This window comes from Pecten maximus, chromosome 4 (assembly GCF_902652985.1).
Source record: "Pecten maximus chromosome 4, xPecMax1.1, whole genome shotgun sequence".
Classification (NCBI taxonomy): Eukaryota; Metazoa; Mollusca; class Bivalvia; order Pectinida; family Pectinidae; genus Pecten; species Pecten maximus.
In genome coordinates, this window is record NC_047018.1 from 46,531,967 (window position 1) to 46,585,000 (window position 53,034).

At 33.5% G+C, this 53,034-nt stretch overlaps 1 protein-coding gene across 1 annotated transcript; it reads right to left on the reverse strand.

The window, feature by feature from the left end:
- Positions 1 to 19,770: 19,770 nt before the first annotated feature.
- On the reverse strand, positions 19,771 to 50,126 carry LOC117326262. The gene is made up of 8 exons (XM_033882941.1): positions 49,821 to 50,126; positions 47,949 to 48,182; positions 47,074 to 47,246; positions 45,098 to 45,429; positions 43,091 to 44,036; positions 42,743 to 42,779; positions 21,186 to 21,503; positions 19,771 to 20,619 (listed from the first exon to the last, which is right to left on the reverse strand). Exons 1-8 carry the CDS (start codon positions 49,876 to 49,878, stop codon positions 20,309 to 20,311), a joined length of 2,409 nt encoding a protein of 802 aa, XP_033738832.1. The 5' UTR covers positions 49,879 to 50,126; the 3' UTR covers positions 19,771 to 20,308.
- Between the last annotated feature and the right edge of the window lie 2,908 nt (positions 50,127 to 53,034).

Sequence of the window (53,034 nt, forward strand, 5' to 3'; positions counted from 1 at the left end):
AAAAATGCCTAACCCCATTTGTTTCACAGGCTGATGGAATTTTTACACTGGTGGGCAAAAGGATTGTACAAAATAGGAAATGAATAATAGAGATAAGACATGCGCTGAATAGTTACAGTGGTGGACATCTGACCGTCAACGATAACAGTGGCCTAAGAGGTAGTGAAGTTGCTAATGAACTCGTGGTATAATGATTTGACAGTCGAATGAGTGGCGCTTCATCTCGCGCTGCCAAGCGAAAATAGGCGGGAAATACCTATCAAGACACATGCACGCCGACGCTTTGGTTTAGACAATCCCCAGAGTGATAGGAGGGATTGGAATCTGGTTTGTATTTAACGACATAGTCGGGTTAGAGACTGCCATATTTATCTATGAAATGTTCACGACTTCTTGTTAAAACTCGTTTACTATTTTTTATGAAATTTCCTGTGACAAAGGTCTAACAAAATAGGAAATTATATTATCCCCTACCCCGGGGGCCTAAGATCGGTGCCAAAATGAGTCAAATTGTTTGATGTTTCAAAAATATTCTTTTCAAGACCGATAATACGTCTGCTGTTGTGCGAAACTGACAAACAACACACCTAAGCTGGCATTCTTTTATTCAATCACTGTATTATCAAACTGATTCCAGGACTCGTCAGTGATGCCAACCTGTAGAAAGCGGTATAAAACTATATACAATTGTTAAAATATAGACGGAATATGAAATGGCAATCCTCTCCCGGGGCTGGGGACTAGTCTCACAATAAGTAGCATTAATGTCTAGATATATCGAACACTTTGACCTGCTATAATACTGTCATCAGAGCCATATACCGAATTACATCTAAATTCAATATTATTACATTCATGCAGAATTATCTTGCTGTCACATTTCGCTCATTAGTACTGAAGCTCGTCTGTAAAGAACATTACAGCAGAGCTATTATTGGTTGTATTGCTTCAAAAAAAACTTTTTCGCGCTTGCTTTAGACAATATTGTAGAAAGAACTACCATGGTATACACTTTACAAACATATCTGATGAAAAGGGCAACTACTTCCAGTATTGATATTCAACATTTCCTTTTTATCTGATTTATACTTTCAAGAGGCTGACATATTGAAAGAATCAACAGAAGACAGACCTATATGTATCAGCCACTGTCAAAAAAACAGGAAATATATAAAGTAGTCCTAGACCGTCAACAAGCAGGAAATACAGTAAGTGCTCCTTATTCTTGTACATGCTGTCAAAATACAACGTAGTGCATGAATAAAAATCCTCTGACTGTTGCTAGCTGTCGTATCCAAGGACAGGCGTCACGTGGCGCAGAATATTGTTGACCTGAAACCTTTAATCACAATAATGGAAACCCTTCAATCATTATATAGAGGATTTTACATGAGTGGCTTTATCATGAGATTTATTAAACGAGTTCAATAATTTGCTTAAGGTTCGTTGCATATCATATTGTTTAACGAGTTTAATAGATTTCAGTTTTGGCGAGCCAGTCGTCCCACTCTAAATATGCCGAGCGCTAAGTAGGAGTAGCAACTACCATTTTTAAAGACTCCGGTATGTCTCGGCAAAGGGACAGAACCCAAAGCCTTCATCACAGCGGCGAACGCTCAACTAAAGGCCAAAAGTGAGGCATTGTCAAGGGAGACATTAGGAAAAAGAGAAAAGAAAATATCCCAAATTTAGTCGCCTCTTACAGTCATGCAATGGGGACAGCAGGTACAATTCTTACGCCCTGCCTGCAGGGCAGTATAATGAATGCATCCGAACAGTTAGTTGTTAGATGAGCATCTTCTTTAAAATTCTGAAGTTATATGAATCACAAAAGTAAAGAAAAACAATCACCCTTTTTATATTTTCTCTGATTCCGGAGACATTGTACTGGAGTCTATTCATTCATCTGATAACATTTAAATCACTTCCGGACTTTTTTGGGAGACATTTTATGTTTATAATGTTACGTTATAACGATATTATTAATACACTTTCTCTATTATAAGTAAAACAACATAAAACAAAATCAATAAACAACATACACAAAAAGAACTTAGCCAACATAGTTCATGCTGTGATTTTCTTATGGCAGTTAATTATGTAATATTTAAAAAAAAAAATATCGTGATTGTAGAAGAACCACACAACAAAAGTGAGCATTCCAATATCAAAATAAACAACATACTAAGTTATAAAAATGGCAATTGTATTTTAAACACAGAGCAATGCAGTTAAAAATAGACATTGCGTTTCTCTATAGTTCAATCTAATAGAGGAATCCTCATCCAAATCACTCAGAAATAGTGATACATTGATAGTACTACTTTCATCCCTGAACAAATATCCATTCATGGAATGTCCTATATGGATATACCTACGAAGTGATAAACATTATATTACCTACATGTACATGTAAGGAATTTATGGAGGGTATTATTTTCCAATCAATTATATTGCTAATAAAAAGACGCTTAAAGAATAAAGTAAATGGGTTGTCATTGTAATTCAATATCTCAGGTATATCGTACTAAATAATTTTACAAAAATAGTGTAATGTACGTTTATTTGTCAAAAGAAAAATATTTATGGACGAAATCCACGAAGTTGATTTATCAATTGCTTTTAATGTTAACAGTTATACGTAGAATAATACTTAACTCACATTGAAAGCAGATATTTGTAGATGAAGAAATATCATCATTGGTTCAAAATTGGTTTCCAATAGCGATGCTCTTACCACATAATATCAAACAGATTTTGTAATATTTGAAGAAAAAAACAAAACAGCATCAAAAGCTCGGTATTGATTTGCTGACGAATATCATATATTAATATAGTTCACAAGTTGACAGTTGTCTAGTGATATTTAATCGTAGAGCGCAAACAAAAAATGGTCTGTCGTTTATGTGTCCATATAATGATAACAATCTATAAAATGCTGTCCTTCTGTATCCGACGATATATATATATATATAGTCCCATACCCCAAACAATTATTCAATTATAAAATATGTAAATACTGTAACAAACGGCAGCTTGCTGGGATCATTTTCGTAAGAGAAATCCATCCAATCAACTACTATCATCATGTTCCTGAAAATAAATTATCACATTAAAACGTAAAACAATCTTTATATGCATTCAACATCATTATCATAATCATCATCAGCATTGATCGATCAGTCATACCATCATCAATTATTATCAGTTCAATTGATTTCATATTTTATAAAATGAAAGTACTAACAGATGGATGCAGATAATGTTCTACCAATCGGTTACATATTAATAATACATATACATGCCACATACATGATATCAGCAAACATAATTACACAATGTTGAATACCCTGTTTTGTGAAATGTCTCAAAATCCGACTGAAAATCAAAATCAAATGAAATAATATAAACGGACTTTGTCAGTTATTACATATACAAGCAAACACTTCCTCTTTTTATAATATTAATCCGAAAGAGTTAGTAAACAGTTTCTGGGGATAATGTGTTTTGACTTCACTAAACTAAACAAGAAATATCTTTTAAAATATATACGGCATAGTTTTAATGCTGGTGGTTATAATATAAAACTGTTGGTGAAATAAATCAACGAACTAACGTGTTTCAACACGGATAACAAAATAATAACAGCTTGAATCATTTTTGATGATAATAAGACCACATTTGAATCAGGATTATAATGTTATCAATGTGTCGTTTGAAAAGATACATCCACTTATTCAGCTTGCGTTCAATCTTAACTTTGTTTCGTTTTTAACTGCATAAATTCATTTTGCATTTACCACTACAATGACCAATCACATACTTAATCTTGACCAGTAACGCCACATGTCGCGTCATATCCGGGGCCAAAAGAATATTATACGGCTATGCCGAAAAAAACTGAAGGGTAAAGTGTGTCATTGATTTTGACTGGGTGGCGTATGGCACATTGTCGGTCCCAAATAGTTTTATCTACGTATCAATCTCTTGGCATCGTAGCAGCACTTGCTTGAAAAATCTTTGGTTTGACACGAATATTCATATTTTCTATTGGCTCGTGCCAATAATACACGGTCGTGAGTCACGGCTGTTACAATTTTAAGTATCTAATATTCACCCGTTTCTTAAAAGGTTACTATAGCCGAGTGCGCTAATGGATTAGTCTTTCAATATATTTTTATCACGACGTGAGTTCGAATCCTACGGAGGCCCCCCGCCCCCTCTTTTTTTTCTTCTTTTTTTTTTTATCCATTTTTTTTTTTAATTTTCAAAATCAATGCCATATGATAGATGCTCTTGATCGTAGTACTGTATTGCCTGTATATTTTCAACAACAAATAATGCAATACTCAAGAAATAAATTACAAGGTTTTCCCGGGGTTTCTTTGCTGTTTTTTCTATTAGAAAGAGGTCGATCTCAGAACTAAACAGTACATGGTAGAATAGAAATAATCAACTTTGACTCGTGTATTGTTGCAGGATATACAACTCGGACTCGGATATTTTGCAATTTTAATTAATAACGAAGGCCGCAGGCCTTCGTTATTAATTTAATTGCAAAATATCCTCGTTCTCGTTGTATATCCTGCAATAATACACGAATCATCGTTAATTATTTCTTAAATAAACCATAGAAGATAATATGAAACAAACAATGCAGGGAAGAGCGCAGCTATCTTATCTAGCAACATACGTTGGCTCGAGATTTAGCTATGCTATAGTGTGGTTGAAGGCATCTGCATATCTTAATTGTTTATGAAAAATAGCCTTGTTAATTAACTTACTACTAACAAGTCAATTAGTTTTTTGTCAACATAATTCAGATATCTGTATGAGATACTTCCTGTCAGCCTATTTTATTCCCAGACAAGTTCTCGTACTTAATGAGAAATAGTGAAAACAAGCTCAACTGTCAAAATCCAAGATTGCCACTTATCAGCCATTGTGTTTCCTCCATCACTCTCGACACCGAATGGTACAACTAAGGACCAAACGGAATCTACTTATCATGTTTCAGCTATATTCTCCATTGCTTCTGCAGATTAATTTGGTTTGGTTTTATTTGTTTAACTCCTATCAACAGCTAAGGTCATTTAAGGACGATCTCCAGTGCATGCGATATGCATGAGTGTGGTGAGTGCGTATGCGTGTTTTGGGAGGCTGTGGTGTGTTTTTGTTATGTCTCCTAGTGATAGGGCGGAACTTTTGCCGATTTATAGTGCTACCGCATTGAAGCATCTGCCGAAGACACCCAGCAGGACATTCCACCAGGTCACATTATACTGACAACGGGCGAACCAGTCGAGCCACTCCAAATATGCTGAGCGCTAAGCAGAGTAGCAACTAACATTTTTAAAGACTCTAGTATGTTTCGGCCAGGGAACAGAGCCCAAAGCCTTCCTCAAAGGGGCGAACGCTCAACGCGTATATCTAGACTTCATTTCAATTGATTATGTTAAGTTGATGAGATACAACAAGCTAGCAATTTAATTGTTCAATTACAGATGTTATTTATATTGTACACCCTTTTCACGAAATTCGCTATGGGTGGTTGGATGTATTACGATTTGCGCCTGTAATGTAAACAGGTGTACAGGTGTGTAGACAAACACGTTACCTGACACGATCACCACGTGCACCTGCTCGCGTAGTTCACGTACAGTCCAGTCACAATGACATGTCGTGATGAACTTTGATTAGAAAACTGATTACAGACGAGTATTTAGTCATTTAGAGTGCTTTGTATATAAACATGTGTATCTGATAGTTGTTTATAATGTAACAAACCTTATCACCAGCTGCATCATTTGTATTTATACTGGTGTAGATTTAGCTACAAAACTGTTAACATGTAAACAATTGATCACATAGTTACTTGAATATGTGTAAACCATGTATCAAAAATAAATGATACAATCCCTGTGTTGTCAAAATAAAATTGTAACAAAAACGAATGGTCCAAAACAGCGCCCTGCTGGACACAGTTGTATTCATAATCAACATGTTTTGAATACACCTGAGCACAAATAGAACCACCCACTTTGAATTATCCACGAACAGGTCAACACGACAGGTCATTCTAGTTTGACTTACGCATGGACTGATGTGAACTTCTACGGAATTGGTATACAGCACAAATCTCCCGGGTTTGAAGAAACCTATATTTGAACAGGTAAATATTTCAGAAAATCTTATAAAACGCATTCTATCTAAATACCGCATGCATGTCAAGATGATCTAAGTTATTAGTGTGTGTGTGTCAGTGTATAAAGTGCAGGGTAGGAGAGGGGTACCACGTCATACAGCTGTATGTCTGTGACATTTAATTTACACATATACCAATTTAATACGACATAATCCAGGAACAAGAAACGGACTAAGGCAAGTATGGTAAGAAAAATCCGGAACTCGCTGTGGTGAAATCTTTTGTATTTTGCATTAGTTATCGGAAATAAAGATAAAAAAATGAAATGTATCAATACGTGTATGATGAATGAATCTCCTCCTGCGCGCGGACACCAGATATCTTTACTTTTACATTCTTACTATTTGTTTAATAGAATTATTTTGAAACTGAAGAAAAAGAAAAAAAAACTTTATAGATATAGGGATATGTAAAAGCTATTAAAGATTTAACAATTAAATAATTTTGACTGACTGCTACTTTAAGCAGATTTCTAATATTGTAGGCCTAGTTAAGAAAATAAACTATACGTACAGGAATTTCTTTACTCTTTTCAAAGACTAATATGGAAATACCGAAACCAAGACAGGAAGAATAACGTGAGTCCCCCTGCATGTCCACACTGCCCGACGACGAGATGTGTACATATTTTCGTTACATGTTAAAAACTGAAAACAACATTGTGATATATTTATCAACTTTTGCTTCTTTTACGAATTAAAAAAAACACAAAAAAAAGGTAATGAATTGTTACAATTTAGCAAACACAAATCACCTCATCTTTTAGCATTGACGAGTTTGGAAATAACCATCCATACTTTAAACTGTATTAAGTAGAAGACAAATACAGGTGTAGCTATGGTAAAAAAAATCCTAGCTATGATTTCTCACGGGAATCAATACGTTTGTTTACGTGTAACGGACACATGTACACATCTCGTTATTGTTTGTCTTGTCTATTTCATATCTTTCCTATACTATTTTCTACAATAATTTGTTTATTGACGAAAAGAAGAGAGCCGAAAGGTATGTATGTGTAAGTATGGCCGATTTATACAAACACCTGTACGATTATCACCTGTCATTCATTGTACGGTCCACATCTATTAATAAATATTCATCACAATCCTTGTGTATTCTGCTTTTTATTGGTGTGCGGTAGTTTCTGAAGACATAGAGCACGAAGACTCGGAGAAGATCACAGTAAGTGCCCAGCATGCATCCAACTGCCAATTTCCTGTTGTAATAACACTTCCGGTTCGTGTCATCTTTCTATTGTTCGTTATATTGATTGTTGATACTAATGTCTAAAAAAAAATTCTGCCTTGTTTTATTTCTTCATTATCATAAACAGTATGACCTACGACACACAGCATGAAACTTTATGAAGATAAATGAAGATGGCACAGTATCATTTTAAGTTTCCTGCGTGAAGGACTATATACAAGTGTAGAGAGACTAGACTGGGTCGATCATCGGTGACCAGGTAGCGCATCCCGCTAGTGTTCGGAGATCCCGGGTTCGAACCCCGGTCTAGTCGCTACATTTTCTCCTCTCCTGTTACAAAATACACTGGTGTCTGACGCCAGACCTTTTACACATATCGTCTCATTATGTAAAAGTAACAGGTCGGCGTTGTTTGTACATATCGTTCAAAGCTCTCTGTCACTCGGCTGACACAGCATGCTTTTTTGGCTCAGAAGCCAATGATCATCACGCCGAGGACTCGGGTTCGATTGCTATCGGGGAACCTGTCAGGAATCTGTTTCTTGGGGTATGTTTTTTCAACATAAATGTAACCTCATGATGATTATAACAAAATTACCGTCGAGTTGGTAAACTGTCCGCCTCTCAACAAATATATAATATGTGACAGGCGGTTTATGACGTAAACTGCAAATGCCATAGAGATGATACTGACCCTGGTAATCATGGTTTGTTTGTTCAGTGGTGAGATAATCATAAATCTAATGAGACATGCTTGTCCTCAAGTTTGGAATTGAATTCGGCGACGAAAAAGTACTATATTACTGTACGTAGTTTAACCATCCGAGTCCGGTGGTTTTAGTTTGGACATCGGGAATTTTCTTTGCTGTGTGATTTTCTCCGTGTATACATATATTTAGGATCGAAGTGCAAAGTCATACTGGAGCGCAATTGTTAACATTCTCTGACCAACTGTCTAGGAAATCGTTTTACTTTATCATAAAAAAAACCCAAAAACATTCAAAGCGTATGCTAAAAACAAGTACAGTACATAGTGTACACGGGGAGATACGGATTATCGTGTCGTTCAGAATAGAAGAATTTACTGAAAACAACATCAAGATTGAAGCGAAATATATAGAAAGGATGTTCGTTTACAGTATCCAGTATTCACGAAGGTATATAAATTAGACACGAACATTTTGATTACTTTTTTTTTTCTAATCCACAGAATATTCTGACATGAAGTTGACCTATCTTGTCGGTAGGTAGGAAATTTTAAGTGTTAAAATTGTATTCACCCAGCACTGAATTAGTTGTTGTTGCTGTAGTTTTTTCAACAATGCTATCTCGATACCATACTTCACGTCGGATGCCATCAGCTAATCCGTTCGCCGATTGTCGCTTCAGTGTCGCTCTGAAACTGCGTACCTGTCGGAATATAACGAGCACGATCTTCTGCCGAAAAGAGGGATACTCAGTACACAGGATTTGTCCATTTTGATATTGGTGTTGGCTGTTCTTAAAATGAAGCATACGTTGGCCCGACAAATTCAGCAAATGTATTTATATAAAGACTCGAGATCAGTCATTCCTTTTCTTGATGCTGGGGACATTGTATGCGTACATCATCTGACAGGAGATCCGGAAATTCTTCGTTAACGGGTTCTCAGTATAGCACTTTATCTGTCATTCTAGTTTCGGCATCTAGTAGTTTCATTTATAAAATGGTATATACGTATGACCACTGTTCACTGTTCACCAATGGGCATATCATTATGTACTTTTATTTAGAATATCTAAAGTGAACTCTTTGATGATAGGTGGATGTTCATTACAACAAATTAGCAATACATTCAAACTTAATGTGACTCACAAGTTAAGGTACGAGGTGTTAAAGGGTTTTTATCAGATATATGTAAGAGATTACTCTGTAATAGCATTAACGTTACCGGGCATAAGGAAAACGATAATCATTGAAAACACTCGCACCTTCCACGGTTTGCCGGCTGCCTATGCACTAGTACTCCCTCTCCAATAAGACACTTCCAACCGCCGTCGATACTTTATGACTCGGTGTCTGTTCCAATAACGCCGTGTCATGCGTCGTAGCGTATGTTGGTGATCGGTAAGCGTTTTGTTCTGGAGATTAGACTGAATTAAAATTTGGTTCTCTAGCGCTGAGTGTTTTTATTATAGTTGATGACTTCATATGCATCACGTGGGACACAGGGTGATTATTCTAAAATGAATAAGATGTTGCTTACATATTACAGACAATACGTTAAGGATCTGAGCCTTAGCCCCTATATCCTCAATTAATAAAGCACATTGATACATTCCCTTGGTAATATATCTTCGATAGTTTAATATGATGTCGATGGCCGTCAGTGCTGAACATGTGTGAAAACATTCCTTGAAATAAATGCCAATTGCCTTCTATCTGTCTACTGGTTGATAGCTGGGTTTTATAACGAATTATCAATTAGCGCATGTCATGTTCTCATTACATGTGATTAACATGTTGATGTTGTAAAGGATTCAATTTAATGATTATAAAAATGTACTGCGTTTAATAAGCGATTGCCATTTAAACAAAGCGATATGTTGTTTAATATTAATGACAGGTTGACATCGTTTGGTATAATACAACCTTCATGTTGACATCGTGATATGTTGACATGTTTATATCTTATCGTGCTGTCCATCAGTCATTATGTTTATCATGGTGTAGGTTAAACAATTAATATCTGATAAACTGTATTTTACAAATATTTACGTAAATATCTAATAAGCATACGCCAACAATCATTTCAGGTGAATTAATGTAATTGTTATTCATCAAACATAATAAACATAGGATTTAACGCCAGTACAAATAACATTACCTTTAAAAGGAAATTCAAAACGAAAATGATAGGCATTAGCAATGATCAATGAGGATAAAATCAAGGTAAAGTATCAAGCACACATAACTATATATATATAGTAATGCATTATAATTAATATGACCTTAAAATTAAATCCATGTGACATTTTAGGGTTTGAGACAACCAATATCAATATTTATGATTTTTTCAATTGAACGAATGTATTATCTTCTTTAAACAAATAAGGCATGGTTGGTAAATACGTACCCAAACATCACGATAACGTTGTCTTTAAATCATTCCAGCATGTTCTGGTTTTTTTTTTTTTTTTTGCAAATGCGTAGACAGGGGAAAAAATCCATTTAGTTCAATTTCAAATCGGGTGTTATGATTTCGGTAACAATACATTTTTGTTTTTTGTTTTTTTGGTTTTTTTTTTGTTTTTTTTTTAAATTTATTTCTTAAATAACGAATCTCTTACCCATGGCTTTGCACAGTAATTGAAATAATCAGTTTGATTTACAGTTTTCCTGCATCATGATTTCTCTGTCGACGTCTCGTGTGTAATTTCTCTGTTAAACCCTAGAGTATAATGTATAGCACGTGTTGTACGTCACGATGACATTACAAAGACATCGCCTCGACAAAATAAGTTGAAAAAAAAACAAAAAAACAAAAACAAAAAACAAAACAAAACTATTCCATGAGGGCTTCACAGAGAAATATTAAACCATAAGGGCAATTTTCTCGATTGTCTTGTTGATAACCAAGAATATCGGTCTTCGTATGGGAATTTTTTCTGTAACACCCTCATAGTAGTGGAATATTTCATTAATCATAAACATTGTACACAAGCCTTTGACGGGGAACAGATTGTATAATGACATCTCTTTATCAGATACTCTGGATGTATAAATTGTCCATTGTATGAACACACTTTTGATAGTGAATAGTAGAAGTGGATGATAAATGTATTTACAGATCTTGTTTATGTAAAACATTCTAGATAGTTCGATCCACCTGCGATGATATTATCTGTAATTGTTGAACTTAAATAGGTTAAACAGTTGATTGTATTCGGATTTTATTTCCTGAGAAAACAGGTTCCGTGATGCATGCAGATAATGTTTTTCTATTGTTTTCCAATGTGTCATTTTCATGTTAAACTGAACAAATGGTTAGCTGCATTCAGAGTGCGTAAATTCATAATTGGGCTTCTAACAGTTTGGAAAACTTTTACTTCTTAAAATAACCTGCTTTTGTACTGAAGGCCGTATGAACTAATTCAGCTCTATTGAAGTAATTACACAAGCTACCTTTAACACAGAAACTTCATACAGGGTAGTCAAACTATATGTGGTATAACAGTGTATTAAAGCTTGCCTAAACAGAGGGCACAATAACACTGGAATGTCAGCTTTAAAGTACAGTCACAATCGTCATACACACATGTACGTGTGTTCACATTTCAGTTTATGTAAGAGTTATTTCCCCTAAACCACATTTAAAGACGTATTTTTTCCCCTTCCTTCTTATATTTTTTTTTTCAAGCCAAAGTATCTTGATACATGTTTCACGTACAGTTGTGGATACAACTGAATACTAGCACGTGCCAGCAAAACAAAAGTCTGTTATGAAGAAACTGACTGCTGACGGAAACATGAATTGAATAAAGCATGGCATGAAGAATGTTGTAGAGTGATGAAAATATTGATGTTTTATTTTGAATACATGGCAGCATAATTAATACCCTGACCATGTCACGGTACTTTAATCACTTCAAAGAGTTTTCGAATAACGTATATACCTACTCCATGTTTAACTTTATATTTGATTGTGAGTAAAGTAAAACTACGTCATAATATTGAAAAAAAAGGATATGGGATTTTCAATGCACAAAAAAGTAAAAAAAAAAAAAAAAAAAATAATAATAATAATAATGGTATCATAGATTTATGAATCTTAAAAACGTTGTGTGCTTTTACATGTTTTAGGTCTTTGTGTGTTTAAATTTTGATTTCTTTGGTTTTCGTTATGTGACGTAATGATATATTTAGACCCCGTGTATTTGTGAAATGTTAAGATATCGTGTGCTGTGTATTTACATAATAATGTTCTGGTTCTTTTGTCTTAAAGTTTTCGACCTTGTGTCATTAGGCGTTGAACTCTTTAGAAATCACCTGCTTACGTTTTGTTCCCCTTTAGACCTCATGTGTTAACGTTACGAAATCGTGTGTGTATACATAATGATGATTTCAGTTCACGTGTCTTAATGATTTCTTTAGACCTCGCGTGTTTACTTTTTGATTTCTTTAGACCTCGTGCGTTTACGGTTTGCTTTCTTTAGACCTAATGTGTTTACATTCTGATTTCTTTAGACCTGATGTGTTTGCGATCTGGTTTCTAAAGACCTCACGTGTTTACATTTTGATGTGTCTAGACATCGTGTGTTATGATCTGGTTTCGTTAGGCCTCATGTGTGTTATGTTTGATTTATTTAGGCCTCGTGTGTCTACGCTTTGGATTTGTTAGATTTCGTGTGTAAACGTCCTTGTTCCCGAACGTTTTGATTTCTTTAGATCTTATGTGTTTACGTTTTGATTTCTTTAGACCTTATGTGTTTACGTTTTGATTTCTTTAGACCTTATGTGTTTACGTTTTGATTTCTTTAGATCTTATGTGTTTACGTTTTGTTTTCTTTAGACCTTGTGTTTACTTTTAATTTCTTTAGATCTTATGTGTTTACGTTTTGTTTTCTTTAGACCTTATTTGTTTACGTTTTGATTTCTTTAGACCTTAAGTGTTTACGCTTCGGCTTCTTTAGACCTTATGTGTTTACGCTTCGGCTTCTTTAGACCTCATGTGTTTACGCTTTGGCTTCTTTAGATCTCGTGTTTTACTTAAGCATTGAACTGCTTTCATTTGGAAATTATGGAGTGATGAATGCCAACTGGACAAAGGCAAATTCAACATGAAGCGCTAGCTGTAGATTGCTCACTCCAGTAGATAGCCCACTGCAGAAGATGGCCCATTTCCGTAGATGATCACTCCCATAGGTGGCCCACCGCAACGCAACACCCGATAACTAGTGATATAGGCGGTGCGCGACAGGTGTAGAACTGAAACTGAGAACTACTTTTTATCTAACTTTATACTTTGTGCCTAGCATCATTCGTAGAAATTGTGCCCAGTACAAATACTACAGATTTCTGATACATGAATACATTTTTGTCCATAAAAGCGAGACACAAATGAGTTCAGAACTTTACCTATGGACGTAGATCTATTATTCTCATTATATTGACTATTCAATTCAATGGATTTTTTTTACATATATTTTTTCTTTATAGTCCAGTACGAAACTGTGAATGTGTTTGGTCTCGTAATTAAACTTGTATGTAAATTGCTGCTATATGTGTATCCTCATAGTGTTTCACTCTCTGCTGTCGCTTTTAAGATTTATCTTTTGTAAATTTGGGATTTAATTGGTAGTGAGATACAATGCGATGTGACAAGCTGCGGTCACCTCACTGACCTTTTTTTAACTAAACTAATGCATGCGTACAGGCACTTTTCTCCACTGGCAAAAACCTTAGCTCGCTGATATTATAATACTGCTACGTGAGAATCCATAACATTAGACTTGAACAGTTCCTGAGAAGTGTTGGAATAGACAAAAAAAAACTTTAGAGATTCTTCTAACGTGTTGACGTAAACTGATTAACATATTTAAAGGTTTCCAAATGCAATAAGTAGTACACGTTGGAGTTTTATTTCACCGATTTGCAATAGATATGCTATAACTTCGGTTGAAAAGCTAAATGTTTTTTTCTGTTTAAAGTTTCCACAACACTTTTAAAGCTTAGTTACACATGTGACGTGTATTGAGAACACGTGCACGACCACTTTTATGATTTTGTTAGTGTTCATGTTTCCCCCGGTTTTCTTTCACAGTGAAACCTCTCACCCAAAAGAATTAGCTGCTCAATTATTGTAAAATAATGTATATAGTTAATACCATTAATAATTTTGTTAACCTGAACAAACTGTAATTCGCATGATATAACTAGTCCATGAAATCCTTGATATTATATCGATAAGGAAATTGAGACTTTTGTTTTCTTTTAATCGACAAGAAGTTTGGACCTGAAGTATGCCGATCGTGTCGATAAGTAATTCATATATGTCAGTATACATATAGAGGATATAGAATGGTTTCCCGTTTAATATAACATATATTTCACGAGTTTGACAGAATACCGATATTTGCACGAGCGCAAAGCACGAGTGAAAAATATCGAAATATTCTGTCATACGAATGACATGTATGTTATTTCAAATGGGAAACTATTCAATTTTCTTTTTATTGCATTCCATATACTTCAAAACAATATTGAAAATATCGAAAAATTATTAGCGTCAAAAAGAGCAGGAATCAGTAATGACGTCATCTCTTTGTGACGTACTCCACGTCATCTTGACGGTGCCATTTTGAAAGGACTGATCAGTACAATTTAAGCGTTTTCTGCTGTTATCGGAGAATCTGTGCATGAATAGCTAAGATCAAATGAGTATTTTGTTAAAAACAAGTCAGAATATTTCAGAAAAACAGTAAAATAACAAATGTATCTATCTCCGATTCGACTGGGAAAATCAACAAGTTTCAACGAGGTGAATACAAAGGTAAGCTCTGATTGGTCTAAAACGAAAAACTTTTCACTTCAAAACTTATATTTTCACTGCAAAATCTTATATTTTCACTGCTTCATCGCTGCAGTGAAAATATAAGTTTTATTAGTTTGATAAATTTCTATATTTCACTGGCAAAATGCAATAAAGAAATTTATCAATCTAATAAAACTTATATTTTCACTGCAGCTATGATCAGTGAAAATATAAACTCGTATGACAGAATATTTCGATATATTTCACTCGCGCTTCGCACTCGTGAAAATATCGATATTCTGTCATACTCGTGAAATATATGTTATATTAAACGGGAAACCATTCAATATCCTCTATGTATTTTACTGGCAAAAATGCAATAGAAGACGTTATGGAATGTTTGACTATACGATATATTATTTGGCGATGAGATATTCCTATGTGACTACGAACTATGAGGTTTTCGGGTGAAAAGTTTAGAATAAGATATATATTTTTATGAATGATATGTATACCACAGCAGACACATTCGATATGAGACTATTCAAATTAATATGCATCAGCGTGGAAAACAAGAATAAGAATAAGCATAGAAAAAAAGCATAAACATTGTTCTGCAAATCAAAACAACATACCACGGGAGTATTATTTAAGTGTCCCAGAAATAATGACTGTGCAAATGGAAAGACATACATATTTTGAGTGAGTGTTTCTATTAATGTATATGGAATATTTGCTTTAAAATCAATAGGTACCTATTCAATCCCGTATATAATTTACTTGTTCAAATAACATCGAAAAAAAACCATCTATTATCTATTCATAATTTATCTTTGTGTGTATTTCTGCTATATGATCTACTTAGACATGCAGTAATAGTTCATGCTGCACTAATGCTGGATGTAGTTTTAATGGACCAACAGGATGCCAAAGATTGGCTTGTTTACACAAACCTCGTACAGGGGTACGGACCAAGAGATGGCCACTTCAGGACTCCTTCTCTTGAAGTTGGAGACATGACACGCGTACGTCATATGAGAGGAGATCTGGGATTTATGTCGGTAATGGTTTCCCTTACAACACTTTCTCATGCGTTACCGGTTGGGAAGATAAGTAAAATCATATTCATTTATAAGAGTGGTTTTTTTTCATTTTTGATGAGAGGATTCAGTACAATTGTCACAATCAAAAATAGCATACCATTCAGTACAGTTCTAAAGATGAACAGAAAATTGTGTTTCTATTTGATAAATATTTAGAGTTGAAGTGTATTTCAAACGTCGACATGTCACTATAGCCATAATTTGTCTTTTCTTGTTCAAATTTCCATTCTACTTCTAGTAGTTTACTATTTCACTTCAATGTTAAATGTAATTGCTGTAATTTTTGTTATACGATGGATATACAACGTAACCTCATTGCATGTATAATCTAATTTATTAAACTCAGTGATGAAATTTATCAGAAAATGTTTTCGAATTCAAATGATATCAGTGATTGTTGTTTAATTCTGTATTGCTTTAATATTAAAGAAAGGTTTCGGAATGCATATCTCAAGACGTATTCTGCGCTTAATATTAAATTCCTATAACGAATCAATGTTTATCAAACCTGAACATATCTATCACCAGATCTATTGTTTATATCAAAATTCACTTTTTATCTGGTAGCTTATTTTATAATGAATGAGTTACTTAAGTGGAAAAGAACATGTTTTATTGCAATCCGTTTATTATCAAATTGTAGGTAGTACATTTTTTTTCGTTGTTTATTGTTTATAATACATCTAATCAGCACGATAAGATATCATGCATATATTTTATATGTACAACATGCTAATATTAAAATGTATACATATGTATATAGATATATAAAATGGACTGCCTTAACGCATAATTAAGGAACTAGCATAGGGTACGAATACCACCTATGCGAACAACGTACGGATCACGTATGGGTGTGGATCCTTCATATAATAAACAAGCATACTTAACATGTACAATTAGGTATCGTACCTTAACTGTAAATGTAGGGATTGTACCTGAAATGTAAAGGTAGGGATCGTACCTGAAATGTAAAGGTAGGGATCGTACCTAAAATGTAAAGATAGGGATCATACTTAAAATGAAAAGGTAGGTACCGTACCTAAAATGTAAAGGTAGGGATCGTACCTAAAATGTAAAGGTAGGGATCGTACTTAAAATGTAAAGGTAGGTACCGTACCTAAAATGTAAAGATAGGTACCGTACCCAAAATGTAACGGTAGAGATCGTACCTAAAATGTAAAGGTAGGGCTCGTACCTAAAATGTAAAGGTAGGGATCGTACCTAAAATGTAAAGGTAGGTACCGTACCTAAAATGTAAAGGTCGGGACCGTACCTAAAATGTAAAGGTCGGGACCGTACCTAAAATGTAAAGGTAGGGATCGTACCTAAAATGTAAAGGTAGGGATCATACTTAAAATGTAAAGGTAGGGATCATACTTAAAATGTAAAGGTAGGGATCGTACCTAAAATGTAAAGGTAGGGATCGTACCTAAAATGTAAAGGTAGGGATCGTACCTAAAATGTAAAGGTAGGGATCATACTTAAAATGTAAAGGTAGGGATCGTACTTAAAATGAAAAGGTAGGGATCGTACTTAAAATGTAAAGGTAGGGATCATACTTAAAATGTAAAGGTAGGGATCGTACTTAAAATGAAAAGGTAGGGATCGTACCTAAAATGTAAAGGTAGGTACCGTACCTAAAAGGTCACATGATATCAGACCGTTTATAGAAGTCCAGGCCTCAAAGACTGTGTAGTCTGAATGTCACTGGTTTACCTCCTCATAATCAGGATTTACCATAAGCTTCTTCGTTTTTTTCCCGGCTATCAAAGACAAGATAAAAGTCAAACAAATTGTTGTTCTGGCATTATTCACTAAATTTTACGTCTTGTGAATAGTAAACTTCAAAGTGTGACGTCACACAAATTTAAAATCCTGCTTAATAACACATGCGAGATCCTACTTGATAGGTAAGAAGGGATCCGTTTAGCACGTTTGAATCGCGCTTAAAGCGACATTCCCTCATTCTGTAATGCTGAAATGTACAAAATGTATGTACATGTATTAATGTATGTATGTATGTATGTATGTATGTATGTATGTTTCTTTAAGTTAAAAAAAATAGCAAACACGTTATGCATGTGACCACTCTTGACATTTTGTATTACTCAGTGGGATATATCGACTGAGACCAATATTATACATCCGAATGGTTGAACACTGGGTCATTCCTGGTCCAGCTATTTTGCCATATATTTTTGCCGTATTTGCTAGTATAGAAATAAAGTTTTCTAGTGACGCGAGCTTTGTGACGAAGTTTTCAAGCCGTCGTTATGCGCGTGTGCAGCAAGTAATATAAGGCGTAATAAGATGTTTTGTTATATTATGGATTTTGGATTATCCCATTATATAGCGGGGTAGTTACATTTTTTTCAAAATATATATATTGATGTTTTACATATATTTCGATGTCTTATGCAGAAATATATAGAAACATTAATTGTAGTATGTCATACAGACCGCATATAAAACGAATACATCAATGATTGATGATGAACCGACATATCTATATAGCATCTTTCACATTTTTCAAATATAACTTTTCTGGAACAGGCTAGAACCATAGGATATGCTATCAAAATATGCAGTGTCTGACTGCAAGTCTAAGGCTGGTAGGTTAATTATTCTATTGGTACCGGAGATGAAATTCTTAAGAGGAAACGACATTAAAATTGAATTAATTTGAGTATAGATATCGTGCTACTCAGAAATATAAAAAAGAATAAGATATATAATAAAGATCAGGGGGAGATAATTCAATGTTATCTCCTCCACCCCCTAATTTCTGGGAAAAATGAAGGAAAAAAGGCCGGGCGAGAAAAAAATCAGGATTAGAGCCATAAGTTAGATAAAAGAGTCGAACAGGACACGGAACTGGGCTAGTGACAACAAAACAACCAGATATATCACCAAACACTGAACTGGGTTAGTGACAACAGAGCAACCAAACATATCAACGAAAACCGAATCGGGGTAGTGACAACAGAGCAACCAGACACACACCCATACATTGAACCGGGGTAGTGCCAGCAGTACAACCAGACATACCACCGGACCCCGAGTCACGCTATATACCCCTACCATTGAAATACAAAATGTATGTCCGTATCTTCCCTGGTCTATGGTCCACCATGTAACTCTACATGGGTCATATTTTCATTACAAATCACCCCTGAATCTAAATTCCTCTCTAAATCCTGCTACAATTCCTCCAAGATGAGAATCCCATCCGAAAATGTGCTAGTCGGTCCCATCATCTGGTTTCCAGGGACGCTGGATGGCACAAAATGTCATATGCGGTAGCTCGCTATAGAGATCAACCAACCAATTGTTTTCCCATAGACTTTAGTGTTAACGTTGTGGAGTATTTCATTCAAATTCTAAAATTCAATATGACAATTATGGTTTATAACAAAAGTTTAGGGTCTGATATAACACCTAATCAAAAAATAAAAAAAGTTGGGTCCTTCAGCTCAAATTTTCTCCAGGGTAGCCATTTTGAAAATGGGTGAATTTCGCAGTAAAAATTCTCAAAAATCTTAAATGTTTACCTGTTAATTATTATTACCTGAACTTTTGGGAAAAAATCAATCGGACTTACGAAATTAATATCAACATTTCTTATTGATTGTTACCTATCAGGCTACATATCTATTTTCTCGCTTCATAACATACTGACCAATCAGTGGCTGCCAGACATTGTATCCTTGGCTCAACTTTCTATACACAGGTGCTGTTTCAGAAATCTATTTTTTCAATTGGTTGGTTGTTTCCTATAAACCATATAAAACGCAGCCACCGCATAATAATAACACATAGAACAGGTTCATGAGTCAGCGATAATGATAAATGTAGCAATACATGTTTCACATTTACATTTCTGTGTCATTATACTATACAATAATAAAATCAAACTAAAAGCAAGATTGTTAAGATTGTTTCCGATGAGACGATAAAGAAAAAACATAATTCTAGATACGATTTGTACTCGCTTTTTCGTGATTTCTTTTTTATATCGCGAATAAATTTTGTTTGCTTTTGTTTGTTTATTTTTTTTTTGCTTTTAATTTTTTTCCAGCACATCGCACAATATTTTAATATTCCATTTGTGAATAAATATCAATGGGTCTTGATTAACTGATTTAAGCTTCCGTTAGTGAGATGGGTATTATTTATAACTGATTTGTGCTAAAACTTTTTTTTCAGTATTTCAGAGAATACTTTCATTCTGAAAGTATATATCATGTGTAATAGTTATATACTGATTCAATCACAAGTCAGTTGATCCTCCAAACATTCTTTGACAAGTGTTGTGCCGTTGTGTACCAGTCAGTGTCACAAATTTTCATTGCTGTCAACAGCCTGCCTATTGTTGCCTGCTGCTGGAATGTGTTTATCCAGCACCGAAGAAGGGCACCCATCATTCCCTCGAAGTTGTTCGGTCGGTCGTGTACGTGTTGATCTATTACTGGCGGTGACAGCCCGAGCTCAAGACACAGGTTGAAGTACGTGTTACCAATGTGTTTCACTATTTCTGTTATTTCATAATCAGAAGGGGCTCTGATCCAGACCTCATTAGGAACAATATCTGTGATAACGAGAAACATATATTTATATTTTTTTCTGTTCTAATGCATTGATGTCAGATATGACTAGTTGTTCGCTAACGATGTGGGTATTTACTTTACGAAGAAATCTAAATCAACGAAGAAATGAATTTACGCATTAAATAGCACTAGACCACCATGACTATATATTCATCCTCATACTGCTTAATGCAATAATATATTTTTGTTTGTACAATTGTGCTCACATTATCCAGAAAACATCATTGTTTTATTATAATCAGAGGGTGAGTTAATTTGGTAGATGACTGAGAAAAGAATAAATAATGCGTTGATTGCTCGAATATTATTGCTGCATTTATAACGTGTGCATCATAGTATCAATATACGATATGGATTGACAAATGGTTAATATCAATTTTATCATTACCAGTTTTTATGTAGAAGGCGGTTTTTTTCAAACACACACACACACACACACACACACACACACACTCTCTCTCTCTCTCTCTCTCTCTCTCTCTCTCTCTCTCTCTCTCTCTCTCTCTCTCTCGCGGTGCACAAACACACACACACAAACGAGTCTGACCTTGACACGATGACCCCTTGTTTGCTTCAATCACTTCCAAGATGCGATCAGATGCCAATTCAGCTTTATCCATAGCCAGTTTGATGTCATGGAAGGTCATTTTAGGATAAATTTTGGTCCATGTTAGGAACATCTTCGTGATTATCGTTCTTCCCGCTAACATTTGTGACTCTGCCTTGATAGTTTCGAGTTCTGCTTCAGAAAGGCCAAGGTATATAAACATTCTATAGGAAGACAAGCTAACCAGACGTGACAGGCGACCAAGTTCCCGGGGAGTTGGCCTTCGATTTGAAATGTACTTGTCCACCAAGGGTGTTCCTGTTTTATGGAAAATTAATTTGATTTTGTACTCTGCCTAAGACGACTGAATATACCTAACATTTTCTATTCTGCTTTTCATATGATTAAATAATACAGAATTTATTCTGTAAAACTGGGGCTATCATCTAAGAACATATGTGAAAAAATCGACACATTTACATTTAGATAAGTACCACTAGTACAAGTAACAATTACCATCAAAATCAAAAGATCACTTTCATTAAAAATCCTAAAAGAGTATGCATATATTAATATTGTAACGGATGCCGATATAGCTCTGATTCACATATTTTATCAATGCAGATACATAGCATTGCGTTTTATTACAATTCCCATACAATCAGCTTGATAGCATCAATCAGAGAACACAAGTAAGATGGTATCAACCAGAGAACACCTGCAAGATATTATCAATAAGAGAACAACAGTAAGATATTACCAATCAGAGAACACCAGTAAGATATTATCAATCAGATAACAACAGTTAGATATTATCAATCAGAGGCCACCGGTAAGATATTATCAACCAGAGAACACCTGTAAGATATTATCAATCAGAGAACACCAGTTAGATATTATCAATTAGAGAACACCTGTAAGATATTAACAATCAGATAACACCTGTAAGATATTATCAAAAAGAGAACAACAGTAGTTTATTATCAATCAGAGAAAACCTGTAAGATATTAACAATCAGAGAACACCAGTTAGATATTGTCAATTAGAGAACACTAGTAAGACATTATCAATCAGAGAATACCTGTAAGATATTATCAGTCAGAGAACACCAGTAAGATAGCATCAATCAGAAAACACCAGTAAGACATTATCAACCAGAGAACACCAGTAAGATATCAATAAGAGAACAACAGTAGGATATTACCAATTTGAGAACATCAGTAAGATATTTTCAATCAGAGAACAACAGTAAGATATTATCAATAAGTGAACACCAGTAAGATAGCATCAATCAGGGAACAAAGTAAGACATTATCAACCAGAGAACACCAGTAAGATATCAATAAGAGAACAACAGTAGGATATTACCAATTTGAGAACATCAGTAAGATATTTTCAATCAGAGAACACAAGTAAGATATTATCAATCAGAGAATACCAGTAAGACATTATCAATCAGAGTACACCAGTGATATATTATCAATCAGGGAACACCAGTAAAATATTATCAATCAGAGAACACCAGTAAGATATCAATAAGAGAACAACAGTAGGATATTACCAATTTGAGAACATCAGTAAGATATTTTCAATCAGAGAACACCAGTTAGATATTATCAATCGGAGAACACCAGTGAGATATTATCAATCTGAGAACACCAGTAAGATATTATCAATCAGAGAACACAAGTAAGATATTATCAATCAGAGAATACCAGTAAGACATTATCAATCAGAGTACACCAGTGAGATATTATCAATCAGGGAACACCAGTAAAATATTATCAATCAGAGAACACCAGTTAGATATTATCAATCAGAAAACACCAGTTAGATATTATCAATCAGAGAACACCAGTGAGATATTATCAATCAGAAAACACCGGTAAGATATTATCAATTAGAGAACAACAGTTAGATATTATCAATCAGAGAACAACAGTTAGATTTTATCAATCAGAGGCCACCGGTAGGATATTATCAACCAGAAAACAACAGTAAGATATTATCAATCAGAGAACACCAGTAAGATATTATCAATTAGAGAACACCAGTAGCTTATTATCAATCAGAGAACACCTGTAAGATATTAACAATCAGAGAACACCAGTAAGATATTATCAATCAGAGAACACCAGTAAGATATTATCAATTAGATAACACCTGTAAGATATTATCAATCAGAGAACAACAGTTAGATTTTATCAATCAGAGGCCACCGGTAGGATATTATCAACCAGAAAACACCAGTAAGATATTATCAATCAGAGAACACCAGTAAGATATTATCAATTAGAGAACACCAGTAGCTTATTATCAATCAGAGAACACCTGTAAGATATTAACAATCAGAAAACACCAGTAAGATATTATCAATTAGATAACACCTGTATGGTATTATCAATCAGAGAACACCTGTAAGATATTAACAATCAGAAAACACCAGTAAGATATTATCAATCAGAGAACACCTGTAAGATATTATCGATCAGAGAACACCTGTAAGATATTATCAATTAGATAACACCTGTAAGGTATTATCAATCAGAGAACACCTGTAAGATATTATCGATCAGAGAACACCGGTAATAAATTATCAATCAGATCACACCTGTAAGGTATTATCAATCAGAGATTACCTGTAAGATATTAACAAACAGAAAACACCAGTAAGATATTATCAATTAGATAACACCTGTAAGATATTAACAATCAGAGAACACCTGTAAGATATTATCAATCAGAGAACACCAGTAGCTTATCATCAATCAGAGAACACCTGTAAGATATTAACAATCAGACAACACCTGCAAGATATTATCAATTAGAGAACACTAGAAAGACATTATCAATCAGAGAACACCGGTAATAAATTATCAATCAGAAAACACCTGTAAGGTATTATCAATCAGAGAACACAGTAAGATATTATCAATCAGAGAACACAGGTAAGATGTTATCAGAGAACACCAGTAAGATATTATCAATCAGAGAACACAGTAAGATATTATCAATTAGAGAACACAGTAAGATAGCATCAATCACAAAACACCAGTAAGACATTATGAACCAGAGAACACCAGTAAGATATTATCAATAAGAGAACAACAGTAAGATATTACCAATTTGAGAACATCAGGAAGATATTATCAATCAGGGAACACAGTAAGATATTTTCAATCAGAAAACACCAGTAAGATTTTACCAATCAGAGAACACCAGTAAGATATTATTAATAAGAGAACACCAGTAATATAACATCAATCAGAGAACAACAGTAAGACATTATAAACCAGAGAACAACATGTAAGATATTATCAATCAGGGAACACAGTAAGATATTATCAATTAGAGAAGCCCCAGTAAGATATTATCAATCAGCTAAATCCGGTAAAAAATGATCAACCAGAGAACACCTGTAAGATATTATCAATAAGAGAACAACAGTAAGATATTATCAAACAGAGAACACCAGTAAGATAATATCAATCAAAGAACACAAGTAGATATTATCAACCAGAGAACACCAGTAAGATAGCAACAATCAGAGAACAACAGTAAGATATTATCGATCAGAGAACACCGGTAATAAATTATCAATCAGATCACACCTGTAAGGTATTATCAATCAGAGATTACCTGTAAGATATTAACAATCAGAAAACACCAGTAAGATATTATCAATTAGAGAACACCTGTAAGATATTAACAATCAGAGAACACCTGTAAGATATTATCAATCAGAGAACACCAGTAGCTTATCATCAATCAGAGAACACCTGAAAGATATTATCAATTAGAGAACACTAGAAAGACATTATCAATCAGAGAACACCGGTAATAAATTATCAATCAGAAAACACCTGTAAGGTATTATCAATCAGAGAACACAGTAAGATATTATCAATCAGATAACACAAGTAAGATGTTATCAGAGAACACCAGTAAGATATTATCAATTAGAGAACACCTGTAAGATATTAACAATCAGAGAACACCTGTAAGATATTATCAATCAGAGAACACCAGTAGCTTATCATCAATCAGAGAACACCTGTAAGATATTAACAATCAGACAACACCTGTAAGATATTATCAATCAGAGAACACCAGTAGCTTATTATCAATCAGAGCACACCTGTAAGATATTAACAATCAGACAACACCTGAAAGATATTATCAATTAGATAACACCTGTAAGATATTAACAATCAGAGAACACCTGTAAGATATTATCAATCAGAGAACACCAGTAGCTTATCATCAATCAGAGAACACCTGTAAGATATTAACAATCAGAAAACACCTGCAAGATATAATCAATTAGAGAACACTAGAAAGACATTATCAATCAGAGAACACCGGTAATAAATTATCAATCAGAAAACACCTGTAAGGTATTATCAATCAGAGAACACAGTAAGATATTATCAATCAGAGAACACAAGTAAGATGTTATCAGAGAACACCAGTAAGATATTATCAATCAGAGAACACAGTAAGATATTATCAATTAGAGAACACAGTAAGATATTATCAATCAGAGACCACCAGCAAGATACTATCAATAAGAGAACACCAGTAAGATATTATCAATCAGAGAACACAGTAAGATATTATCAATCAGAGAACACCAGTAAGATATTATGAATCAGAGAACACCAGCAAGACATTATCAATAAGAGAACACCAGTAAGATAGCATCAATCAGAGAACACCAGTAAGACATTATCAACCAGAGAACACCAGTAAGATATTATCAGCCAGAGAACACTAGTAAGATAGCATCAATCAGACAACACCTCCAAAGATATTATCAATTAGAGAACACTAGAAAGTCATTATCAATCAGAGAACACCGTTAATAAATTATCAATCAGAAAACACCTGTAAGATATCAGTCAGAGAACACCAGTAAGATAGCATCAATCACAAAACACCAGTAAGACATTATCAACCAGAGAACACCAGTAAGATATTATCAAAAATAGAACAACAGTAAGATATTACCAATTTGAGAACATCAGGAAGATATTATCAATCAGGGAACACAGTAAGATATTTTCAATCAGAAAACACCAGTAAGATTTTACCAATCAGAGAACACCAGTAAGATATTATTAATAAGAGAACACCAGTAATATAACATCAATCAGAGAACAACAGTAAGACATTATAAACCAGAGAACACCAGTAAGATATTATCAATCAGGGAACACAGTAAGATATTATCAATTAGAGAAGCCCCGTAAGATATTATCAATCAGCTAAATCCGGTAAAAAATTATCAACCAGAGAACACCTGTAAGATATTATCAATAAGAGAACAACAGTAAGATATCATCAAACAGAGAACACCAGTAAGATAATATCAATCAAAGAACACAAGTAAGATATTATCAACCAGAGAACACCAGTAAGATAGCAACAATCAGAGAACAACAGTAAGATATTATCGATCAGAGAACACCGGTAATAAATTATCAATCAGATCACACCTGTAAGGTATTAGCAATCAGAGATTACCTGTAAGATATTAACAATCAGAAAACACCAGTAAGATATTATCAATTAGAGAACACCTGTAAGATATTAACAATCAGAGAACACTTGTAAGATATTATCAATCAGAGAACACCAGTAGCTTATCATCAATCAGAGACCACCTGTAAGATATTAACAATCAGAGAACAACAGTAAGATATTATCGATCAGAGAACACCGGTAATAAATTATCAATCAGATCACACCTGTAAGGTATTATCAATCAGAGAACACAGTAAGATATTATCAATCAGAGAACACAAGTAAGATATTATCAATTAGAGAACACCTGTAAGATATTAACAATCAGAGAACACCTGTACGATATTATCAATCAGAGAACACCAGTAGCTTATTATCAATCAGAGAACACCTGTAAGATATTAACAATCAGACAACACCTGAAAGATATTATCAATTAGAGAACACTAGAAAGACATTATCAATCAGAGAACACCGGTAATAAATTATCAATCAGAAAACACCTGTAAGGTATTATCAATCAGAGAACACAGTAAGATATTATCAATCAGAGAACACAAGTAAGATGTTATCAGAGAACACCAGTAAGATATTATCAATCAGAGAACACAGTAAGATATTATCAATTAGAGAACACAGTAAGATATTATCAATCAGAGAACACCAGCAAGATATTATCAATAAGAGAACACCAGTAAGATATTATCAACCAGAGAACACCAGTAAGATATTATCAATCAGGGAACACAGTAAGATATTTTCTATCAGAAAACACCAGTAAGATTTTACCAATCAGAGAACACCAGTAAGGTATTAGTAATAAGAGAACACCAGTAAGATAGCATCAATCAGAGAACAACAGTAAGACATTATCAACCAGAGAACACCAGTAAGATATTATCAATCAGGGAACACAGTAAGATATTATCAATTAGAGAAGCCCAGTAAGATATTATCAATCAGCTAAATCCGGTAAAAAATGATCAACCAGAGAACACCTGTAAGATATTATCAATAAGAGAACAACAGTAAGATATTATCAAACAGAGAACACCTGTACGATATTATCAATCAGAGAACACCAGTAGCTTATTATCAATCAGAGAACACCTGTAAGATATTAACAATCAGACAACACCTGAAAGATATTATCAATTAGAGAACACTAGAAAGACATTATCAATCAGAGAACACCGGTAATAAATTATCAATCAGAAAACACCTGTAAGGTATTATCAATCAGAGAACACAGTAAGATATTATCAATCAGAGAAGAGAAGTAAGATGTTATCAGAGAACACCAGTAAGATATTATCAATCAGATAACACAGTAAGATATTATCAACCAGAGAACACCAGTAAGATAGCAACAATCAGAAAACAACAGTAAGATATTATCGATCAGAGAACACCGGTAATAAATTATCAATCAGATCACATCTGTAAGGTATTATCAATCAGAGATTACCTGTAAGATATTAACAATCAGAAAACACCAGTAAGATATTATCAATTAGAGAACACCTGTAAGATATTAACAATCAGAGAACACCTGTAAGATATTATCAATCAGAGAACACCAGTAGCTTATCATCAATCAGAGAACACCTGTAAGATATTAACAATCAGAGAACAACAGTAAGATATTATCGATCAGAGAACACCGGTAATAAATTATCAATCAGATCACACCTGTAAGGTATTATCAATCAGAGAACACAGTAAGATATTATCAATCAGAGAACACAAGTAAGATGTTATCAGAGAACACCAGTAAGATATTATCAATTAGAGAACACCTGTAAGATATTAACAATCAGAGAACACCTGTAAGATATTATCAATCAGAGAACACCAGTAGCTTATTATCAATCAGAGAACACCTGTAAGATATTAACAATCAGACAACACCAGTAAGATATTATCAATTAGATAACACCTGTAAGATATTATCAATCAGAGAACAACAGTTAGATTTTATCAATCAGAGGCCACCGGTAGGATATTATCAACCAGAAAACACCAGTAAGATATTATCAATCAGAGAACACCAGTAAGATATTATCAATTAGAGAACACCAGTAGCTTATTATCAATCAGAGAACACCTGTAAGATATTAACAATCAGAAAACACCAGTAAGATATTATCAATTAGATAACACCTGTAAGGTATTATCAATCAGAGAACACCTGTAAGATATTAACAATCAGAAAACACCAGTAAGATATTATCAATCAGAGAACACCTGTAAGATATTATCGATCAGAGAACACCTGTAAGATATTATCAATTAGATAACACCTGTAAGGTATTATCAATCAGAGAACACCTGTAAGATATTATCGATCAGAGAACACCGGTAATAAATTATCAATCAGATCACACCTGTAAGGTATTATCAATCAGAGATTACCTGTAAGATATTAACAATCAGAAAACACCAGTAAGATATTATCAATTAGATAACACCTGTAAGATATTAACAATCAGAGAACACCTGTAAGATATTATCAATCAGAGACACCAGTAGCTTATCATCAATCAGAGAACACCTGTAAGATATTAACAATCAGACAACACCTGCAAGATATTATCAATTAGAGAACACTAGAAAGACATTATCAATCAGAGAACACCGGTAATAAATTATCAATCAGAAAACACCTGTAAGGTATTATCAATCAGAGAACACAGTAAGATATTATCAATCAGAGAACACAGGTAAGATGTTATCAGAGAACACCAGTAAGATATTATCAATCAGAGAACACAGTAAGATATTATCAATTAGAGAACACAGTAAGATAGCATCAATCACAAAACACCAGTAAGACATTATCAACCAGAGAACACCAGTAAGATATTATCAATAAGAGAACAACAGTAAGATATTACCAATTTGAGAACATCAGGAAGATATTATCAATCAGGGAACACAGTAAGATATTTTCAATCAGAAAACACCAGTAAGATTTTACCAATCAGAGAACACCAGTAAGATATTATTAATAAGAGAACACCAGTAATATAACATCAATCAGAGAACAACAGTAAGACATTATAAACCAGAGAACAACATGTAAGATATTATCAATCAGGGAACACAGTAAGATATTATCAATTAGAGAAGCCCAGTAAGATATTATCAATCAGCTAAATCCGGTAAAAAATGATCAACCAGAGAACACCTGTAAGATATTATCAATAAGAGAACAACAGTAAGATATTATCAAACAGAGAACACCAGTAAGATAATATCAATCAAAGAACACAAGTAAGATATTATCAACCAGAGAACACCAGTAAGATAGCAACAATCAGAGAACAACAGTAAGATATTATCGATCAGAGAACACCGGTAATAAATTATCAATCAGATCACACCTGTAATGTATTATCAATCAGAGATTACCTGTAAGATATTAACAATCAGAAAACACCAGTAAGATATTATCAATTAGAGAACACCTGTAAGATATTAACAATCAGAGAACACCTGTAAGATATTATCAATCAGAGAACACCAGTAGCTTATCATCAATCAGAGAACACCTGTAAGATATTAACAATCAGAGAACACCAGTAGCTTATTATCAATCAGAGAACACCTGTAAGATATTAACAATCAGACAACACCTGAAAGATATTATCAATTAGATAACACCTGTAAGATATTAACAATCAGAGAACACCTGTAAGATATTATCAATCAGAGAACACCAGTAGCTTATCATCAATCAGAGAACACCTGTAAGATATTAACAATCAGAAAACACCTGCAAGATATTATCAATTAGAGAACACTAGAAAGACATTATCAATCAGAGAACACCGGTAATAAATTATCAATCAGAAAACACCTGTAAGGTATTATCAATCAGAGAACACAGTAAGATATTATCAATCAGAGAACACAAGTAAGATGTTATCAGAGAACACCAGTAAGATATTATCAATCAGAGAACACAGTAAGATATTATCAATTAGAGAACACAGTAAGATATTATCAATCAGAGACCACCAGCAAGATACTATCAATAAGAGAACACCAGTAAGATATTATCAATCAGAGAACACAGTAAGATATTATCAATCAGAGAACACCAGTAAGATATTATGAATCAGAGAACACCAGCAAGACATTATCAATAAGAGAACACCAGTAAGATAGCATCAATCAGAGAACACCAGTAAGACATTATCAACCAGAGAACACCAGTAAGATATTATCAGCCAGAGAACACTAGTAAGATAGCATCAATCAGACAACACCTCCAAGATATTATCAATTAGAGAACACTAGAAAGTCATTATCAATCAGAGAACACCGTTAATAAATTATCAATCAGAAAACACCTGTAAGATATCAGTCAGAGAACACCAGTAAGATAGCATCAATCACAAAACACCAGTAAGACATTATCAACCAGAGAACACCAGTAAGATATTATCAAAAATAGAACAACAGTAAGATATTACCAATTTGAGAACATCAGGAAGATATTATCAATCAGGGAACACAGTAAGATATTTTCAATCAGAAAACACCAGTAAGATTTTACCAATCAGAGAACACCAGTAAGATATTATTAATAAGAGAACACCAGTAATATAACATCAATCAGAGAACAACAGTAAGACATTATAAACCAGAGAACACCAGTAAGATATTATCAATCAGGGAACACAGTAAGATATTATCAATTAGAGAAGCCCAGTAAGATATTATCAATCAGCTAAATCCGGTAAAAAATTATCAACCAGAGAACACCTGTAAGATATTATCAATAAGAGAACAACAGTAAGATATCATCAAACAGAGAACACCAGTAAGATAATATCAATCAAAGAACACAAGTAAGATATTATCAACCAGAGAACACCAGTAAGATAGCAACAATCAGAGAACAACAGTAAGATATTATCGATCAGAGAACACCGGTAATAAATTATCAATCAGATCACACCTGTAAGGTATTAGCAATCAGAGATTACCTGTAAGATATTAACAATCAGAAAACACCAGTAAGATATTATCAATTAGAGAACACCTGTAAGATATTAACAATCAGAGAACACTTGTAAGATATTATCAATCAGAGAACACCAGTAGCTTATCATCAATCAGAGACCACCTGTAAGATATTAACAATCAGAGAACAACAGTAAGATATTATCGATCAGAGAACACCGGTAATAAATTATCAATCAGATCACACCTGTAAGGTATTATCAATCAGAGAACACAGTAAGATATTATCAATCAGAGAACACAAGTAAGATATTATCAATTAGAGAACACCTGTAAGATATTAACAATCAGAGAACACCTGTACGATATTATCAATCAGAGAACACCAGTAGCTTATTATCAATCAGAGAACACCTGTAAGATATTAACAATCAGACAACACCTGAAAGATATTATCAATTAGAGAACACTAGAAAGACATTATCAATCAGAGAACACCGGTAATAAATTATCAATCAGAAAACACCTGTAAGGTATTATCAATCAGAGAACACAGTAAGATATTATCAATCAGAGAACACAAGTAAGATGTTATCAGAGAACACCAGTAAGATATTATCAATCAGAGAACACAGTAAGATATTATCAATTAGAGAACACAGTAAGATATTATCAATCAGAGAACACCAGCAAGATATTATCAATAAGAGAACACCAGTAAGATATTATCAACCAGAGAACACCAGTAAGATATTATCAATCAGGGAACACAGTAAGATATTTTCTATCAGAAAACACCAGTAAGATTTTACCAATCAGAGAACACCAGTAAGGTATTAGTAATAAGAGAACACCAGTAAGATAGCATCAATCAGAGAACAACAGTAAGACATTATCAACCAGAGAACTCCAGTAAGATATTATCAATCAGGGAACACAGTAAGATATTATCAATTAGAGAAGCCCAGTAAGATATTATCAATCAGCTAAATCCGGTAAAAAATGATCAACCAGAGAACACCTGTAAGATATTATCAATAAGAGAACAACAGTAAGATATTATCAAACAGAGAACACCTGTACGATATTATCAATCAGAGAACACCAGTAGCTTATTATCAATCAGAGAACACCTGTAAGATATTAACAATCAGACAACACCTGAAAGATATTATCAATTAGAGAACACTAGAAAGACATTATCAATCAGAGAACACCGGTAATAAATTATCAATCAGAAAACACCTGTAAGGTATTATCAATCAGAGAACACAGTAAGATATTATCAATCAGAGAAGAGAAGTAAGATGTTATCAGAGAACACCAGTAAGATATTATCAATCAGAGAACACAGTAAGATATTATCAACCAGAGAACACCAGTAAGATAGCAACAATCAGAAAACAACAGTAAGATATTATCGATCAGAGAACACCGGTAATAAATTATCAATCAGATCACACCTGTAAGGTATTATCAATCAGAGATTACCTGTAAGATATTAACAATCAGAAAACACCAGTAAGATATTATCAATTAGAGAACACCTGTAAGATATTAACAATCAGAGAACACCTGTAAGATATTATCAATCAGGGAACACCAGTAGCTTATCATCAATCAGAGAACACCTGTAAGATATTAACAATCAGAGAACAACAGTAAGATATTATCGATCAGAGAACACCGGTAATAAATTATCAATCAGATCACACCTGTAAGGTATTATCAATCAGAGAACACAGTAAGATATTATCAATCAGAGAACACAAGTAAGATGTTATCAGAGAACACCAGTAAGATATTATCAATTAGAGAACACCTGTAAGATATTAACAATCACAGAACACCTGTCAGATATTATCAATCAGAGAACACCAGTAGCTTATTATCAATCAGAGAACACCTGTAAGATATTAACAATCAGACAACACCAGTAAGATATTATCAATTAGATAACACCTGTAAGATATTATCAATCAGAGAACAACAGTTAGATTTTATCAATCAGAGGCCACCGGTAGGATATTATCAACCAGAAAACACCAGTAAGATATTATCAATCAGAGAACACCAGTAAGATATTATCAATTAGAGAACACCAGTATCTTATTATCAATCAGAGAACACCTGTAAGATATTAACAATCAGAAAACACCAGTAAGATATTATCAATTAGATAACACCTGTAAGGTATTATCGATCAGAGAACACCTGTAAGATATTAACAATCAGAAAACACCAGTAAGATATTATCAATTAGATAACACCTGTAAGGTATTATCAATCAGAGAACACCTGTAAGATATTATCGATCAGAGAACACCTGTAAGATATTATCAATTAGATAACACCTGTAAGGTATTATCAATCAGAAAACACCAGTAAGATATTATCAATTAGATAACACCTGTAAGATATTAACAATCAGAGAACACCTGTAAGATATTATCAATCAGAGAACACCAGTAGCTTATCATCAATCAGAGAACACCTGTAAGATATTAACAATCAGACAACACCTGCAAGATATTATCAATTAGAGAACACTAGAAAGACATTATCAATCAGAGAACACCGGTAATAAATTATCAATCAGAAAACACCTGTAAGGTATTATCAATCAGAGAACACAGTAAGATATTATCAATCAGAGAACACAGGTAAGATGTTATCAGAGAACACCAGTAAGATATTATCAATCAGAGAACACAGTAAGATATTATCAATTAGAGAACACAGTAAGATAGCATCAATCACAAAACACCAGTAAGACATTATCAACCAGAGAACACCAGTAAGATATTATCAATAAGAGAACAACAGTAAGATATTACCAATTTGAGAACATCAGGAAGATATTATCAATCAGGGAAGACAGTAAGATATTTTCAATCAGAAAACACCAGTAAGATTTTACCAATCAGAGAACACCAGTAAGATATTATTAATAAGAGAACACCAGTAATATAACATCAATCAGAGAACAACAGTAAGACATTATCAACCAGAGAACAACATGTAAGATATTATCAATCAGGGAACACAGTAAGATATTATCAATTAGAGAAGCCCAGTAAGATATTATCAATCAGCTAAATCCGGTAAAAAATGATCAACCAGAGAACACCTGTAAGATATTATCAATAAGAGAACAACAGTAAGATATTATCAAACAGAGAACACCAGTAAGATAATATCAATCAAAGAACACAAGTAAGATATTATCAACCAGAGAACACCAGTAAGATAGCAACAATCAGAGAACAACAGTAAGATATTATCGATCAGAGAACACCGGTAATAAATTATCAATCAGATCACACCTGTAAGGTATTATCAATCAGAGATTACCTGTAAGATATTAACAATCAGAAAACACCAGTAAGATATTATCAATTAGAGAACACCTGTAAGATATTAACAATCAGAGAACACCTGTAAGATATTATCAATCAGAGAACACCAGTAGCTTATCATCAATCAGAGAACACCTGTAAGATATTAACAATCAGAGAACAACAGTAAGATATTATCGATCAGAGAACACCGGTAATAAATTATCAATCAGATCACACCTGTAAGGTATTATCAATCAGAGAACACAGTAAGATATTATCAATCAGAGAACACAAGTAAGATGTTATCAGAGAACACCAGTAAGATATTATCAATTAGAGAACACCTGTAAGATATTAACATTCAGAGAACACCTGTAAGATATTATCAATCAGAGAACACCAGTAGCTTATCATCAATCAGAGAACACCTGTAAGATATTAACAATCAGACAACACCTGCAAGATATTATCAATTAGAAAACACCTGTAAGGTATTATCAATCAGAGAACACAGTAAGATATTATCAATCAGATAACACAAGTAAGATGTTATCAGAGAACACCAGTAAGATATTATCAATTAGAGAACACCTGTAAGATATTAACAATCAGAGAACACCTGTAAGATATTATCAATCAGAGAACACCAGTAGCTTATCATCAATCAGAGAACACCTGTAAGATATTAACAATCAGACAACACCTGTAAGATATTATCAATCAGAGAACACCAGTAGCTTATTATCAATCAGAGAACACCTGTAAGATATTAACAATCAGACAACACCTGAAAGATATTATCAATTAGATAACACCTGTAATATATTAACAATCAGAGAACACCTGTAAGATATTATCAATCAGAGAACACCAGTAGCTTATCATCAATCAGAGAACACCTGTAAGATATTAACAATCAGAAAACACCTGCAAGATATTATCAATTAGAGAACACTAGAAAGACATTATCAATCAGAGAACACCGGTAATAAATTATCAATCAGAAAACACCTGTAAGGTATTATCAATCAGAGAACACAGTAAGATATTATCAATCAGAGAACACAAGTAAGATGTTATCAGAGAACACCAGTAAGATATTATCAATCAGAGAACACAGTAAGATATTATCAATTAGAGAACACAGTAAGATATTATCAATCAGAGACCACCAGCAAGATACTATCAATAAGAGAACACCAGTAAGAAATTATCAATCAGAGAACACAGTAAGATATTATCAATCAGAGAACACCAGTAAGATATTATGAATCAGAGAACACCAGGAAGACATTATCAATAAGAGAACACCAGTAAGATAGCATCAATCAGAGAACACCAGTAAGACATTATCAACCAGAGAACACCAGTAAGATATTATCAGCCAGAGAACACTAGTAAGATAGCATCAATCAGACAACACCTCCAAGATATTATTAATTAGAGAACACTAGAAAGTCATTATCAATCAGAGAACACCGTTAATAAATTATCAATCAGAAAACACCTGTAAGATATCAGTCAGAGAACACCAGTAAGATAGCATCAATCACAAAACACCAGTAAGACATTATCAACCAGAGAACACCAGTAAGATATTATCAAAAATAGAACAACAGTAAGATATTACCAATTTGAGAACATCAGGAAGATATTATCAATCAGGGAACACAGTAAGATATTTTCAATCAGAAAACACCAGTAAGATTTTACCAATCTGAGAACACCAGTAAGATATTATTAATAAGAGAACACCAGTAATATAACATCAATCAGAGAACAACAGTAAGACATTATAAACCAGAGAACACCAGTAAGATATTATCAATCAGGGAACACAGTAAGATATCATCAAACAGAGAACACCAGTAAGATAATATCAATCAAAGAACACAAGTAAGATATTATCAACCAGAGAACACCAGTAAGATAGCAACAATCAGAGAACAACAGTAAGATATTATCGATCAGAGAACACCGGTAATAAATTATCAATCAGATCACACCTGTAAGGTATTAGCAATCAGAGATTACCTGTAAGATATTAACAATCAGAAAACACCAGTAAGATATTATCAATTAGAGAACACCTGTAAGATATTAACAATCAGAGAACACTTGTAAGATATTATCAATCAGAGAACACCAGTAGCTTATCATCAATCAGAGACCACCTGTAAGATAGCAACAATCAGAGAACAACAGTAAGATATTATCGATCAGAGAACACCGGTAATAAATTATCAATCAGATCACACCTGTAAGGTATTAGCAATCAGAGATTACCTGTAAGATATTAACAATCAGAAAACACCAGTAAGATATTATCAATTAGATAACACCTGTAAGATATTAACAATCAGAGAACACCTGTACGATATTATCAATCAGAGAAAACCAGTAGCTTATTATCAATCAGAGAACACCTGTAAGATATTAACAATCAGACAACACCTGAAAGATATTATCAATTAGAGAACACTAGAAAGACATTATCAATCAGAGAACACCGGTAATAAATTATCAATCAGAAAACACCTGTAAGGTATTATCAATCAGAGATTACCTGTAAGATATTAACAATCAGAAAACACCAGTAAGATATTATCAATTAGAGAACACCTGTAAGATATTAACAATCAGAGAACACCTGTAAGATATTATCAATCAGAGAACACCAGTAGCTTATCATCAATCAGAGAACACCTGTAAGATATTAACAATCAGAGAACAACAGTAAGATATTATCGATCAGAGAACACCGGTAATAAATTATCAATCAGATCACACCTGTAAGGTATTATCAATCAGAGAACACAGTAAGATATTATCAATCAGAGAACACAAGTAAGATGTTATCAGAGAACACCAGTAAGATATTATCAATTAGAGAACACCTGTAAGATATTAACAATCAGAGAACACCTGTAAGATATTATCAATCAGAGAACACCAGTAGCTTATTATCAATCAGAGAACACCTGTAAGATATTAACAATCAGACAACACCTGAAAGATATTATCAATTAGAGAACACTAGAAAGACATTATCAATCAGAGAACACCGGTAATAAATTATCAATCAGAAAACACCTGTAAGGTATTATCAATCAGAGAACACAGTAAGATATTATCAATCAGATAACACAAGTAAGATGTTATCAGAGAACACCAGTAAGATATTATCAATCAGAGAACACAGTAAGATATTATCAATTAGAGAACACAGTAAGATTTTACCAATCAGAGAACACCAGTAAGATATTAGTAATAAGAGAACACCAGTAAGATATTATCAATCAGAGAACACCAGTAGCTTATTATCAATCAGAGAACACCTGTAAGATATTAACAATCAGACAACACCTGAAAGATATTATCAATTAGAGAACACTAGAAAGACATTATCAATCAGAGAACACCGGTAATAAATTATCAATCAGAAAACACCTGTAAGGTATTATCAATCAGAGAACACAGTAAGATATTATCAATCAGATAACACAAGTAAGATGTTATCAGAGAACACCAGTAAGATATTATCAATCAGAGAACACAGTAAGATATTATCAATTAGAGAACACAGTAAGATTTTACCAATCAGAGAACACCAGTAAGATATTAGTAATAAGAGAACACCAGTAAGATAGCATCAATCAGAGAACAACAGTAAGACATTATCAACCAGAGAACACCAGTAAGATATTATCAATCAGGGAACACAGTAAGATATTATCAATTAGAGAAGCCCAGTAAGATATTATCAATCAGCTAAATCCGGTAAAAAATGATCAATCAGATCACACCTGTAAGGTATTATCAATCAGAGAACACAGTAAGATATTATCAATCAGAGAACACAAGTAAGATGTTATCAGAGAACACCAGTAAGATATTATCAATTAGAGAACACCTGTAAGATATTAACAATCAGAGAACACCTGTAAGATATTATCAATCAGAGAACACCAGTAGCTTATTATCAATCAGAGAACACCTGTAAGATATTAACAATCAGACAACACCTGAAAGATATTATCAATTAGAGAACACTAGAAAGACATTATCAATCAGAGAACACCGGTAATAAATTATCAATCAGAAAACACCTGTAAGGTATTATCAATCAGAGAACACAGTAAGATATTATCAATCAGATAACACAAGTAAGATGTTATCAGAGAACACCAGTAAGATATTATCAATCAGAGAACACAGTAAGATATTATCAATTAGAGAACACAGTAAGATTTTACCAATCAGAGAACACCAGTAAGATATTAGTAATAAGAGAACACCAGTAAGATATTATCAATCAGAGAACACCAGTAGCTTATTATCAATCAGAGAACACCTGTAAGATATTAACAATCAGACAACACCTGAAAGATATTATCAATTAGAGAACACTAGAAAGACATTATCAATCAGAGAACACCGGTAATAAATTATCAATCAGAAAACACCTGTAAGGTATTATCAATCAGAGAACACAGTAAGATATTATCAATCAGATAACACAAGTAAGATGTTATCAGAGAACACCAGTAAGATATTATCAATCAGAGAACACAGTAAGATATTATCAATTAGAGAACACAGTAAGATTTTACCAATCAGAGAACACCAGTAAGATATTAGTAATAAGAGAACACCAGTAAGATAGCATCAATCAGAGAACAACAGTAAGACATTATCAACCAGAGAACACCAGTAAGATATTATCAATCAGGGAACACAGTAAGATATTATCAATTAGAGAAGCCCAGTAAGATATTATCAATCAGCTAAATCCGGTAAAAAATGATCAACCAGAGAACACCTGTAAGATATTATCAATAAGAGAACAACAGTAAGATATTATCAAACAGAGAACACCAGTAAGATAATATCAATCAAAGAACACAAGTAAGATATTATCAATAAGTGAACACCAGTAAGATAGCATCAATCAGGGAACAAAGTAAGACATTATCAATCGGAGAACACCAGTGAGATATTATCAATCTGAGAACACTAGTAAGATATTATCAATCAGCTAAAACCGTTAAGAAATTATCAACCAGAGAACACCTGTAAAATATTATCAATAAGAGAACAACAGTAAGATATTACCATATTGAGAACATCAGTAAGATATTATCAATCAGGGAACACAGTAAGATATTTTCTATCAGAAAACACCAGTAAGATTTTACCAATCAGAGAACACCAGTAAGATATTATCAATAAGAGATCACCAGTAAGATAGCATCAATCAGAGAACAACAGTAAGACATTATCAACCAGAGAACATCAGTAAGATATTATCAATCAGGGAACGCAGTAAGATATTATCAATTAGAGAACACCAGTAGGATAGCAACAATCAGGGAACAACAGTAAGACATTATCAACCAGAGAACACCAGTAATATATTATCAGCCAGAAAACACTAGTTAGATAGCATCAATCAGAGAACACTTATAAGATATTATCAAACAGATAACACCTGTAAGATGGTATCAAGTAGAGAACAACAGTAAGATATTACCATTTTGAGAACATCAGTAAGATATTATCAATCAGGGAACACAGTAAGATATTATCAATTAGAGAACACAGTAAGATTTTACCAATCAGAGAACACCAGTAAGATATTAGTAATAAGAGAACACCAGTAAGATATTATCAATCAGAGAACACCAGTAGCTTATTATCAATCAGAGAACACCTGTAAGATATTAACAATCAGACAACACCTGAAAGATATTATCAATTAGAGAACACTAGAAAGACATTATCAATCAAAGAACACCGGTAATAAATTATCAATCAGAAAACACCTGTAAGGTATTATCAATCAGAGAACACAGTAAGATATTATCAATCAGATAACACAAGTAAGATGTTATCAGAGAACACCAGTAAGATATTATCAATCAGAGAACACAGTAAGATATTATCAATTAGAGAACACAGTAAGATTTTACCAATCAGAGAACACCAGTAAGATATTAGTAATAAGAGAACACCAGTAAGATAGCATCAATCAGAGAACAACAGTAAGACATTATCAACCAGAGAACACCAGTAAGATATTATCAATCAGGGAACACAGTAAGATATTATCAATTAGAGAAGCCCAGTAAGATATTATCAATCAGCTAAATCCGGTAAAAAATGATCAACCAGAGAACACCTGTAAGATATTATCAATAAGAGAACAACAGTAAGATATTATCAAACAGAGAACACCAGTAAGATAATATCAATCAAAGAACACAAGTAAGATATTATCAATAAGTGAACACCAGTAAGATAGCATCAATCAGGGAACAAAGTAAGACATTATCAATCGGAGAACACCAGTGAGATATTATCAATCTGAGAACACTAGTAAGATATTATCAATCAGCTAAAACCGTTAAGAAATTATCAACCAGAGAACACCTGTAAAATATTATCAATAAGAGAACAACAGTAAGATATTACCATATTGAGAACATCAGTAAGATATTATCAATCAGGGAACACAGTAAGATATTTTCTATCAGAAAACACCAGTAAGATTTTACCAATCAGAGAACACCAGTAAGATATTATCAATAAGAGATCACCAGTAAGATAGCATCAATCAGAGAACAACAGTAAGACATTATCAACCAGAGAACATCAGTAAGATATTATCAATCAGGGAACGCAGTAAGATATTATCAATTAGAGAACACCAGTAGGATAGCAACAATCAGGGAACAACAGTAAGACATTATCAACCAGAGAACACCAGTAATATATTATCAGCCAGAAAACACTAGTTAGATAGCATCAATCAGAGAACACTTATAAGATATTATCAAACAGAGAACACCTGTAAGATGGTATCAAGTAGAGAACAACAGTAAGATATTACCATTTTGAGAACATCAGTAAGATATTATCAATCAGGGAACACAGTAAGATATTTTCAATCAGAGAACACCAGTAAGATATTATCAATAAGAGATCACCAGTAAGATAGCATCAATCAGAGAACAGTAAGACATTATCAACCAGAGAACACCAGTAAGATATTATCAGCCAGAGAACACTAGTAAGATAGCATCAATCAGAGAACACTAATAAGATATTATCAAACAGAGAACACCTGTAAGATGGTATCAAGTAGAGAATCAGATAACAACAGTTCGATATTATCAGTCAGATACAATTATCTTGATAACATGTCGGATAATATCAGCTGGATCACATCAGCTAGAACGTATTATACAACTAATCTTATCTAACTTCTTTTGTGTAACTTATGTCATCCGACATGTTTTATCTACAATGACATCACGTAACATCACCCGGCGTGAAAATTATGTTATATATCAAATATGCATTTGCCTTTCAAGTTTGTATACTAATATGTCAAGGTGTTAATTGAGTGAAATGCTGGTTAAGCATGACAGGTAAAGACGGCTTTATAAACAGATGACAATTGAATTGAAAAAAAAAGATACTGTACTATTACTATGATATCCACATTAACTCTTCAAAAAGAAGCATATGTAGAAATGAGCTTGAATAGCTGATAATATCATATCTGAGACAGAATCAACACGCAATATTTTGTACACATATTATGAGGAATTTCCATATTACCAAATCAAAGGTGACGGGAAAAGTTTTAAAAATATTTTCTCACAAGGTGTCAGGATCGAGGGACTCAGATATTTTGAAGATATTCTCACCTGTAATGCTTTCTCTGTCTTGTGTCTTTGTGGAATCCTTTTAATAAAATTAAAGTGAAAAAGCTCATTTATTTTAAACGAAGCACGTATGCTGTTTCTCTTGTCCGAAAGATACATATTTCAAAATCTCTGATCAAGCATAGTTTTCAAGCATCAGTAACACAAAGGGTGATTAATTAGTATCAATGATATTGATGGTATTTATCGATTTACAATGATAGTCATCTCCTTTAAATACTAAATAAATATCAAATACTTGTTTCAAAGAAGAAAAAAAATCAAGATATTCTCGGTACGTTTATTCTAAAGAATCAAGAAACAAAAATACCTATTTACATAAGTAATTACCTCTTTGACATCCCAATACTCAGCGTCTGCTTTTGTCAGAAGATGTTGTCCTTGACATTCTCCACCTTTACAGGACACGCCCTTTTTTGAATGGATGATGCCGTACAGTTGTACTGGGGTGTCGTATGGACTCAAGTGGAAGTTACAGTGCAGTTGCTGTGAGTAAAGGTAATGCTGTTGGTTACTCATTAGTAATGTTTCGCGAAGAATACGTTCAATTGAGAGCCGAACAAGCTTTCCAGAATCTACCGGAAGGTGAGATTCTGTAGGACTGAACACTGTCACGGCAATTGTGGATCTCTCGGCATGCATGGACAAGATCATTCTGCAAATGTCGTTGACCTCGAAACACCCGAAACCCATATACAGACAATCTGTATTCTCTGTCGTCCTTTCGCTTCCTTCTGCTGATACCGCCAAGCTTCGTGTTGACAAATCTGCTGTTGGATATGTCTTGAGGACATGAGCAAATACTCTATAAAACAGTTCGTTTGGTACATAGACCTCCTCAAATACAAAACACAACGTACTGGAGACAGCGAGCGAATTGAGTAAATTGACTGTATCGGAGATATCGATGTTTTGGAGCTCCCTTAGCTTGCTTGGAATAGTATAGGTCTTACTGAATTGTGTATTTTCTGTAGCGGCTTTTTGCAACAATACTTTCACTATCAGGCCAAATTTTTCCATCAGAGCCAAGAGAACGGTTTTAAAGGGCGTGAAGTCTTTGTTCTTTTCTACATTGAGCAGACCAGCGATCAATTTCTCAGTCAATTCGCCCTTTGCTTTGTATAACTCTAAGTCTCGTCTCAACACGAGGTCACTGTGGGGAAGAAACTGGTCATCGGTAATTAGGATGCTGAAAAAATCTGCAAGCCACTGGGGGTCAATGATGACGTAATCGAATTCTCGGAAATATATCACAGACCTTGTGCTGTGCAGGTACCTGAGTAATAGAAAATATATCACTAGAAATTAACTATATTTAGATGGGGAAAAAACATGATGGTGAGGCAAGTTAGTTATTGCATTTCTAAAAATTATGTTCTTTTTTCTCCTAGAGTCTCGAGAAGGTATTCACATAAACGTTTGACATAATTCAATCGCTTTAAGCCCACTTAAAGAATGTCCTGAGCTTTCAATTAAAATGAAAAACTTGCCGTTACCGTGAATAGACATTTACTTTTTAAAGTTGGTTTTCCCAGAGATGAAGTATGAGGCATACTTATTTCCCTCTACAACCGTTATCATATCTTTTCACATACCATATTTTCACAATCTTGTAGGGAACAACCAAATAATTGAAAAATATATACTTTTGAAACATTCCCTGTGTATAGAAAGTTGAGCCAGGGATAAAATATCTGGCATCCACTGATTGGCCAATATGTTATAAAGTAACAAAATAGATATGTAGCCTGATAGGTAACTATCCATAAGAATTGTTGATATAAATTGTGTACGTCCGATTGAATTTTCCCCAAAAGTGCAGGTAACAATAATTAACAGGTAAACATTTCAGATTTTTGTGATTTTTTTTCTGCGAAATGTACCCATTTTTAAAATAGCTACCACGGAAATTGGGCTAAGGGCCCAACTTTGTTTTGTTATGTGTTATATGAGACCCTAAAATTTTGTTATACACCATAATTGCCATATTGAATTCAAGAATTTTAATGAGATACTCCAAAACGTTAACACTAAAGTCTATGGAAAAACAATTGGTTGGTTGGTCCCTCTAACCTGAACGATGATTTCTTCTTCCTTTTTGATCGAGATCTTAAGCATTTTTACCTAAACTATTAGATATCTCTTATTAGAGGTTAAAGTGTACATATTTTAAACCTAAGCGAAGTCAATGATACACAGAATGATTGAAAAATAAACACATAAATTCTACATCTTTCAAGACAAATACTATCCTGTCTGTCTACATATACTATACTAATGATAATATCGTTATCATTAGTATAGTGTTTACATATACATTAGTGCAGACATACTTACTCCAGCGCAAGTCTGATCTCATCCGCATCCTTCAATGGAGCCACTGATTCTTTGTTCATTTGTATGACGTCTGCCAGTGCCAATATTCTTTCCCCGCTTTTCCTCTTGTTGAATAAATCCAATTCCAATTTTAACCATGTCGTAGGAATATCTCTTTCCCACTGATCCTGATGCGCCGCTGCTTCTGTGATGAATCCTCGCAATGTTTCTAGCTCTTTATCATCATTGCCGAGGCTGTTATCGACTGTACAGAACTTTACAAAATCAAAGGTTGACAATTCTGGGAATTTGGAGATGTTATTCTGTATGTTATCTATCTGTTTCTTGTAGTCCTGTAGATAACAATGGAAACATGTTGCATATCGCATTATTTAATACAGATCATTTTTAGCAACACGTGGTTATGACAGAAGAATGTACAGAATAAGTCAATACATTTAAAATTGATTAAGAGACATTCTATGAAAAAGTATTAATGGCAAATATACTACTATAAACAGAAAGCAGCATAGTTTACCTGTGATTTCTATGTTTTTGATAACGATTTATAGATGGAAAGCTGTTACAACTGTTTATGTTGCTACCTCGCGTCCTTTTCGCGGTATTGACGAAAGTAAGCCTGTTTTATTACTATGACGATAGCTATACAGCTAGCTAGCTAACAAAACTTCAATTTGGTAGTATTTTAATCGACTGTATTTCCGATGAAACTACATCATGCCAAACGCTATCTTCGAATCTGGTATTAACCATGTTGAGTGTGTTATCAGAGTTTGGTTGAGTTTAACAACATTTAAGCAATGATTTTGGTTACTTGGAATTCTTTTTAGAAATTATTCTAGCATATATATACATATATTCATACTTCATCGGCGCAGCGGTTTAAGCTGCTGGTATTTCTGGCTAGGCGAGTGGGTGCCGTAGATCGTGAGTTCGAGGCCCGGTCAGGGCACGAGTCAAAAAGTAGTCTTCCTTCGACATTTTTGTTGCTAAGTTATATATCTATTTATTAGCACATTGTATCATATACACTAAAGTGTTGGTGATCCAAAGATATAGATTTGAATTCCTGTCAAATGGATGACCTTGACCTTCATTCAAGGTCACAGGTGTCAAATATGCTAAAATCTTTGAACGACTTCTTCTTGATAACCAAAAGGCTCAGAGGCCTAATATTCAGCCTGTAGCATGCTGGGATAAAGGGCTACCAGGTTTGTGCAAATGGATGACCTTGACCTTCAAGGTCAAAAGGATCAAATACGTTAAAGTCTTTGAACGACTCCTTGATAACCAAAAGGCCCAGAGACCCGATATTACATCTGTAGCATGCTGGGATGAAGGGCTATCAAGTTTGTTCAAACAGATGAACTTGACCTTCATTCAAGGTCACAGGGTGTCAAATATATTAAAATCTTTGAACGACTTCTTCTTCATAACCAAAAGGTGCAGAGACCCATTATTAGGTCTGAAGCATGCTGGGATGAAGGGCTATCAAATTTGTTCAAACAGATGATCTTGGCATTCATTCTATACGTCACAGGGGTTAAATATGCTAAAATCATTGCATGACTTCTTCTTGATAATCAAAAGGCCTAGAGACCTAATAGTTGGGCCTGTAGCATCCTGAGACTAAGGACTACCAATTATGTTCAAGTGGATGACCTTGACCTTCATTCAAGGTCACGGGGGGCCAAATGTGCTTAAATGTATCAAAACTCAGGTGACCGTTAAGGCCCATGGGCCTCTTGTTATACATCTATTGCCAATTTGAATTCTATATTGCAACATTTTGTGGCAAAATCAGCTGCGCTGGCTTTTACTTATTAGTTATTGCCTAGCGATAATTTGCATAACAAATGTCTTATACAAAATAAGTAATATCACTTGTAACAATATTTACATCTATGTCAGTCAACATTACTATACAACTGAATGGAGAGCCTATATCAGAGTCTGGAAACATTTATATTACTTACCTTTGATGTTTTCTTTAACTCATCAAGGAATGTGCCTACGAAAATAAGCGGAGGCGTATGCATCTTTTCTGTACTGGGGTTTGACGGAGGCATGCTTTCTGTACTGGGCTTTGGGGCGTTGACTTCATGCTTTGAAAACGTGCCAATCAGACGGATCCATTTCTTTAGTCGATCTGTTTTAGAAAGATGATGCAAAGTTATATTTCCCTGCATGTTCTTTATTAACGACAAATGCATATTCAATTTCACACCATGAGCACATCGTACGAAGTTTAAAAAACATAAGAATGAAATATATCTTTCATAGATCTAGTCGTATCGGATACAAAACCAGAACACACGGTTCTTTAGAGGATCTGTCAAAATTGTTTATGATTCTCTAAAGAGATAACGTAGGGAACTGTTACTCCGCCAACAATTATGTATACAATGCACGTGATAGATAGTAATCCCTTATTCAAAGGATGGACATTGTCATTTACATACATCACGACCTCGTATTGTGAATTGTCGTTTAGTGTGACAGTCGCTTCGATAAACAACTTTACAGTTTCTCGAAGTTAGTATAAACAATGACAATACAAAAAGGGTACATGGTAGTATTATAAATCGCTTATACATACCACAGAAAGAGGAAAATGAGAAACTTAATAGCATACATGAGACATTGAATAGCAACCATAGTTTACGTTCACATAAGTATGAGCTGGAGATAAAGAATTGCTCCCAATATTTTACATGTCTTTAGTCAGTCTTCCTTATGGTGTTTAATGTTGGGCTGGAACTTGAAAGCATATCATTCAATCAATAGCAACTCACCGAAACAATAAACGTAATAATTTTCTCTTGTTAATAAAACATACCATATTACTTACCAGTTTCAAGCTTGTCTTTGAGAAAATCTGTGAGTCTGAAGACTATTATGTATACTCCGTGGGAGGATATGAAGACGTTGTGGGACGACTGAAATGACATGTGTCCTCCCATATCCCACAGAGACAGAAACGCGTCATCGGGATTTCGACGTGGAGCGTCTATAACATCACTTGCCTCCATAGGTAATGTTTCATCATATCTAACTGAGGAGCTGGCGGACTTTACTTCCCTGTCTTCAGACCATAACAATATATAAAAACTGTTTAATAAGGTTTTGTTTTATCTTTTCTATAAGATGCTGATCACTGCAAAGACATATTATCACAAAGCCTGTTAATGATTCCCCAAAAATTGAATCTTTATCCCAATGACGATAAAAAAATTAACCATAAGCTTGAATTGAATTTTGGCGCCGAGACCTGTTCGACGCCACCGTGACATCGAAGGAATGATATCATCTGCCGATATGACAATGTCAATATTGTGTGTATTAAACGTAATGGTATTTCCTTGGTTCCATGTGGATAATATTTCAGTTTTATGCATTTGTTAAAGGATATTTGAATCTACGTTTATATATTATCGTAATTAAAACAGTCTTCCGAGATTATATTAAGACCATGGATGGAATGGCTTAAGATACCTTCATGAATGTTGACTCGTGTCAGGATAAAATAGGCTACATGTACATGTACTTAGAAGACTGGTTATAGATATATTAATAATGATGTATTATGTTTCACTAAGGTTCTCATCGATTTCCATCTGTCATGTACATGCTCATTACGGTGATAAAGTAATTTTGTGTATCGGTCGGAACGAAGTAAAATGGTAAGAGTATTCCTACTAGGTCAAATTAGTACAAAAGTCACGGTTTTTTATAATCATATTTCTTGAATTTTAAACTACGTATGACTAAAGGTACTCTTATGAAACAAACACTATTAATTCCAACAGATTTAGCTACATACTTATTCAAAGAAAGACTGTGGATTGGGTGATTTTTTTTGTTTTCATATGTATATACATAACACAAAAAAAACCTTTGAATCAGATTCTGAAGCTTATTGCAATTTTATATTAATTACAAATATTAGGGTCAAATCTCACATAGCTATCTTGAAATATCTAGAGCATGAATTTTCATGAACTCGCTGCACTCTATTGAACTAGAACATGGGCATGCATCAGTGGAAATGGAAATCATCAAACAATTGACTAGTTTATCCCTTGGATTCACTCTCATCAATTATCAACGGACACTCAGTTACACTTCAGCTGTACCAAATCTAAATCAATACATGTAGCATATGGAAATTTATATGAACTAAGGCCGTAGTTTATCTTTAGCTTTCTTTCTTAAGTTGCATTTGTCGTTTGATAGGGTAGCATAATTGATTGAAAGGGTACAGCTATTTTCAGTGTACTCTTGAATTTCAAGTATTTCTCATAGGACCGATTAATTAAATAATCAATTGGTTAAAATGGGATTAAACTGAAAAAAGGCCCCCGTTCACGTGCATATGTTGTACTGTATATGTAATATATTCATCTTGAACACAAATTATGTCTGCAAATCTGCGACGAGTAATTCAGCGACCTGTATATTTACCACACGTCAATTTTTGAATCAGTATCAAACTTTCAGCCGTCAAGATCTATATGTAAAAAAATGGTTAGAAATGTGTATTATTATCATGGACGTTACCTCTGATTGTGGAGTTCCGGGCGATCGGATTATTTGGAACGTTCTTAATACAAAGTTTTTATGACGTATGTACATAATATATATTATAATTATATTGTTATGCAACGTAGTGAGTTCAAAATTAATACTTTCCATCATAACTATTACATTAAGAACTACTTACCTGTCGGTACACCAGATTTTCGTCCTGACGTTTCTGTTTCCATCATTTTTGTTCCCATACGTGATATTATCACCCTCTCAGGCGAATCATCAATCGGTTTCCATTCTTTACATCCCTGCTCTATCGAGAAGCAGACGGGGTATAAAGCAGCCCCTTCAGTTGGTTTGCGTGTCGTAAGATCGACTATTTGATTCCTAAGACGGCGACAAATTGTAGTCTTACCGGCTCCGTCTTTGCCGGTAAAAACCACACGTATGTGTCGATATTTTTCTGTTTGTCCTTTAAAAAGTGCCAAATACCTGTCGATGTTATCTGTTAAATATAGAAAAATGAAAAAATATTGATTAAAATATTAAAACAAAACAATATTGATTAACAAAGTATTCCAAAAAAGATAAGATTAAGAATTTATTATCATTTCTTATCATTAGGTGGATCTGAATAATAGTTTTCAATTTGATTTCATAGTCACAAAAGAAAATTATTGACACTTAACCGTTATTCCAAAAGTTAAAAAAGACTTAATCATGAAGCTGTAATAACCATGTTGTCAAATATTTGTATTAATATTTTAACTCTAAATGACCAAGTAGTTGCCAAAAATATTGTTAACGTGTGTAATAATCCTTAAATTATGTGTATATAAGAGATGTATTTTTAAGAGAATTTTCAAAGGTGAATATGTCATTTTCACAAACGATTAATTGTGTAGTAACATTCTATTTTTTTCTTCTTAATTTTGATGAATGTTCAGATGATGATTATCATATCAAAACATTCCAACGTATCCAAATTAACGAACGTTACAAAAGAAGATGATTGATAAAACGCTAATGGTCAAATAAACCTTGATGAACCATGTAGAAAAAATGACCTTTCATATGTTAATTGTGAATTCGTTGGCTTGAATATTAGAAGCATTCGAAAACTGTATCTAATACTGCCCTCTCTGACCCGAGATATAAGCCGTCGAAACTAGCTATTTTCACATGTCAGTCAAAAGTTGTTCGTCGCTATAAATAAATTACGAGCTGTAAAATCACAAGTGTGAAAGCAAGTATAACTCCTCTGACAAAAGATGTTTTCTGTTGTTTTGATGTTAATACTGGTAGATGTAGTTTTTTTATTAACTGAGAACAGACCTACCTTTAAAATTTTCCCCCAAAAATAATAATAATAAATTGCGCAAATAGTTTATTTTTTATTTTTATTGTAGCAGTATATTGTTGGTAGATGCTGATCTGTAGAGAAAATGGGTTAGACCTCGAGTATCCGAATAGAGTATTTGGAATTGTCAGCTTTGTGTAGTCAATCTTTATACAGGATTCCATAGGCCATCGTATTTTATAGACTAAATATCAATGGCATCAACAACAGAATAATTTGGCAGATTCACTATAATCACTTTCACAGTTATGATATGTAAATACTATTATAATATCATGAATATTAATATATTCATAATGAGGGCCCAAGTCTGATAAACTAGTTCTTTGTTGTAGTCAGAATATAATGCAGGTAATAATAACTGAATAAAATCCTTTCAAACTCGTAGATTTAAGAAAAAAATAATTATCAAATTGGTTGTTCTAACAATGATGATGATGAGTTATCGATGTTTGTTTTATTAATACATTTCAGTTTGATATAAACATCGTAATTGATTATATCGAATTTCATATCCTATGTCAGATATTTATCAATATCAAACATTTATCTGTTTGTTGTTGTTTTTTATTGTACTGGGTCTCTCTTTTATAAAACTGTTATGTAAGAATAAACATTTGTCCTGTTTTATGTACACATTCTAGTTTGATAAAAACATCATCACGATTTTATACATATCATATACTATAAAAAGTATGTCAAGAATTAAGTATTACAATATATATATAACTACAATATATATATATATATATATATTGTTGTAACAACAATCCCCCTCGGCCGATAATTAATTCGCCGAGGGCCTATTATTAGCATCGCGAGTTGATACGATGTGATGACAGCGCGTGCTATGTAGTGAATGTTTTTGTTTTTTTTGTTTTTTCTACGTAATATGTACATTTCGTCCCGCAAAACTCGGTCCAATCAGCGGGTATCAGTGACAATGGCAAATCCCACATTACTGACTAAAATTAGTTCGTTTTAACGAAATTGAATATATGTTTAAATCACATCAATGTAATTGTGAAGAAAGGTTTAATTTATGCATTAAAAAACTAAACAGAAAGGTAGTCGAAAGATCCTATAAGGTGAAAAAACCGGGTGACAGGTATCGGGACCACTCGTCACAAACCGACAACATTTACATTTAAATTATATCATGTAATTTGTGTCTCGCATTAGGTAAAACACAGAATAATGATCAGACAGTTGTGTATGTTCAGATGATTTCATCAGTCTTGGCGTTTTATAGGAAAAATACTTATGTTGTTATTAAGAAGAGTATATCCTGACATATTCACTAAAATTATATGTTTAAGATTATAATAGATATACCATATTAATTAATCTGGAAAATATTCATTGGACAACTTATAAACCACATGTTTCTTGGTATGAATATCATATACTGAGTTATATAAAATATATAAAAAGGTCGCTTAAAAGAAGCCAGACACATATGAGCTATTGAATATTGTATCAATAATTGCTATTTGATAAAGATTGTTCAAAGGTATGATATGGTTCCTAAAATTACGTAGTTATGAATTAATTCATTTTCAAAAGAATTGCAATTATGGCATTTTGCCTGACATTCAGAAATTATACAGAATCATTAGACAGATGTATATGTTCTCTGGGATTTGATCTGTATTATAGTTTGATCAGGTAAAACTGAATTGATCAACATTAAATTAAGGTTCAAGTTTCACTTTCATCGTTTATTAAGTTTTGATTTATCAATGAATACTAATATCAAAGATTTAAGTGTTGAAATCCTTTTAATAATTGTATTTAATCACGCTTTTATGGAATCAATATGTATCAATATGCGTATTATCAGACGTAGGAACAAAAGTATTACTTACTGCCTGTAATCGGGTTCACCAGTAGCCAGAGGGATGAAAAAAAAATAAAATAACTGATCAATGAAATATAAAAAAAAGATTATTATCGAATCATTTGTATGGAATGAGTAGCATTTTAATGTTTATTTTATATCTAAAATAAAGCATTAATCTCCAAATTGCAGTTAAACCTGCATTCT

Bases quoted from the DNA above. Each gene is read 5' to 3' on its own strand.
- LOC117326262 (XM_033882941.1), bottom strand. From the start codon at position 49,878: ATGGGAACAAAAATGATGGAAACAGAAACGTCAGGACGAAAATCTGGT. The intron at 44,037-45,097 runs GTAAGTATGTCT...TCTATTACTCAG, and splicing joins GAGATCAGACTTGCGCTGGA to GTACCTGCACAGCACAAGGT. The intron at 20,620-21,185 runs GTCAGACTCGTT...TCGTTATCACAG, and splicing joins CAAGGGGTCATCGTGTCAAG to ATATTGTTCCTAATGAGGTC.